This window comes from Hyaena hyaena, unplaced genomic scaffold (genome assembly GCF_003009895.1).
Source record: "Hyaena hyaena isolate Hyena2069 unplaced genomic scaffold, ASM300989v1 scaffold_25, whole genome shotgun sequence".
Classification (NCBI taxonomy): Eukaryota; Metazoa; Chordata; class Mammalia; order Carnivora; family Hyaenidae; genus Hyaena; species Hyaena hyaena.
Genome location: NW_024080657.1, coordinates 4,143,934 through 4,216,022, shown reverse-complemented (window position 1 = coordinate 4,216,022; position 72,089 = coordinate 4,143,934).

The window sequence follows — 72,089 nt, the reverse complement described above, 5'->3', positions numbered from 1 at the left end:
TAGTGTGTACCTAAACATGGGGCCAAGAAAGAGCAAAGGATATGCTGGTGATGGGGGTGTTTGGAGTGGTTGGAATTCAAAGAATGTATCCCCCCCCAACACACAGTGGGGACTGTGGGAGGGCCCAGAGTTGGATATGACAGAGGGAGTTTTTGGTGATGGAAGGCTTCCTTGAGATGACGACGTAGAGCAGAGTCTTGCAGACGTGTAGACGTTTTCCAGAAGGTAGAGGAAGGGCATGCCAGGCAGAGGGAGCAGCAGAGGTAAAGGCCGGAGACCCAAGAGACACAAAGTTGGACGTTGACAATGCCATGGGGACCCCTGGGGCCAGCATGAAGCTGGAGAGGTTTTGAGGGCAGCATTTGTAGGGCCTGCAAGGTTTCCATCAGGGGCTTTGCTCTTGTTTTCTGGGTACTGCAGAATCCCTAGGGGTGTCAGTGGAGGCTCCCGGGAATAGTAGTGCCTGCCTCCCAGGGCTGGGCTAAGGTTTACGTGACATTGGGAATATGAACACATCTGCCCCATGTCTGGCGCACAGGGACAATCAACAGGGTCGCGAGATGCAGTGCAGAGAGCCCAGCTGAATGTGAATTTCAGATAAATGGAAAATCGTGTGTTTGTATAAGTATGTCCCAGGATCATGTGGGACGTACTTGTATGAACATACGATTGGTTGTTTTTCTGAAATTCAAATCTAACTCAGTGTCTTGCATTTTTATTTGTGAAATCTGGCTCCCCGACTACTGTGGGACAGGGGCTGAGCCTGGCTCTTTGTTGATGACTCCAAGGCCGGGAAAACTTGCCAATGAAGGCAGAAGTGAGATAACAAGCTTTGGGACTGGATACTGGGACTGTGAGCCCAACCTCTTGGCTTATGGGGAAGGAAATAGAGCCTCAGAGAAGGGAAGAGGCAAACTCAAGGCCATGGAGCCAGAGGTGGTCCTGGCATTCTGCTTTTCCCTGTGATCAGTCAGGGAAAGCTGTGGCTCTTGGGGGGAACTCCCCGAGAGAGTCCCAAGGCAGGAGGAAGGAGCCAATCAGAGAGCATGGGGAACTCAGGGCAGCTTCTGGAATCTTCAGAGCCATCCTAGTCTTGGCAGTAGATGCAGTATGTAATCTCGGTCACATTCCTTACCCTATCTGTGCCTTAATTCATCCAGCTATAAAGTGGGGCTAATTACACCTACCTCACAGGTGAGTTGTGAGGATTAATTAATGTTTGTAAAGGCTTTGTGATCCTTGGATGAAAGACGCTCTTTACATATAAAGGGTCATTATATTTATTATTATTATACAAGTGCCAAGTATTATTACCTTAATTAGCTTTTCTAGATATCAAAAGCAATTAGACTGATCACTTGCTGAACTCTGCTTTGGAAACTCAAGTCAAAGAAACTCACACACTGACCTGTCAGCTGGCATTTTGGGTAGGAGCTGCCATATGCCAAAAAAGGGGAGGGGGCTGGGATTTACAAAAGAAATTTGTTTCTGGCTCTGGCTCAGGTTCATCCTGAAGCAAAATTTTCCAGGCCTTTAAAATTCCCTGAAAACAGAGGTTTTTCAGTGGAAATGATAATACAGGGAGTTCTAGGAGGGAAGGTTTAGCTTTGTGGTCAAAATAGGCTCGCCTGGGGGTGGAAATGTGTCCTGTTTTCCCATCGGTGCCTGGAAACCCGGGCCTTAGCCCACAGGGTCAGTGCATGTGTGTGCGGGGGAGGCAACCTCATCTTCGACGGGTGCCTACTATGTGTCAGGCACTCCTCGATATGTGTGTATCTTTAATCACAATCCTATGCAGTCAGTAGGAACTTTTTGACCCTCATTCTACAGATGAGGATGCTGTGGCTCAGAGAGGCTAAGTGATCTGGGAATATCACACAGCTAGGAAGTGCAACAAGGATATAAATGCAGGTCTTGCCGATTCCTTAGCCTGGATCTAGGCTTGATGTAGTTGACCCTCTCTGTGTTACCTGCTGTCTGTCTGTCCTGGGCCTAAACCAGTCCATAAGTCATCAAAAGACTGGCTTGTAGTCAAGAGGGTGGATGATACCAGATAGGTCTGAGCGGCTCACTGCAATTTGGGGCCACCTATAACTCCAGGCCTTGGTCCAACGTGGCTTTGCCTGTACGGAGTCTTTGGACCGAGTTCAGAGCCCCAAGCTCTGGCAGAGGAGGGGCCTGTGGCCTGAATGTGTCCCATCAGGGCGGGCAGGACAGGCCAGGGCAGAGATCGGTGGGGTGAGGCTTCCTCTGTACTGTCCAGTTAGCTGGGAGGGTGTGAAGATGGCTGTAATTAACTTTACCAGCATCCTTATGAGAGGTGAGAGGGCCTCTCTCCCACTCCCCTTCATGCTCCATCCAGCTGCTTTAGTGGCCTTGAGGACTCTCCAGGGCTGTGACCAGGCAAGGGGAACAGTGGACTGAGCTACATTGTCAATGTGTGCCAAACCGAGATCATATCCCAGGTGTGCATGCTCTACAGATCCATTTTCTTTTCATGGGGCCACTCTGAGGGCTGGGTCTGGGCCTTTGGGAAGTTAGTGGGTGCACTGAGAGGTAGCTGAAGTGTTAAAGCCTTGGTGGGTGAAGGAGTAAGCATTGTAAGAAGAGGTTGGCATATTAATGGAAGGGCTACTGGCTTCCTCGCTGGCTGGGATGGTGGATGAGGGTAGGTATTGGACAAGGAGGTGTATATGTAGATGGAGGGAGGGACAGTGCATGAATGGAAGAATTGATGTGCGGGTGTAGGTATAGATAAGAGTGGGTAGTAAACATACAGAGGGGTTGAAGGTGTGGGGGGAAGGAAAGAAGATCTGGAAAGGAATAGAGGGGCTAGTAGATGGGAAGGTGGAGAAAGAGCGAGGATTGGCAAACGTGTGGAGAAGCTGGAAGATGGGGGGCTGCCAGATGAGTGGAGGGGTTTTGGGTGGGTAGATGGAGGAGATTGGATGATAAATGGAGAGCAGTGCATAGGTGGAGGGAGTATCAGATGGGGAACAGGTTGGCAGACGCAAGGACTAAATCAGGGATGAAGGAGTTGGAAGACTGGTAGAAGAAATGGCGACTGGAGGTTTTGTGGAGGCTGAAGGAATCGGTGGAGCAGTGGAGAATTTGGTGGATGAGGGAGGCTGGGAGGGTGGAGGAAGGGTTGGCAGTTGGGTAGAGCAGTTGGTGGATGGATGAGGATGGGCTGAATCATGGGGCTTTGGATGGATTGATGGTTTGGCAGATGGGTGGAGGTAAGTAAGTGGAGGATGGTGACTCAGTGGAGGAGACGTCAGATAGGACATCTCTTATTGGCAGATGGGAAGAGGGATTGTCAAAGAGGTGGAAAAGATGGCAGATGGGTGAGATATTCAGTGGAAAGATGGAAGGGTCAGTAGAAGGAGGGCTTGGTAGAAGCTTCAGACCATTGTCTGAATGATGGGGGAGTTGTCTTTGCGGCCCAGGCTTCAGTCTGGACAGGACTCTCTTTACCTCTTGGGGCCTCCGATCCTTTTTGTCTGTGGGTGCTTGAAAACCTAGTACAGGTGGCAGAAACTTTCAGTGCCCAGCTCGGTGGGTGGCTGTGACCATTCTCCCCCTTGTGTCTGCTCAGCCCTCCAGCAGCCGAGCTCTCTCTGGGCTCATAAATCTCCAGTCAGGCAGGCTTTCTGTAATTATCCCTGGAACATTAGCCCAAGAGGTGGGGCAGGTGGGGCTATGAAGAAAGGAGCTGACTCAGTGGTGCTGTCTGTCTTTTGGAGGCGTGCCCAGTGCAACCAGTGTCCAGAGCACCTGGCCTGGAGCCCCGCAGCCCCTCCCTCCCCGCCCGGTGTCCTGGGGGTTCCCTGGCCACCCCCAGTGAACTTGGATCCAGGAGGGAATGTTAATTAGGTAGGATCCTGACAGGCATGTCTCTCTCTGTCCCAGTCTCCTCCCCTGTCTTCTCACTTCTTTCCTTTCCCCATCTCTATCACTTCCTCTCTTCCTATCACTCCCCTTCTATTCTATTTTCTGTTTCTACTGTCTCTGACTCCTTCTGTTTTCTCTTCTGCCTCATCCTTCTCTCTCCCTCTCTGTCTCTTCATTTCTTGCCTTTGCTGTATCTGTTCCTTTCCTGTCTGTTGTGCTCTCTGCCTGATCTGTTTCCTTCCCGTCTCTCCTCCTGCCCACCTTCCCACTCTTCTCTCATGGGCAAGCCACTGCACCTGTTCCCTGTGGGAGCCCCGTCTCTTATCCGTATGCGTCTCACACACATGAGAGCAGAACCGTTTCAAGGGAGGTGCTCTCCTGGGCTTTGAGTTATGTTTAGGATCTTCCAAGAAAGCATTTTTCTTTCTCCTATTGATTTATGATGAGATGGTGTCATTAACCCACCCAGAACTTTGGCTTGAGCTGGAGGGGCAAAAGGGAAGAGAAGATGGAGGCCACTCACTCTCTGCAGGTAGCAGACCCTGACCAAGGAAGACTCTTTCCCCAGAGCAATGCGGGGTGGGGCAGGGGGTGGGATCCTGGCCCAGACATAGGTTGGAACCCAGTGTTGACTATCTCATGGGGCCACAAAATAGCATAGTGGTGAAGAGCACTTTGGTGTTTGAGAGGCCTGGGCTTGAGTCTCATCCCCCTCCCCACTCCCTGGCTGTGGGCTCTTGGACAAATGGCTTAGCCTTTCTGATCCTCATTTTGCTCATCTCTAAAATGGGATCGACAAGACCTTCCTTATGGGTTGTTGTGGAAATTAAATGAGAATGTGGAAAGAAAAGCACCTATCAAGATTCAAGGAGAAAAGCAAACTCACTCAGGGGGATAGGAAGCAAGGAATTGATTGTGAGGATTTGGTCCCACACGGTGGTGGGGGTGGGGCATTCTCGAGGAGGTTGTTGCATCCGTGCTTGGGCTTGAAGTCAATAATGCAAGTGGTCAAGAGGGGAAGACAGACATGAGCAGAGAGCAAGGACAAATGGAACCCAAGCTGGAACACACAAGGAGCAAGGACTTGTGGGTCCCCCATTTCAGTGATGCAGGTGACCTTGTGCAGAAGCTGATGCCCTGTGTCCCAGAGCTCAACATATCAGCACACTCTGGGCCTATGAACTGGGGAAGCAGGGGGCGCCTGGGTGGCTCAGTTGGTTGAGCGTCCAACTTTGGCTCAAGTCGTGATCTCACAGCTCGTGGGTTCGAGCCCCATGTCAGGCTCTGTGCTGACAGCTCAGAGCCTGGAGCTTGCTTCAGATTCCATGTCTCCCTCTCTCTCTGCTCCTCTCTTGCTTGCATTGTCTCAACAATAAATAAACATTAAAAAAAAAAAAAGAATTAGGGAAGCTGGGGGAGGAGAGCTGGGTGGGGGCTGGAGGAGGTGTGGTCCCAGGGTTACCTCTCGTCACCCAGGTGAGCCTGCAGACCAGCAATACCATGCATGCATCCCAGCAGCCCCACGGGACCCCTGCAGACCTTCTGAGTGTAAACGGATCTGCCCACCATTTATTTTATTTATTTATTTAGAGAGAGAGAAAAAGAGTAAGTTAGCTGGGGAGGGACAGAGAGAGAGAGAGGGAGAGAGAGAGAATCCCAAGCAGGCTTTACATTGTCAGTGCAGAGCCCGACTTGGGGTTCTGTCCCACAAACCTCGAGATCATGACCTGAGCCGAAATTAAGAGTTGGACGCTTAACCACTGAGCCACACAGGTGCCCCAAAATATAATATTTTAGAGTAAAATTTTGCTTTACATGTTTTTAAAGTTCACCAAGATTTTGTAATGTACAGCTGAGCGGGAAGGCCAGTTGCCCACATGGGAAGTGACGGGGAGTGGTGTTTATCCCGGGCTGGGGTAGGAGGCACTCGATAAATGCCAGGGCTGGAAAGACCCAAGGTCATACAATGGTAAGTGATGGCTCTTCCACTGACAGCAGCCCCTGGTCCTGCTGTATCACTCTGCACCCTGAGAGGACAGGGCAGGGGGTGGAGACATGGGTGAGCATATGTCCCTGTCATTAGGAAGGGACCTGCGGAGGGGCGGGGCTGGTCACCCTCTCTCTGTAGCCCCTGCTTCTCCGTCCCACTGCTGTTACAGTGTTCTCTGCTGGCAGGGCTCTCAGCTCCGGGGCTGGGGCTGGGCTAAACCCCTTCCCAGGGGCCAGGCCAGAGCGTGGAGACACGAGAGAACTTGCTATGCGCAGCAGTGGCCGTTGGCTTGTTTGGTCCTTGCATAGCCAGGGAAGGAGCGGGTTACTAAGGAAAAGCAGCTGCCCACCCAAGAAGGGTATTTCCCAGGTCCTTTTGAACAAGGCAGGGGTGACCGCAAGTCCTTGCCAAGGGCCTATGAGAGGAAATGATGATGACGGCAGAGCCTCCAGCATGTGACTGAGTAGAGAAGCCACCCTCCACCGCCTCACCAACCGAGAACACCCAGATTGAACAGTTACCCGGTGGGACATGAACTTTCACTGTGACAAGCCATGGACATTTTGGAGTTTGTTTTTAACATCTGGCATTATTGTAACCCAATGGTTCTCAAAGCGTGGCTCCTGGACCAGCAGTAGCAGCATCCCCTGGGAACGTGTCAGCAATGCAAACTCTCGGATGCTACCCTAGATTGCCTTAATCTGAGAACAATTGGGTGGTGCCCTCCCATCTGTGATTTAATAAGCCTGAGGGGATTCTGATGCATGCACAAGTTTGAAATCCCCAGGCCCCAACCTATAACCTTCCATTCATAGCTCCTGAATGGAGAACCCGACTTAGGATCGCCCAGGTGGCTTCAAGCACGCCACCCTTCCCCCCATCCTCACCTCCACCCCAACCTTGCCTCCCAGAGACTCGTTACAGAACACAACAGTGGCACCTGCTCTAATTCTTGAGATGAAGGCAGCATAGGAAAGTGGTGTTCTCAGGAGATAACTCATTAATTCCTCTCATGTCTTCATTTTCTTGACTGTCACAGAGATGGGTTGGACACCAAGCTGACAGACAGACTTCCCTTGGGGGACCACAAAGTACAGTTTGCACAACAGCCCTGCAGGTAGGTTTTATTATCCCCACAGATCTAGAGAAGAAACAGCTGAGGTTCAGAGGTACTGATGAGGGGTGGGACTTTGGGCACTGTTATGTCTTCCATGTGTGCCCATTCTAGATGGTCTTTTGTTTTCTTCTTTTTTTTAATTTTTAACATTTTAAAAAATTAATTTCTGAGAGAGAGAGACAGCATGAGCAGGGGAGGGTCAGAGAGAGAGGGAGATACAGAATCTGAAGCAGGCTCCAGGCTCTGACCTAGCTGTCAGCACAGAGCCTGATGAGGGGCTCGAACCCACGAACCATGAGATCATGACCTGAGCCGAAGTTGGACGCTTAACCGACTGAGCCACCCAGGCGCCCCTCTAGATGGTCTTTTGTAGACAGAACTCACCAACTGCCATCTCTCTGCACCTAAGGAAGAATCACATCGGGCATCCAGGCCATTCAGGGAAAGTTTGCTTTCTGTTTTTCTGAATACATTAGACAGGGGCATATGTTTGCTTTATGTCTATAACTGTGAGTTCAATATATCTTGGAAAAATGAATGAATGAGTTAACCCATTAATGGGCAGTTGGGTAGCTTGCTTGCATACCTCATCTAACTTTATATATCTAGAAACTTCTTGGATCCTTACACCCAGAGAAAACACTTTCCGGATTGCTGAAATTGTTTGTGGAGGACAAACAAATGGACGTGGTCCTTGCCGGCTGTGAATGACATGGTGTATGTTACAGTAGCGGGTCTCCGACTGGAACGTGCATCAGAATTACCTGCGTGTTAAAACACGAATTGCTGGGATACCTCTTCCCTGCTTCCAGTCCTGGAGTCTCTGATGTGGTAGGTCTGAAACTGAGCCCACATTTTGCACTTCTAACAGTTTCCTAGATGCTCCTGATGCTGCTGGTTGGTCCGATAACCATACTTGGGGAGCCATACTTGGGTTTGAGTAACACTACCTGCTGTAGCTTACAAATGTCAGTGGCTTAACAGTGCGGAGGTGTATTTCCCACTCATTAATAGGGCAATGGTTGAGCTTGTCGTGATATTGTGTATGATGCGGCTAATGGAAATAATCAGGTATGAGTGCAATCCGTTGGCTGAGAAAAGCAATTTGTAATGTATGTAATAGGACCCCACGTTTTGTAAAACCAAAGCAGAAAACAAAATAAAACAACCCATTTCCCTAAACCTCAAGCCCTGTATATAGTAAAAATTACATACAACCATAGCAGGTCATTAACACAGAGGTGCCTCTGAAAGTTAAAGATTATTAGCTTTTTAATAGTATTCTTGTGTGACTTAAGAAGATGTGATTTTTAGAATAATATTAAAAGGTAACAAAATGATGAAAACTATTCGGCTCATAAAAGGATGGATTTGAGTCTGGTGTGTGTGTGTGTATGTGTGTGTGTGTGTGTGTGTTTTACAACAGAATATGGGGCAGCGTTTCTTCTGTTACAAGGCAGGTGCTATTGGGATTCAATGACAATTTTTTTTTAAAACTCATGACAGTTTTGATGAATGAATGATCATGTCAGTCACCATATGCATAAGCTGCTCTTGGGACCTGGCCCCCCCACCCCCACCCCCACCCATGGGAGCAAACCATCTGGGAAGCTCCAGATGGGGTTGTTTTGAGGGGGCAGCTGCTCTGGGGTGTCTTCCAGGTCGCCTGGGCCATAAGAGAGGTTCGTATGCTTCTGCATTCTCCCTTCCTAGGTCCAAGTCTCTGGTGATTCCCAGAGGTTCATTCCCGAAGCTGATGGTGGATGGTAAGGGCTTTGGCATGGATGGACAGGGAAGTACTTCTTCCAGAGGAGAGAAGTGGAGATCAGACTTCATCACACACCAAGCTGGGAGCCCCCAGCCCCAAGGCATCTGACCCTAGTGAGGCCAAGCAGCATTTGAGAATGCATGCCCCAGGCTGCAGTCTCTTTCTCACCAGAGAGTGGCCAGGCCAGTCCCAGCAGGGGAAATGGAGGCCTGACTTCCCGAGGTTGGCAGTGAGGACCATTCAGACTGGCAGGGCTGCCAGCCTCTGGTCTGGCCCAGGTGACTCCTGGGCATGGCAATCTAAGGCCATGTGCGGCGGAGGGTGGGGGTGGGGGGTGGGTTGTCTTTGGCAGCCAGAGAGGCTCTGTTACATCTACAGCCATGCCTGGGGGCTGGCCCCTCCCTGTGAGGAGAACTGGGTGGGACAAAGCAGCTTGAAAACTACGTGTAGTCATCTGGTGGGAATGTGGGAGGTCAGCTCCATGCAGGGGGTGATCGAGGGAGGAAGTACCTCTGGAAAATCTCTGCGGAAAGGATCCAGTCTGCGAGGCTGGGATGGGAAGTCCTTATTGGAATCCAACTCAGGAACAGCTTGGTTCAAGCTACTTGGTACAGAGAAGTGAGCACCGAATAGAACATCTGGATCCCATTTCTGCCACTTTTTAGTCCTGGGACCATGTGCCAGTCTTTCTGCTTGGTTGAAATATTGTAGATATTAGCTGATTTCCTCTTCACAACATCTCCATACACTTGGGGTCAGCACCCTTCACCGTCCGCATTTGCCACTGGGAAAACAGCTCAGAAGATGTCAGAGCCAGCAAGGGTCAGAGAGAGACCTGGCCCCAGTCTCTGAGCTGGTATTATCTTTCTTCACTTCTCATACCTTCTTCCTTAACTTCTCTGGCTTCACTTCAGGGTTCGTCTGTAAAATGGATTGATATTAGTCAATTTCCAGCCATGAAATGGGAATTGCTTTTGGTTCTTCCCAACAGAGGGAGTTTAACACAGGGGATTAGTCACACAGGTGAATGAGGACGCTGGAAGGCACCCAGATGGAAGCGGAGCAGGAGCCTACTGCTGGCCGTAGGGCTGAGGGACAAAGGAGGAGGGGTTGTTACCAGATCCCGGGAGTTAGCGTCATCAGCAGAAGCTAGAACCGCGGTGGTTTATGCCCAGAAGGAGGGGGCCCCATGGGGGAGATGTAGTCACTGCCAGAGATGCCCCAGGGAGCAGAAAGCAGGGATGGACATACCCTGATTCCTCCCCACCCCCCACCCCATTCCCCTTCAGCGCTTCCCATTGGTCTGACTACCAGGGAGCCAGGGGACATGGGGCCCCGAGGAAGGCAGTTCTCAGGGCAGAGCAGAGGAAGGGCAGGGAACGGATCTGAGATCAGACGGGCGGTTGACCAGCTCAGAGTTAGAGGTTGTTGCGAGCACTGAAGAGAGGCCGTGTGCAGCAGAGTGGGACACAGGGTGGGGCACGTTGTGTCTGGTCAGCCTGGCTGATTACCGGCCACCACTGTCATTCTGCTGCCAGGGAATAATGGTTGAAGCTAGCATGTCTGGTTCCATGGCTGTTGAACCTTCTTGAGGCATGGAAAAGCTATTTAGAAGAGACACAGAAGGAAGGGCGCCTGGGTGGCTCAGTCGGGTAAGGGGTCGACTCTTGATTTCAGCTCAGGTCACCATCCCAGAGTCGTGGGATCGAGCCCTGCTTGGATTATCTCTCTTCTCCTCTCTTGGCTCCTCCTCAAACTTGTCTCAAAAAGAGAGAGAGAGAGAGAGAGAGAGAGAGAGACTCAAAAGGAAGGTAGTCATCTCCACGACTAACAGGGAACTTGCTCATGTCCATAACATGCTGCCATCTTCCCAAACTCTCTTCCAATCTTTCAGGCTATTCTCAGGCCTGGGGGAGGGGGAAGGGAGGAGGGTGGGACATGCTTTGCTTAAACCAATCAGGGTCATTCTATGACCTCCGTCTCTCCATCCTTCCCTACATCTTCCTCTCCTTTTCTCTCTTCCTCCTTCCCTTTCTCTATTCTTTCAGTTTGTCTCCCAATCATCTTCGATCATTTATTATACACCTGGTATCCTGCTCTGTAAGTCATGGGAATACCATGGTGAGTAAGGTAGCTTGAAAGTACACATATTTTTGAAATTTAAAAACCCATTTCTAAATAGCGCATGGCTCAAATGAGAAATCATAGAGTATGTAATAAGGTTATGATTTATAAACAGAACAGCAAGGAAAATTTTGTGTACCAAAACTTGTAGAATGTACTGAAGCAGTCCTTGGGGTGGTATTTATAACTTCTAATAGGAAGAAATAATAGATTAAACCCCCAAAAGGTTTAGTAGCAGAGGAAGAAGTATAACAAGAGCAAAAATTAATAATAAACACAGATAACATTGGGAAGGACCCGTACATCAAAAGCTGACTCTCTACCAAAGCAAGAAAGGAAACAAAGAGCTCGACTTCATCTACAGCAGAGAGACTTTACAAAAGAATATGTGAATCCGTTTTTACTAAAATATTGGAAATCTTTCTGAAGGGGACACTTTTAAGAAGAATATAATTTACCAAAACTGCCTTAAGAGAAAAAAAGTCCAAAAGATCTGTAGTCATCATCTTATTATTCCAGATAAAATGTGCAATTTCTGTTTTATGTATGAGGAAACAGAGGGTTGGAAAGGTAGGTGCCTGAGAGCCTACGGGTGGGGAGTGGCGCAGGCAGACCTGGGTGTGCGTGCAAGGCCTCTCCCCCTGGGAAGGAGAGCTGATCCCCTGTGGCCTCTGCTGGGAAATCCCCGAAGACTGCCTGCTAGCTGGGTTGCTCAATGACTGCACAATTTTAACGCACCTCCGGGAGAGGCATTTGGCACTCGAATTTTCCCTGAACATTTCACCATCTCCAATTTGTGGATGTGCACAGGAGCCGGGCACGGCCTCTGGATCTTTCAGAACCGCCCGGCTGAAAGCAGCAGGCCCGAGCAGCCCGGGCTGAGGCCTGAGGCCCTTTGACTCAGCAACCTTCCCCCGCCCATGGATGCTAGGTGCCTGACTCGGTGGCCTCAGCCGCAGCCCAGGCCTTGGAGCCAGCCTCTGCTGGAAAGCAAGTGGCCGCCTGCCTGAGAGTCTGGGTGGTGACAGCCTCTCAGGGTCAGAAGCCGGCAAGGAACCTGCACTCTGTGATGGGAAAATGAGCCTTGACATAGGAACCATGGTGTTGGGGGCAGTTGAAGACCCAATGGTGTATCTTCACCTTGAGAGCTCTTGTGAACTGGCCTCTGTCATCTCTGTTTTTGTGTTCTTTCATCCCTTCTACTGAGAACGTCACCCGGCCTCATGTCCTTGGAGGTCTGGTGACATTTGCAGGGACAGGATCCCACCACCTGCGGCCTCGTGGCTCAAGCGGACCAGCTCTTCCTTCACTTTTGATACTTGGGCCCTCCCTCTTTCCTCTCGGTTTGCTAAGTGGGAAAGCTGTGAGCCTGGGGCTGGCGGGGAGGAGTGTTCCCATCCGCTCCTGCCTCATGACAGCAAGAAAAGAAAACAAGGGGGTACACAGAGGCAATAACACTAGGAGAAAAGTGGGGCCACCTGACAGCAGTCTGCGAGTGCCTGGATACAGACGCGCCTGCAGTAGAACTCTCTCATCTCTCTCAGGTCGTGGGAGCCACTGTTGTCTCTTTGTTCTTAAATTTGTGGGAGTTGGGCTTTTGTCTTTTGAAACCCAAAGGATCCTGACTAACACAGTTTGTCTTGGCTTCTCGTTCTCTCTCTGTCCCTTCTGAGTGGTGACTCACCTCCCCGGCCACCTTCCAGCTCCCCCCACCCCCACCCCCCCAGCTCCTCCGCTCAGGAAACTGGCTGCCGGCGTCCAACTTGCTGCATCACGTGGAATGCTTGGCCTGGTTTGGAATACTCTAGGGACCCATGTGGCCATGAGGCACCATGAAGAGAGACCCTGCAAAGGTGGGGAGCCCATGAGACAAAGCTGCTTGGAGAAGGGACCCGTCAAAAAATAGTGACTGCAGCTAACAGTGGTTGAGTCAGAAATTGTGCTGTGTGCTTGCGACGCGTTAACTCACTTCATTCTTACAATGACCCTTCACCCAGGTTCAACGTTTCTCCGACAGACGAGGCAGCTGAGGGTCACGGAGCTCATGCAGTTTGCCCAAGGTCACAGAGTTGGGAAGTGCGGAAGCCAAGTTTTGAACGGAGGAATTTTGCTTCACAGTCTGTATCCTTTTTAAAAATCTTTAAAAATCTTTTTACTGAATTTTTTAAATGTTTAGTTTTTTTATTTTTGAGAGAGAAAGAGACAGAGACAAAGCATGAGCAGGGGATGGTCAGAGAGAGAGGGAGACACAGAATCCAAAGTAGGCTCCTGATGCGGGGCTCAAACCCACAAACCATGAGATCATGACCTGGGCCAAAGTTGGACGCTTAACTGACTGAGCCACCCACGTGCTTCTCACAGCCCATATCCTTAAGCACTCTCTTGACTTCATTAGGTGTGTGTGGTAGAATTAGGTGGGGTCTTGTTTCAAAATGATTTTCTTTTTTTTTTTTTAAATGTTTACTTTTGAGAGAGAGAGAGAAAGAGAGTGTGAGTGGGGAGGGGCAGAGAGTGAGGGACAGAAGATTTGAAGCAGGCTCTGCACTGTCAGCACAGACCCCTACACAGGGCTCATCCAGGCGGGGCTTGAACTCATGAACCATGAGATCATGACTCGAGTCAGATGCTCAACTGACGGAGCCAACCAGGAACCCCTCAAAATGATTTTCAATATCTTTTACGTGGTCTTCTCAATGCAAATGTACTTGAATAAACAAGTCGAGTTCGTCTGTCTGTTTGTTTGTGGAGGGGGAGGGGGCCCATAAGAAATGTCATAAGTTAAAGGAAGAAACTGAAGCAAAGCAGAAACCCCCACACAACTTTCTATCCCTGCCAGCATTACCCCCTAGAGCCCAGTCATGCTGTTCTTTTTATAAAAGAAGGAGCCTTTGTAGCTCTCCTCTGCATGGAAGTTGAAGGCGAAATTCCATCCTTGACGTTCAAAGCCCTCCGCAGGCTGGTTCTAGCTGCTTTCCCCAAATTATCTCAATTTTGCCCCTTCCCAGAGGCAGTGTCACTGTGCACCTACTGACGGCCAGCTCAGGGCGCTTGCCAGGGGTCCTAGTGTTGTGTCCCCAGGCTTGTAGTTTTCTGCCAAATCTGCAAGAGTAAGATATCTATCTATCTATCTATCTATCTATCTATCTATCTATCTATCATCTATCTATCTATCTATCCATCTATCTATCTATCTGAGATGTTTGAAGCCACCGACGGTGTTCATTGGCTGAACCATCCTTCCATCCCTTCTTACTGTCACAGTGGCTCTGGGGACTCCGCTGAGAGCAGGCGGAGCTGGGGATACACTGAGTTTGGGTTTATGGCTATGTGATCTGCGGTTGCTTCCAGGTATTGTTAAGTAATCCCTAGTCATCTTGGTGTAGAAATCGCCTCCAGGGAACTTGTACCACCTATATGCCAACTCACATGGGACACGTGACGTGTTGTGACAGGAAGGTTCGGGGCCAGCGGCTGTGTCATGGCACGAACGTGCCCCGTGGCACCCAAACTATGGAGGAGAAACCACGGAGAAATGGACAGAGCCAGAAGCTTGTCTGTGGGAAATTCTCACAAGTCTCAGATGCCAAATATGAAAAGAACGTAATAGATACTTTACTGAATGTTCTAACAATCCTAAAAATAGAGGAGATGTTAACAATGAGTTATGAAGCTGGGGAACAGTAAAAAAAATTTGATCAACCATTGATATTAAAAAAATTGTGATATTGACAAGCCCAGAGAGAATGAAGCCAAAATACTGTAGGGAAAAAAGTATTATAGACGTACCTCAAGCAGTCAGGTAACACACAATATGGCTGTTTTTTGGATGCCATATTTGTCAGCTTTTAAAACTTGCGAGTTATTATTTCTTCTCTCATTCTAAATGAATATTTCCATTGTACCTAAATTTTTATTTATTTTAAAAATCATCTTTATTGAGGTATTCATATGTAGTGAAATACGTACACCTGAAGGCATGGTTTGTGAGTTTTGACGAATGCATCACCCAGGCAGCCATCAAGACATGGAACATTTCCATCACCCCGACCTTTCCCTCTTTTCCCTTACGTCAGCCTCCCTGCGTGCTCCTACTCCAGGTGACCATTAATGTACTTTTCATCACTGTAGATTCAGATAGTTCTAGAGCTTCATATAAACGGAGTCATGCAGTAGCCTTTTGCACCTGGCTTGTTTTTGGGAGGGGGCACAGGTCAGCATTGTACCTTATTTTGTGTTACGGACAGTTTTATATTTTTTCCTTAATTAAGACCTCCTAATGTGGTTACCCTGGGCCTAGCCTTGCTGCTGCCTCTTGGTCCATAAAGATCCTGTGTCCACATCTGAGTTCATGTCTGGCCACTCCGTTCTCTCTGCCGGATGCCTTCCCTCTGGATCCACTTGATGGTTCCCCGGGTTAAATGCCTTCTACCCTCTGGGTTCTCTCCATAAGAACTGAAACTCTCCTTTCCCTGCTGTGGGAAGCACTAGCTTCTGCTTCTTGGTGTGCTCATTTTGTTGCTTTTTGCTGGAATCTGCTTAGTTTTTTGTTTTTCCTTTTCCTTCTAGAGTCGGAGGTTTCCGGTGTAGGTGCTGTGTGTTGGCCATCACGTGACACCCCACTCTGGCCCCCGCTCACCTTAAGTTGACAGGTTACCTAATTCACAGCAACAGATGTTTGAAAATGAAAACAAAGAGAAGGGTAACTTCGTTTGGAGTTATAGAGACAAGACCACTCCCCCCTTCGGTGAGAGCCCTTTCTCCTTGCTTTCTTACTCCAGGGTCAGTGGGGGCAGGACACTTGCTATTATTCTAAAGGTCCTGGAATGAATGCATCCTATAGGGAACCTCAAAGGACACACCGCTCTGGACTCCAGTGGGTTGACTCGGGTCTCCCCTCCCCCGCAAAGACACATGCAAGACCTAATCCCCCAAACCTGTGAATATGACCTTGTTTGGAAATAGGATCTTTTCAGACATAATTAAGGCAAGGATTTTTCTGGATAGGCCACAAATCCAGGGACAGACGTCCTCATAAGCAGAAAAGCGGAAGATACAGAGAGACACAGGGAGAAGGCCACGTGAAGGTAGAGGCAGAGACTGGAGGGATGCTGTCACCAGCTAAGAGATGTCAGCAGCCACCAGAGGCTGAAAAGGGCAAGGACGGATTCTCTGCCGGAGCCTCCGGAGGGAGCACAGCCCTGCCCGCACCTTGATTCTAGACTCCCGGCCTCCAGATCTGGGAGAGAATGAATTTCTGTTGTAAGCTACTACATTTATGGTAAGTTGTTCTGACAGCCTTGGAAACTAACACAGATGCATTTTAAAAGATTGAACACAGGGCACCTGGGTGGTTCAGTCGGTTAAGTGTCCGACTCTTGGTTTCAGCTCAGATCATGATCTCACGGTTGGTGGGTTTGAGCCCTGCGTTGGGGCTCTGTGCTGACAGTGTGGAGCCTGCTTGGGATTCTCTCTCTCTCTGTCTCTCCCCACCGCCTCCCCCCCCCCCCGCTTCCTCTCTCTCTCAAAAGAAATGAATAAACATTAAAAAAAGATAAAGAATTGAACATAAAGGAGTGTAACGTAAGCCAGTCGAAATGGGGTAGGAAATCTCTGTGGAGCTATATTACTAGTTTGTGAGGAAGAAACAGAACTCCAGGGAACTTGGTGAATGTTTCCAGCGATCCAGACAGTGGGATGCTGCCTTTTCTATTTGGGTACTTTTTTTTTTTGGAAATAATTTAAGTGGTTGAAATCATGAAACAATTCTAATTAAATAAGAAGGTATCATTTTCATCCATTGAGTTGACAAATACAAAAAAAGGCTGTATGCTGAAATCAAGATTGTACTGTATGTTAACTAACTAAAATTTAAATAAGAGTTAAAACATTAAAAAGAGAATGTAATATCTACTTTTCACAGGATGGGGGAAAAAAAGGAAAATTTTATACTCCTAGTAGGAGCCTCAACTTGCTGAATTTGTCAACAGATAGAAAAAAAAATCTTGAAAGGTGTATATCCTTTGACCAATTCATTCCACTTCTCAGAACTTATACTAAGGAAGTATCAGAGATATAAATGATGTAAATAAAGACATTTTTTAAAAGTTTATTTATTTTGAGAAAGAAGAAGAGCATACAAGTGGGGGAGGGGCTGAGAGAGAGGAGAGAGAGAATTCTAAGCAGCCTCCACGCTGCCAGTGCAGAGCCTGATTTGGGCTTGATCTCATGAATTAGAATATGACTTGAGCTGAAACCAAGAGTCAGATGCTTAACCAACTGAGCCACCCAGGTGCCCCTAAATAAAGTCATTTTAAGGTTACTCATTAATGCATTATATGCAATAGTGGAAAATTAGAAGCAACTTATATCTGGAGAGCAGACTGGTTAGATATGAGTTGGTACATTCATAAAAATGGAAAAATGCAGTTTTCCAAATTCATGTTGTAGAGAGCTGCCTCATAACTTGAGGAAATGCTCAGGATAAAATGATAAGCAAAAAAAGTACAATACAAAGCATTCTTCAGTGTGGGCCTGATTTACTTAAAAATATGCATGCAAAACTAGAGCTTTCATGGTTGTTTCTGAGTCCTGGGACTGAAGCTGGATTTATTTTTCTGTCCGCATCTATTTTTGAGAAAAAAAAAAAAAACAGGCAGTTTTTTTTGGTAATCAGGAGAAATAATAAATAGAATTTTATTTTATCTAATTTTATTTAAAATGTTTATTTATTTTAGAGAGAGAGAGAAGGAAAGAGAGAATGAGCAGAGAAGGGGAAGAGAGAGAGGGGGACACAGAATCCAAAGCAGGCTCCAGGCTCTGAGCTGTCAGCACAGAGCCTGACGCAGGGCTCGAACTCACAAACTCTAAGATCATGACCTGAGCTGAAGTCGGACGCTTAACCAGCTGAGCCACCCAGGTGCCCCAGTAGAATTTTAAATAGTACCAAAGGTTTTGACTTTTTTATGGTCTATCAGGGCTTATAGTGTATCTCTTTTTAGACAAAATTGCCTGTGCTCAGGATTCCAAATGGTGCTTGGAATGGCACACACACACTATCTCCTCTCTCTCTCTCTCTCTCTCTCTCACACACACACACACACACACACACACAATTTGCATGTGGACTTTGCATGTGGGGAACTGAATCCTAGTAGAAGCCCAGTATAACTGTACTCGACTCAAAGGGAAAGACTAAAAGCTCATGCAAAATGCAGCAGACATGTCCACCCACACATGTCTTTGGTCTCTCCTTTGCTGAGCAGTGTGACTCCTGGTCCTGGCCGAATGGAGTGGTTCCTCTGTCCTCCTTGCTCAGGACTCCGTCAGACCCCTGCCACCCTGCCTTCACAGCACTCCTGAATCTGAGACTTCTCATCGCTGGGTATGCAAGTTCAAGCAACCACTGCGGGAAGGGGCAAGGCCAGCAGCTGGACTTGGGAGGCAAGTGACAACCGATTCTTCTTCCTTCTCTGTAGTCTGGTTGGATCCCAGGGAGGAGGTGGTGGTGGGGTCACGTCTGTGGGGTGCCCTGCAGCCTTTGTTGCTCTTTGTAGGCTGGGAAGCACCCTTTCCCTGGGAGCACTCGGGCTGTGCTTGCAGTGACCAGACATCCAGTTTGTCGAGGGACAGTCCTAGGATAATTGTGGTTCTTAGTGTCCTTGTTAATTGTGTCCATTTTGACTCTTTGATTTGGAAGACAAATTTAACAATCCATAGAGTTTTAGTCCAAATGTGAACTATCGTATCTGATTTATAATACAAAGAACAGTATGTATTGCTACCATTTATTGAACATGCATGCCTAGTGCCAGAGTCTATGCATAGATTTAGTTAATTTCTTGCACCTTCTAGTCACTAGACTCTAGTCAGTGTCTCACATTAACCTCATCAACATGTCCCCGAGTCACACCATCCTGCTCCCTCACCCTCCCAGCCTGCCCCTTTTCCTGGGTCTTCTCTCCCAGGACATGGCACGGGCATGTTTCCGGTTGCCCAAGTTGGAAATCTGATGTCACCCTTGGTCTAATCCTCTAATCAGCCCCCAGGTCTTAGTGATTCTATCTCTTTAATATCATACCGTACTCTTGCCGCACTGACCTTTCCATTCTGAGAACTCTCCACGGTGCCCTGGACCTCAGGGTACACACTATTTCCTTCCCTACTTCTGCAAAATTAACCCCTACATTCTAAAGATTTCAGCCCACTTGTAACTTGATCCCAATTCCAAGAGGGATACCCTGTTAAACAGGCCATGTTGTGCTTTACACATATTTATTTTGCAGCATTTGCATGGTTATTTGGATGCTATTTGTGGGTCCCCTAAATTGTGGGCTTGTGAAAGTGAGGACTTTGTCTGTCTTATTCTCTGCAGAATCTCTGCATCTGGCAAATGGAAGTTTGTCAGTAAGTTCTGAAAGAAAATGTGCTTGAGTGTTTCCAGTTTTCTCCATTCCTCTGCCTCTGCTGCTGTCCAGGCACCTGGCTCTTTACAGTGGCCTCATGTTTACATATTACTTCTTCTTCAATCCATTTCCTACTTAGAAGGATATCATAAGCCACTCTGTGTTACTCCCCTACTTAGAATCTTCAGTGGCTCCCTATTATTCTTGGGATAATACCCAAATTCCTAAACAGAGGCTTTTTGTTCTGACCCCAGTTGACCCTAAACTCTGTGGCTGGGCCAGCTGTTTCTTATCTCTGGGTATTTGCATAGGAGTACATACTTTCATCCTATCTATGTCCAGCCAGCTCCTCCTCTTCCAGACCTCAACTTAAATACCATGCCCCCGGAGGGTCTTACTCCCTGTCCAGTTGAGGTCAGTCAGACTCCTCCTGGGTACTCACACAGCCCTCCAACTGCTGGACTTTTTAATTTTTTTCCTAGATTAGAGTCCTTGAGTCTGGTGTATTCAGGTTGTATTCAAGTTTTGCTGCATTCAAATTTCTAGTACAGTCTTCATTACATAGGAAAAAAAAGAATATTTGTTGACTGAAATGATCCCTGTTTTATTTATTTATGTAAACTTTTTAAATGTTTAGTTTTGAGAAAAAGAGAGACAGAGCATGAGCAGGGGAAGGACAGAGACAGAGGGAGACACAGAACCAAAGCAGGCTCCAGAGTCCTAGCTGTCGGCACAGGGCACAACTCAGGGCTTGAACTCACGAATCGTGAGATCATGAATTGAGCCAAAGTCAAACCCCAACTGACTGGTCCACTCAGGTGCCCCAAATTATCCTTGTTTTAAAGGTAATAAATTTCAGTAAAGAAAGGGGGAAATCCCTTGCATACCATATAGCTAGTAAATGCTGAACTCAAGTTTCAAACCCAGGACAGCATCATACTGTTACAGGCTTAATTGTGTCTCCTCCCTCCCTCTGCCACCGTCAAATTCATACGTTCAAGTCTTAACACTCCAGTACTTCAGAATAGATTGTATTTGGATATAGTGCCTGTAAAGAGACAGTTAAAATGAAGTCATTGGGGTGACTTTAACCCAATATGACCTAGTGTTTATAAGAAGAGGAGAATAGGGCGCAAATGCACACAGAAGGAGCCCATGTAAAGAGAAGACAACTCCCTACAAGCCAAGAAGAGAGTCTTGGCAGGAACCAGCTCTGTCAACACCTTGATCTTAGACGTCGTAGCCTCTACAATTGTGAGAAGATACATTTTTGTTGTTTAAGCCATCTAGCCTGCTGTGCTTTGTCATGACAGCCCTAGCAAACTAATAGACCTGCCCAGGACTTTCCCCACAACGTCCTATCTGAATTGTCTCTGGAAGACAACTGTCCAATAGAAAAAGACCGTGAATCACATATGTGATTAAAATTTTTTCTAGTAGCTGTATTAACAAGGTTTAAAAAAGTAGGTGAATTTAATTTTAGTAATATATTTTATTTAACCTAAGAAATATAGAATATGATCATTTTAACATACAATGTATGTGAGCCATTATTAGTAAAATAGTTCACATTCCTTTTTTCATACTAAGTCTTTGTAATCTGGTATTTCATACTCAGAGCATTTATCAGTTCAGATTAGCTACATTTCATGTGCTTAATAGCCATGTGTGGCTACCATATTGGAAATCACAGGTGTAGTAGATAATCCCTTTCTGCACGCCAATTTCTTTTTTTTTTTAATGTTAATTGTTGAGAGAGAGACAGAGTGAGCAGGGGAGCAGAGAGAAAGAGACAGAGAGAGAGCGAGAGCGAGAGAGAGAGAGAGAGAATACAAAGCAGGCTCCAGGCTCTGAGCTGTCAGCACAGAGCCTGATGAGGGACTCAGACTCACAAACCATGAGATCATGACCTGAATCAAAGTTGGTGGCTCAACTGACTGAGCCACCTAGACACCCCATGCCAATTTCCTTTTTTTAAAAAAGTTACTGGTTTATTCTGATAATACATGATCATTGTAAATAATTTATAAAATATCCAGCAAGTCTGGTCGGGATGTCATTTCTGAACATTTTATCTTTGCTTTGACATTAGCAACTCTACTGGCTGAGTTAATTGTTCTTCCAAGGACTAAGCCTTTTGGGCATTTTAGCCCTCAATTTCCTGCCTGACATTAGACTGTAAGCATCAGATTTGGAATGTTCCTGTGAGAAAGCCTTTTGCCCCTCAACCCCTCAACCACCTATTCCTACTAACTCACTTTGAAACCCAGAGGCCAAAGTGCATTGCTTATGTGCATTCATGCTCCAAACCTCAACCACAGCCTAAGTCTAGTGTGTCTTTCGGATGGTTGTTGCTGCCAGGTTTGAACCCAGAGCCCCTCTGACTCAATTCAGACCTGGTCATCCCAGCCTGTTGCTCACTGCTGGCTCCTGACTTCTGGAGCTGAATGATCTGTGATTCTGGAGGGCCATCCCAGGCAGGGACCCACTATGCTGCCCAGGCTGTCCCCCTAAGCCAGGAATTCTTGAATGGACTTGCTGAGCATCCCACTGTGCTGGGAGCAGAAAATTCATCTCACAGAGGGCTCCAATAGCTGCCCAAACCAGAGACTCATAGCATCGGGTCATTATCTTCAGACCTATTAGCTACCTTAGTGCTTTTCCCAAGGGCATTCATGAACATGCTACGGCCCAGTGGCTAAGAATGTAGTCTCAGGTATCAGACAGTCTGCTTTTTAGTCCTGTTCTTCGAGTTACTAACTCTGATTTTGGATGCTGCTTTCAGTTCTCTGGACCTCTTCTTTAAAATAAGGATGATAGCAATCGTGTCTGTTTTATTGGGCTTTGTAATATAGGTCTGATAAAGCTTACAACTATGTAGTGCTTATACGCTGTAGAGTACTTAGCATGTTGCCTAGTACATAGGGAGCTCCTAGTAGTAATGGGAAGGAACCAAGCACACCAGTCCAGGTCAGGCACCATGAGTCTGTTCCATCATTGTTCGGGTTCTTAAGTTGTAAATGACAGAGGACGGCTTGTATTAGCTTAAGCTGTCATGATCAAACAATTGATTACAAGGGCCCAAGGCTGTGTCACAGAATGCAGCTTTGGCCTCAGGGAAGGACTGTAACCAGATATGGAACAGTCTGGAACCTGGGAGCTCTTGCTTTCTGCCTCTCATCTCTGCTTCAATGTATGTGCTTCTTCTCTTTCATGTGAACACTGGCATTCTCTGTTTTCCTGGCCTCATGTTGGGTTGATCTCAAGCTTCTCAAGATCTCTTCCTTTCCAGTGACCAGTCTAGAGTGTGCTGGAATTCCACATCCCTGGAAGACAAGTGGGATTGGCCTGGTTTGTGTCAGATGTTGACTTCTGTCCTGATAAGCTGTAACCAAGCGAGAGAGTCATATAGTACAAGCATGACTTTTTTTCCCCTTTTAATGTTGTATTTAGTTGGAGGAAATAGAATAGAGCTAATGAGATAGAAGAAATAGATGGTCATGACTTGGTGTACAGGATGATCATATCCTGGTCAACAAAGTGAATGAAGTGTAGACTTAGTAAAGAACAAGAAACTGCACAGTTTTGACTCCAAGTTGTGACCACAAGACAGGTGGCACTTATGAAGTTCTACTCCCAGGTCAAGAATTGAGGCTTTGTCGACAGTGGTTTAGTTGTGGATTAATAAGGGAATCATTGAGCTTGTGTTTTGTGTATGGCTCATATCTGTCATTCATTCATTCATTCATTCATTTGTTCAATCATTCATTCCATACTTTTTGAGTGCACTGGAGATACAGCAATGAATTTTCTCTTACAGCTCACCTTAGTTTTTCCTGTTGGTGTGGTTTTTACCCAAGGAAATAAATCAAGTACTCAGGGCACCCCATTGTTGTCTCACTTTTTCTACTTGAAAGCACCAGTTCAGGAAAAACAAAAGCAAAAACAAAACAAAAACAACTCTGCATCAAAGGAAGGTCGAAGTCATTTCCTTGGTGATTTTTGAAAATTGGGTTGGGGTCCAATCAGCTATGGCAAACTTTTGCTTTGATTTTTCTCCCCACTCCCCACCCCCATCACTAAAGAGTTAAACTCAGCCAGAGGAGGCAGCAAAGAAGGTAAGGGAGTGTGACCTTGTGATTTATAATAAGAAATGTATATTTGGTCTTCATCCCAGTTTCTGACACTGAGCTCCTAAAACCCTTGGAATTCCCTAAGTGATAAGAGTGATAAAAATGTCTTGATATTTATAACAAACCCCTCTCAACCACACCTGAGTTTATGTTAATGAGGTGACTTTTGGAAAGCTCCTAAGGATGGGGGCTGGTTGCCAGGGGAACCAACCATGGGATTACAGAGTTGGAACTTTCAGCCCCAACCCCTGACCTCCTGCGAAGGGAAAGGGGCTGGAGTATCATAGTCAATTGTCAGTGGTCAATGATCAAAAAACCCCAAAGTGTGGGATCCAAAGGGTTTCCAGGTGAACACGTGGAGTGCTGGAAGAATGGCCTGTTCAGAAAGGGCGTGGAAGCTGTGTGCCTCTTTCTACACACCTTGCCCAATGTGTCTCTTCCATCTGGCTCCCCAGGATTGGGCCTTCTTGGAGTGTCCTCTCTTGATCTTTGAAATCACCCTTTTATACTTACTTGTCAGCAAGTAAGTGGACAGTACCAGTATATTATTTGTAGTAGTTATAGGAAAATGGTTCTCCTTCCTTCACAGACACCTCACATCTAAGCTTTAATTGGGTGGCCACCCAGGCACACAAGCCAGAGGGATCTGAGTGGGTTCAGAGGGTCTTCAGGCCTTTCCAGGGGCATTCAGATGGAATTTCCAGGACCCTATAAGAACTCTGGAGTAAGCACTGGTGCCGTTGAGTTAGGATAAACTTCGGAACCCGGAGGCTATGGCTGTCAATCCATTATGATTCTTGAAGGGAATCTTCATTTCTGAATATAGTTGAGGACATGATAGTCTGGTTTCCACTGGAATTGTGAACACATTGATCTGTTTCCCTCAAAAGAACAGTCAGAGCAGGTGAGTATAGACAGGCAACGATTCGGGCAGAATGTCAACAGAAGGAAGGGCCAAATGAAACCCTGTGGGCCGAATGTATACGGTGTGCCAGCCAGCACTGTGCCTGTAGAACAAAGCGGTGTGGGTTCTTGAAGAAATCAGCTGGAACTCTTCCAGTTTAAAATGGCATCTGGCTAGCTATAGCTACCTCTGGCACAGCCTCCCTTGCTTTCCAATTAACCTCTCTAATAAAGACGTAGAAACACCACGGCATCACCACCGTGAAAGTGGAGGCCCTCCTTCCTTACCCACCTCCTTGCATTGGCTTAGAGGCATAGTATCTGTAGCAATTAAAAAGTTGCATGACCATATCTCAAATCTGTGAGTATTGCTTTTCTTGCCATCCTCAATTTTTTTTTGGAGAATTTGTTTTTTCTGAAGTTTTTAGGGTGGAAAGTTGGGACCATATTACACTGATTCAGGGGAGAATAAACACCCCAGTGAAAGTTATGTAGATGAGGGTTGAAACAAAGAGAAACTGGGTAGCAGTGTCTGTTGGAGACTATAGATTTTAATGTTCCATTGGTTTTGAATGTCAGAGAGTAAGGCAGTGGAAGATGGAGAAGATTCCACCTCATTAGAGAAGAGCAGAAAAATGAACAACTGAGTTTAAAATAAACCCTTTCCCCCAAAACACAAATAAACAAATACCAAATTCTTTATGTAAATGTAGAGTCAAAGAAGTTAAAAGACCCTCTTTCTTCAAAGGAAATTCCAGGCTTACATATTTTCACTGTGGATTCTTTCAACGTTTAAGGAAGGAATGACACTAATCTCACATAAATTCTTTCAGAAACTAAAGGAGGAGGAAACACTTCACAATTCATTTTATAATATTCATCTATGAAGCCATAATACAAAATCTCATAGAAATTCCAAGAGAAAAAGGAATAAAGAGAGAAAGAAGTACTAAAATTCTGCATGAATGTAGGCTGAAAAAAATCCTTAGCAAAATATTAGTAAACAAACCCAGCAATACACAAAAGGGATAACATAACACAACTGAGAAGAATTTATTCTGGAAAGGCACAGTTAGTTTCACATTGACAAATCCAATGGTACAATCCACCACATTTACAGAATTAAGAAGAAACATATAGAGGCACCTGGGTGGCTCAGTTGGTTAAGCGCCCGACTTCGGCTCAGGTCATGATCTTGAGGTCCATGAGTTCCAACCCTGCATCAGACTCTGTGCTGACAGCTCAGAGCCTGAAGCCTGCTTTGGATTCTGTGTCTCCCTCTCTCTCTGCCCCTCCCCTGCTAGTACTCTGTCTCTGTCTCTCTCAAAAATAAATGTATTAAAAAATAAAAAGAAGAAACATATCTCAAGGAGAAAAGGCATTTGACAAAAATGAACGTCTATTCATGATAAAAACTCGGTACCCTCTAGGAATAAAAGGAGAATTTCTCAGTCTGACAAAAGCTATTTATTAAAGGGCTATAGCAACCATATTTACTGGTCATATACTGAACACTTTCCCACTGAGACTGGGAACAAGACAAAGATGTCCTTTCTCACTATTCTTGTTTAATATTGTACTGAAGTTGTAGCAGTTTCAAAAAGAAAAAAAAAAGATTAAGAAAAAAGAACATACAGATAGGAGAGGAAGAGGTAAGACTGTTTTCAGATGTTAGGATTGTTTATGCGGAGAATCCTAAGAAATCTATCCCACAACTACTAGAGCTAATAAGTGAATTTGGCAAGTTCATAGGGTTCAAGGTTAATATACAAAGATCAATTTTATTATTTATATACTAGGATTTGGGAAGTGAAGTTTAAGGATCCCTTTGCCAGAACATCAAAAACAAACAAACAAAATATATTGAGGATTAAATTTCACAGAATATGTGTAGGACCTGCACTGAAAAGCATAAAATGAAAAGCATTGTGGAGAGTATTTAAAGAAGACCAAAATCAATGGATATTTCCAGATAGGAAGACTCAGTGTTGTTAAGATAATTTGTCCCACATTGCCCACTAGATTCGACATGATTGCAGTAGAAATTCCAGAGGGTCTTTCGCAGAAATTGGTAAACTGACTAACATATAGAAGTGCTAAGCACCCAGAGTATCAAAAGAAATCTTGATAAAGAGGAGAAAAGTTGGAGGACTTACACTTTCTGACTTCAAAACCCATTTTATTTATTTATTTATTTTAATATTTTTATTTATTTCTAGGAGAGAGAGAGAGAGAGAGACAGCGTGAGCAGGGGAGGGTCAGAGAGAGAGGGAGATACAGACTGAAACAGGCTCCAAGCTCTGAGCTGGCAGTCAGCACAGAGCCCGACGCGGGGCTCGAACCCACGAACCGCGAGATCATGACCTAAGCAAAAGTTGGACGCTTAACCAACTACACCACCCAGGCGCCCCTTCAAAACCCATTTTAAAGCTGTGATCATCAGGAGTGGGGTACTAGTTTAAAGATCAACAAATGGATTAATGCAACAGAACACACAGCTCAGAAATGGATTCAACTGATGAACTAATTTTAAAAAATCTTATTAAGCTTAAAATTTTAATTCCAGTATAGTTAACGTGCAATATTGTATTAGTTTCAGGTATGCGATCTAATGTGGCCAACTAATTTTTGACAGAGGCACCAAAGCAATTCAGAGCAGAAAGGAAAGTCTTTTTTTTTTTTTTTTTTTTAAGGAAAGTCTTTCAACTAATGAAGCTCGGAAAGTTATTCATAAGGAAAAAAAGGGGGCTTCATTTCTTACTTCATAATGTGCACAAAACCACATCAGTAGAAAACAGGATAATGGCATCATGTCTTTGAGATAGACAGTGTTCTTAGATAGGACTCGTAAAAGAAAACCCAGTAAGTTAGGCTTCATCAAAATATGAACATTTCTGCTTAGAGGCAGACCCTGTTAAGAAAATAAGTAGACAATCCACAAACTGAGAGAAAACATTAGGGAAACAGATATTTTATAAAGAACTGGTGTCCCAGATATTGAAAGAACTCCTGTAATTCAGTATACCAAAAAACAAAACAAAACAAAACAAAACAAAAAACCACCAAAAAACAACCAAAACCAAAAACAGGGGTGCCTGGGTGGCTCAGTTGTTTATGCGTCTGACTTTTGCTCAGGTCATGATCTCATGGTTCGTGGGTTCCAACCTCACGTTGGGCTCTGTGCTGACAGCTAGCTCAGAGCCTGGAGCCTGTTTCAGATTCTGTGTCTCCCTCTCTGACCCTCCCCTGCTCACGCTCTCTCTCTCTCTTTCTCTCTCTCTCAGAAATAAGTAAAACATTAAAAAATTAAAAAACAAACAAAAACAATAAAAATAGGCAAAATAATTGGGTAAGCATTTCACAAAAGAAGATGAACACTTGGCCAGTGGATATACACAAAGATGCTCAATATCTTTAGCTGTCAGAGAAATTCAAGTTAAAACCCCAATCTGGTACCCGTGCACATCCTTTAGGAGGCATAAAATTAAAAAAGACTGACAATCCCAAATGGTATCAAGAACACGAGGCAATTGGAACTGTCATGCATTGTTGGTGGGAGTTTGGGAAAATCTGATATTTTTTCAAGAACCTAAAAATGTATCTACCCTGTGACGTAACAATTGCACATCTGGGTAATTATCCAAGAAACCTGGAGCTACATGTCCACAAAAAAGTTTGTACAAGAATGTCTCTAGGAGGACATCATCAACAACAGCAAACACTGGAACAGCCTGGTGTCCCTCACTGGGAGGATGGGTAAACAAATTATGGAATATTCATATAATGGACTATTATGCAGCAATAAAAAGGAACACATCACAGATACATGCAACAATGTGGATGAATCCCAAAATACTTTGTTGCGTGGAAGTAGCTGTACACACAAGTCCATACTGTATGATTTCATTTGCATGCAGTTCTAAAAAAAAGCTAAAACTGTGGTGGAAAAAAATCAGAATAGTGATTGACTCTGGGGGTAGGGGATGGACATTGACAGGAAAGGGGCATGAGAGAATTTTCTGAGATGATGGAATGCTTATATCTTTTTCTTAAGTTTATTTATTTATTTACTTATTTTGAGAGAGAGAGAGAGAAAGAATGAATGAGTGGGGGAGGGACAGAGAGGAGAGGCAGAATCCCAAGCAGGCCCCATGCCATCAGCAAAGAGTCCAATGTGGAGCTTGAACTCATGAACCATGAGATCATGACCTGAACCAAGGTTAAGAGTCAGACACTTAACTGACTGAGCCACCCGGGTGCCCCATGATGCTTATATTTTGACAGAGGTTTGGTACATGGGTGTATGTGTTTGTCAAGACTCATGAAAGTACAGTTCAGTTTTGTCCCCTTCACTGGTAGGTACAATTTTACCTCAAAAGAAAAAAACCTGTCAACAAATAGTGAACTCTAGTTAATTATATGCATGGTGAAGTATTTAGGGAGCTGTCTACTGATGTATGTAATTTAACTTGAAGAGCATCAAAAAGTCAAGATGCATTGATGGATAGATGGATAGATCCATGGTAGAGAAAGTAAAGTGTTAATCATAGTGCCTCTAGAAGTGCACGCTATAAAATTCTTTCAACTTTTTTTGTACTTGAAACTTTTCACTATAAAGTATTAGAAAAAATTAAAATCCAAATTGCAAACTTCAAGAGATATGAAAAAGAAAGAATGCATGGAAACACAACTACATACCTCGCTGAAAAGAGTGTGTATTGCAAAGATGTTAGTCTCACATTACTTCAGACATTGAACATAGTTTGGAATTTTAATTTTCAGAGTGATTCTAAATTACATTAAGATGTAATTATAAGAAAGCAAAAATGAGAATGTTATTAAAACATTATATATATATTGAAAATAATGTGGCACTACATCATCATTAATGACATACAAAATACAATGACATGAAATGGAAGTGATCATCTGGAAGCACACAATAGAAAACCTATGAACTTAATAGAAGATAAAAGAAGTGGTGGGGCACCTGGGTGGCTTAGTCAGTTAGGCATCCGACTTTCGCTTAGGTCATGATCTCGCGGTTTGTGGGTTCAGGCCCTGCGTCGGGCTCTGTGCTGACTGCCAGCTGGGAGCCTGGAGCCTGTTTCGGAGTCTGTGTCTCCCTCTCTCTGACCCTCCCCTGCTCACACTGTCTCTCTCTCTCTCTCTCTCCCCTAGAAATAAAAAAAGAAATTAAAAAAAAGAAGATAAAAGAAGTGGTATGAATTATTTGATGGATTTTTCAATAAATGTTAGGATGAAATCGAATTAGAACTTTAGCTCACAGGATCTCCCAAATTAAGTTATATGAGTTAAAGAGTTAATTTTTAAAAATGCAAGCAATTTTCTCTTTGGGTGGTTAGGATTGCACAAATTTTACTTAACACAGCATTATGAAAAGTTAAGGTTGCTTGTATTAGAACTAGAATAATGTATGATAAATATTTAACTGATTTTCAGATGGTGAAAGACCTGCTGAGTCCAAGCAAGGGAAGAAATCCAAAGGATAAGAATAATATGGCCGCTTAAAATAGAGAATTTCTACATCTTCAAAAATACTGTCAGCAACAGAAAAAGAAAAATGTCAAATTAGAAAAATACTTGCAGTAAGTATAGCAGAAAGGCTTACTACCTTTAATAGACATAGAGATCTTTCAGATCAATGTGAAAAAAAACTAAAGAAAGATGGCTATGACTCGTACATATAATTTGCTGAAGCATAAAAACACAGTGTTCTGCTCAAATTTCCTGCGAACCAAAAAGCACTCTAAAAACATAAGGTCCATTTAAAAAATATTTTTTATTTTTTAAATAAAAAATATTTTTTATTTTTTAAATAAAAAATATTTTTTATTTTTTAAATAAAAAATATTCTATAAAAAGAATATAATAAACTTGCAAAAATCTCTCATTATTACTAAAAAATTTACATTAAAAGTGAAAGATAACTCTTGTTTTACAGTTACAATGTTCAGAAAAAACTCTGAGATACTTTTGTTAAGTTTGCGTTTCCTTTGCTTTGCTGGGAAGGGTGGTACTGTAATGAGCATCCTCTTAGGTCTTTGATAATCTTTGATTAGTTCCTCAGTGTCGTTATGCATGTTAACGGTGTTTTATTTTATTAATAATGTTTATTCCTTCAGTTGGTTGAGAAGCACATAAGAGTTAATATACGTATCTTTAAGATGCTTGAAATGGTACCTAATGCATTTCTGAATGCAAAAGACAGAGAAAAGACATGAAACTATATATCGTGACTATCACTGGATGGTATGATTATGGTTTCTTCCTTCCTTCCTTCCTTCCTTCCTTCCTTCCTTCCTTCCTTCCTTCCTTCCTTCCTTCTTTCTTTCTCTCTCTCTCTTCCTTTCTTCCTTCTTTCCTCCCTCCCTCTCTCCCTCCTACTTTCCTTCCTTCCTCCTTCCCTCCCTTCTTTCTTTTTCTTTCTTTCTTTCTTTCTTTCTTTCTTTCTTTCTTTCTTTCTTTCTTTCTTTCTTTCTTTCTTTCTTTCTCTCTCTCTCTCTCTCTCTCTCTCTCTCTTTCAAGAGGGGCAGAGAGGGAGAGAGAGAAAAAATCTTTTTATTTTTTTAATTTAAAAAAAATTTTAATGTTTATTTATTTTTGAGAGACAGAGAGAGTGAGCATGAACAGAGAGAGGCAGAGAGAGGGAGACACAGAATCTGAAGCAGGCTCCAGGCTCTGAGCTGTCAGCACAGAGCCCGATGTGGGGCTTGATCTCACGGACCACGAGATCATGACCTGAGCCGAAGTTGGATGCTTAACTGACTGAGCCACCCAGGCGCCCAGAAAAAATCTTTTTTAAAATGTTTGTTTATTATTTGGGGAGAGAAATTCTGAGTGGGAGAAGGTCGAAGAGAGAGGGAGACACAGAATCTGAAGGAGGCTCCAGGCTCTGAGCTGTCAGCACAGAGCCCAGTGTGGGGCTCGAACTCACAAACCATGAGACCATGACCTGAGCCACAGTCAGCCACTTAACCGACTGGGCCACCCAAGCATCTGAGAGAGAGGATCTTAATCAGGATCCATGCTTAGCAAGAAGCCCGACACCTGGCTCGATTCCCTGAACCATGAGATCATGACCTGAGCCGAAATCAAGAGTCAGATGCTTAACCCACCAAGCCACCCAGGTGCTGCTGGATAATTTCTATTTTCTTCCTATGGTTTTTCTTAATTTTCCAAAAATTGAAGAATAATTTTAAAAAATGAAGGAGATACCACGTAACAGGTTTGAAATGGCTTTTCCTTTATATGGAAACCAACTTGACAGTAAACTAAGAAAAAAAATAAATGAAATGGCTTTTCCTTCAGCACTCAGTATAGTGCCTGCCACATACTCAATACACTTATAAAAACAGCTTTATTGAGATCTAATTCACATACCATACAATTTTTTTAGTATATTCACAGATATATGCAGCCATCATCACAGTCGATTTTAGAACGTTTTTGTCACCTCAGTAAGGAACCCTGCACAATTGACCTGCCACTTACCTGGTCCCCCACCTTCCTCAGCCCTAAGCAACCCCTCATACACTTCCCCCCTTCATGACTTGCTTGTTCTGGCCATTACATTCGAGTGAAACGATACAACGTTTGGCCTTTTGTAACCAGCTTCTTTCACTTATCATGTTTTCAAAGTCCATCCACGTCGTAGCCTGTGTCTGTATTTCACTCCGTATTCTTATGGCGGAACGGTAGTCCATTGTGTGGGTTTTCTATCCCTTGTTCAACCCTCATTAGTGGATGGATATTTGGGGTGTTTCTACCATTTGACTGTTATGAACTATTATGCTATAAACATTTGTGTAAAAGTTTTTTGTGTGGACATAGGTATATATTTCTCTTGGAAATGCTGGGTCCTATGGTTATTCCACATTTAATATTTAGAGGAATTTTCAGGCTACTTTCCAAAGTGATTGTACCATTTGACATTTCTGCCAGCAGTGCCTGAGGGGTCCAATTTCTCCACCACTCCAACCCTGACATTTTGTTGTTTCCTGACTTGTGTTGATATCCAGGCTACCCTAGTGGGTGTGAAGTGGTATCTCATTGTGGTTTTCATTTGCATTTTCCTGATGACTAATGATGTTAAGCATCTTTTCATGTGCTCATTGGCCATTTGTATGTCTTCCTTGGAGAAAGGTCTATGCAGATCCTTTGCCCATTTTTTAATTGGGTTATTTGCCTTTTTATTATTGGGTTGTAAGAGTTCTTTTTTTTTTTAAATGTTTTATTTATTTTTTTAGGAGAGAGAGAGAGACAGCGTGAGCAGGGAAGGGTCAGAGAGAGAGGGAGTCACAGACTGAAACAGGCTCCAGGCTCTGAGCTGGCAGTCAGCACAGAGCCCGACGCGGGGCTCGAACCCACGAACCGCGAGATCATGACCCAAGCGAAAGTCGAACGCTTAACCGACTAAGCCACCCAGGCGCCCCATGAGTTCTTTTTATGTTCTAGTACAAGTGCCTAATCAGATATATGATTTGTAAATATCATACCACTCTGTCCTTTGTCTTTCTACTCTTGTGGTAGTGTCTTTTGAATTTTGATGAAGTTCAATGTATGTATTTTTTCCCTTTTGTGGCTCGAGCCATTGGAGTCATTTCTAAGATACCATTGTCAAGTCCAAAGTTGTGAAGATCGACCAGCATGTTTTTTTTTTATGAGTTTTATAGTTTTCACCTTTATATTTAATCCTTTGATTTATTTTGAGTTAATTTTTGTACAATGCATGAGATAACAGGCTACCTTCATTCTCTTGTTATGTAGCTGTGCAGATACCTCTAACAAATTAATTGGGAAGATTATTCTTTCCCCATTGAATGGTCTGGCACCCTAGCCAAAACTCAGTTGACCATGGACACATGTGTTTATATTTGGACTCTCAATTTTATTCCATTGGTCTATAGGTCTATTCTTTGCCTTGATTACCTTTGCTTTCTAGCAAGTTTTGAAATGGGGAAGGGTGAGTCCTCAGGCTTTGAATTGTTCTTTTAAAAAAAATTTCTTTTGGCTATTCTGAAGACCATGTGATTACAAATGAATTTTAGAATGAGTTTGCCAATTTCTGCAATGAAGCCAGCTGGGATTCTGATAGAGATTTTGCTTTGAATCTGTTGATCAACTTGGGGAATATTGCCACCTTAACAGTGTTAAGTCTTCCAATCCATGAACGTGGAAAGCGTTTCCAATTTTATAGGTCTATTTTCATTTCTTTCAGCAGTGTTTTATGGTTTTCAGACTATAAGTTTTGCATGCCTTTTGTTAAATTTATTCCCAAATTCCATTTTTGGATTGCTCATGGTGAGTATATAGAAAATCATTTGAATTTTGGGGCGCCTGGGTGGCTTAGTCGGTTAAGCGTCTGACTTTCGCTTAGGTCGTGATCTCACGGTTCATGGGTTCGAGCCCCGCATCGGGCTCTGTGCTGACTGCCAGCTCAGAGCCTGGAGCCTGTTTCAGTCTGTGACTCCCTCTCTCTCTGACCCTTCCCTGCTCACACTGTCTCTCTCTCTTTCTCCTAGAAATAAATAAAAAACATTAAAAAAAATAGTTTAAAAAAAAAAGAAAATCATTTGAATTTTGTATGTTGATCTTGTATTCTGCAACCTTGCTGAACTCATTTATTCATTCTAATAGTTTTTTAGTGGATTCCTTAGGGTTTCCCCTGTCATCTATAATAGAGATAGTTTTACTTCTTTCTTTCCAATCTGGATGTTTTTATTTCTTCCTGTACCTTATTGCCCTGGCTGAAACTTCCAGGTCAGTGTTGAATAGAAGTGGTGAAGGTGGACATCCTTCTCTTGTTTTTAATCTTAATGAGAAAGCACCCAGTATGAAGTATGACCTTAGTTGTGGGCTATTCATAGATGTCCTTTACCAAGTTGAGGAAATTCCCTTCTATTCCTAGTTTGTTGAGTGTTCTTATCATGAAAAGGTGTTGGATATCGTCAAGTGTCTTTCCCTGCATCTGCTGGGATAATCATGTAGTTTTCGTTTTTGATTCTAGTGACGTGGTGTTATCACATTAATTGATTTTCAGATGTTGTAAGTGCACTTTTATTGAATGTGTCCTGTGCGAGTTGGTACATTTGGGAACGCAATTGAACCCACTAAGTGGTCTAGGGACTACAGGCTGTCATGTGGCTGCTTTTGGACGAGGGCAGCCCTATCCCTGTCTCTACTAGGTCTTCGCCGGTTGTCCTTTCAGTGCTGATGTAGTGCCTCGCACCAGTCAAGTCCAAACTTACACCTCCAGCCAGGTAGACGTGTTTCAGGTTAATTAGGGGCCTCAGTCAATTTAGTTCATAGGCTGTAATTACAGGCACCTGAGACCTACAATTTCTGATTTAATTAAAATAAACAATGTGGAGGGACTGACATCACACCGGGGCAACCGATGTGCAGGGCATAGGTAATTACACCAAAGCTGAGCCTCTTGCTGTGAAGCAGTCTGTTGGGATCTGTGATGGGGCACTGGGCCTGGCCATCCTGGTGAATACTAATTATCTGTTGCCAACCACAGCTCTGACCAGACAGGTCGGTTGGTTGTGGTGATGATATTAAAACACGCTTCTTTCAAGTTGGAGCTGAGCTGTGACCTTTGGGGCATGTGTGTGTGTGTGTGTGTGTGTGTGTGTGTGTGTCTATTTACATATATGATATCCCTCTAAATGTATTTACGCATAACATGCTTCCATATATATATGTGTGTATTCTATATATATGTGTGTATGTGTATAAGTATTCCATGTATATGTGTATGTGTGTATATATGTGTGTATATGTATATATGTATTCTATATATATGTGTATATGTATATGTGCATATATATGTATTCCATATATATATATACATATGTATATGTATTTGCCTGTAACATGCTTCCGTATATATATATATGCAGTGGAATGAAAATTCTTACTTTAGCTGCTGGTTTTAGAGATCCTCTTGGGAAGAGAGTTACCCTTGCTTAGAAAAATACTAGGTCACTTGGAAAGGGTCAGACATATCCTAACCGCTCAGTTATAGGAATTTGGCGGTGGGAGGGTTTAGCAGGGAGAAGGGAGGTGGTAAGAGAGTGGAGAGAGTGGGCTGGACGATGGCAGGAGGGGACAGTCTGAGAAGAGGTGGCCAGTAAGAGATGCCAGGTGGTTAGAGTGGCTCAACGCGGTAGAAGAACAAGGCATTTCGTATTTATTTTAAAATTGTGTGCACAGTACGACCTAAACTCCCTCGGACACTGCAAACCTTTGGTGAAGTCATCAGCACACGCCAGTGTTTGGCGTGAGGGAGGTTTTTTTTTTTTTTTTTTTTTTGGTGGGGTGAAGATCGAGGAAAGAAGAGTTGATTCTTTGTATGAGTAGCAGTGTAGGGGATCGTATGTGAAAAAGTGAGTCCAGGGCAAGAGGGAGCCACAGTGAGCAAAGATTGCAAGTCTGTGGGGCTTTTCAGAAATCTTGGTGTGGCAGCTGAACTTCCCACAGACATAGGAGAGAAATCCACATTCATGTAAGGAAGGAAATCTCAGCATAGCACTCTGCTGCACAAAACCTTCTGATGGCCCCTACTCCCATCAAGACAAGGTGGAAATTTATTTAAATGGCCCCAAAGATATCTAGTCCTAATCCCTGAAACCTGAAGATGTTACCCTTAAAAATTGTTTTAAGTTAGTTAGTTAGTTAATTAATTAATTAATTAATAGCAAGCAGGAGAGGGGCAGGGAGAGAGGGAGAGAGAATCCTAAGCAGGCTCTGCACTGTCAGCACAGAGTCCGATGTGGGGCTTGAACTCATGACCTGTGAGGCCATGACCTGAGCCGAAATTAAGAATCACTTAACTTTGTCCGACTTCAGCCCAGGTCATGAACTCACGTTTCGTGAGTTCAAGAGCTGTGTCAGGCTCTGTGCTGACAGCTCAGAGCCTGGAGCTTGCTTTAGATTCTGTGTCTCCCTCTCTCTCTCTCTGTGCCTCCCCACTCATGCTCTGTCTGTCCCTCTGTCTCAAAAATAAATAAACATTAAAAAAAAAAAAAAGAATCGCTTAACTTACAGAGCCATCTAAGTGCCCCAGAAGTTATCATTTTCCAAAAAGTCTTTGCAAGATGTGATTAAATGAAGGGTTTTGAGATGGGAGATTAACCTGGACATTCTTGATGGGCTCTCAATCCCACCCCACGTATCCTTGTAAGATGGAGAGACGGGGGTTTACCACACACAGATGAGAAGAAGCACTGCTACAGAGGCAGAGCCGCGGGGCCCAAATCAAGGGCGGCTGGCGGCCACTGGACGCTGGAAGAGGCCGGCCGGGAATAGATTCTGTTCGAGAGAACAGAACGGTCCCTGCTGACACCTTGGCAGCAACCCAGTGAAGCTGATTTTCTGCCCTCTGCAACCGCGAGGGTGAAAGCTTCTGCTGTTCTAAGCCGCCTAGTTTAGGAAACGAAGCAGGTGGCTTCAACAGACCCTTTGGGATCTGGCCGCTGCCCTCGTCTCCAGCCCCATCTCTGACCCTGTCTCGCAAACCTCCTACCCCACCCCCTGCACTCTGGCCATATCTCGTATGTGCCGATCTTCCTGAACACTCTTCCAGTCTCAGCCGAGCTTGAGGGACGTGGCGCATGAGACCAGTTTCTGGCGGGGGAAGCAGTATGTAGCCGTTGCCCCTCAGAGCACTGCTAAGCTGGTCTCCGTGTCAGTGGCTCCCTGGCCACCGTGTCGGGCTGGGACAGTGCCCTCTCGCCCATCCTCCCTGGCTGCGTCTCCGGGTCAGGGCAGGTTGGGAAAGCCTCCCTGTCTTACACGACCTCACCGGATTGCCCGAGATGGATAGCTACCTTCTTGGGCACGGTGGGGTAAGGACAGGCTTTGCTATAGGAGAGCCCGGGTGAGAATGTTATCTTTGCTGCTTAGATGCTGTGTGACCTCATGTAAGTTACTTAACATTTCTGAACCTCAGTTCTCTCATATATAAAACGGGGCTGTTTTCAAGGGTTGCTGATAGGGATATATATCACCGACACACATATATATACGGCATATGTTTCTGGAGCATTCACTCTATGTGAGAAAGCCCAGGTCCCTGCCTTTGTGGAAGATGCATTTGCTTAGGCTCCTGAGAGAATAAACTGGGCTCTGAAGCGAGTGTCCCGCCCTGTCTCCCCACCCACCCCGCTCCAACTTGTCTGATGTTCCCATTTCCTTAGGGGGCCACATCCAGCTCCCTCACTAGCCTAAGGGACATCTCCCAGCAGTCAGCTCTGGCCCATGAGGAGGCGAAGTGGGCCACACAGGGGGCTGAGCGGGCAGGCTGTGGCTTCAGTTTGGGTGCAGACTTTCGCCTCCACTCATGCCACAGCCCAGGCTGTGACAGCTGGGAGGCGACGGTCATCTCTGCAGAAAGAAAGGTTTAGAAGTACAGCAGGCAGATGGGTATGAGTGAGCTCTGGATAACTTTCCTGGACCTGCGGTGTATGACCAGGGCCAGAGAGGGGGCACACAGGAGTTCTGGCTAAGTGTGCCTACTGCAAATGCACGTGCACACGTGTGCATTCACATGGGGGACCTGCCTGGGGGACTGACACACTCACAGACATACACGCTCACACAGGCGTCTACATACACTCACTCACGGACTGTATTCTTACTGCATTGGTGTTTGTTACCTTAGGGGGATATTTATCCTTCTCTTTTCATACTAGATGTTTGGAAAAAATGAACCCGAGGCTCAGAGATGTGATGTTCCTTCTTCGAGGTCCCACAGCCTTCATAGGGTGGAATGACGTCTCAAGCCCGAGGTTCCCAAAAGTCTCCACCAAATTAGCTGCCTTTCTACTTTCTCTCTCTCTCACTCTCTCCCTCTTTCTCATTTGCCCAACAAGGCATCATGGTGGGACAGTTGTGAGCACGGGCTCCAGTCAAATCTTAGCTCTGCTATATTTTAATTATGTGACTACGAGCAAGTTACTTCACCCTTCCGAGCCTCAGTTTCCTCGCCTGTAAAATGGCGATCCTGCTAAAACCTGTTTCATGAGGTTGTAGTGACTATTAGAGAGAATGAATGCGTTATCACGGCTCCTTGCCTCACATATAGTAAATGCTCAATAAATGTTCTTTTTTATTAAGTAGCAAGCAGGCACTGGCATCCTCACCATGGCTAGTAGCTTGCTAGGAATATCGCCGAAATATTATTTCAAATGTGACTTAAAAGAAAAGGCAATAAACTTCCCAGCAGGCCTTAGTTCTAGAAGAAAGTCTAAGCAAAGACTAAGGACAGAGCTCTGTGGTGGTGCTGATATCCTCCCCAGGGTCTGCTACTGGGAATCCAATACCCGCTGCCCAACCTGTAGAGCCCCGCTCCGCACTCATTTCAAGATGGTGGGTCCGGGCGGGCTCGGAGACAGGAGCCTCGCGGCACACGGGGTGCAGCTTCCTGGCCAGCACTGAGGACGGGAGGGCCAGTCCTTGCTCGCCTCATCCCAGAGACCCGCACAAGCTGCTACAGGCTCCCGGCAGCGACCCAGACGCTTCTGTGGTTTGTCTGTGCAGAACGCCTCCCTTGCCCGGCTAGGCTGTCTGGATCTGCCCTCTGCCGGGCTCCCTGTCCCCCTGTCCAATGGGCTCCTCTGCAGCCCCGATCCTGGTAGAAAGATTTTCACAGCTCATGGTGGCACTTTGGGCCCCTTTACACCCACGGTCGAAGGGTGCTTCCTGACAACCCCTGCCTCATTGTGTTGTCATTAAGATTAAATGAGATAATGCCAGGAACACTGGTTTTGGCGCATAACAGGCATAACAGGTGCCTTGTAATTGTAGCAGTGATTATTGTTATTAATTGTTATTACCGTCATCATCGTCACCATCGTCAGCGTCATCATTGCCATTGGATCCTGAAGGCGGCTAGCCAGGGATCACACCCAGTCACTGGCCATGCGACATCAGGCAGTAGCAGCTCTGTACCTCAGTGTCTCATAATGCAAAGCGGCTGCTCTTTTGCAACCTTTCTGCCTCCGTCCTCGTTCAGTCCCAGAATCTCTCACGGAACAAGTCTGATAGCCACTCCAGTGGGAAGCTAGGGGCGTGACCAGCTTACTTCTTTGAACCTCAGTTTCCTTATCAGATGAATGGGGGCAAGTGTAATGATTCACTTGCGGTGCATTTGCAAAGATATAAAAGACAACAAATGCAGGTTGCCTTGCGTAGCGCGCAGCCTGCCGTGGGTGCCCGTACACATCTGTGGCGCTGCCAGCAGGTCTCCCTTCCATGCTGTTGACAGCAGGGAGGCCGCGAAGGCCGAAGCAGAAAGATGTCTTGGTATTGCCTGGGTCCTTGCAAAGCTGTCCTTTGGTTGCAATTTGGCGCACCAGGCTCAGCCCTCTAGAGCCGGTCGTGGTGTTCTTCGAACTTCTGACAGTTTTTCTGTCTCTGTTGTGAGCAAGTCTTTCTCAGGTCATCTATAAATGCTGGTGCTTTTCAGAATTCTATCCTTGGCCGTTTCCTCTTTTCACCAGGGGGTTTCTTCCGCTTGCGATGCTCACTTACCACTCTGTCCTGGTCACCCCCAGGTCATCATCTGTCGCCTTGAGCTTCCTCTTGTCCTCTCGATCTCAATATCCAGCTCTCTGCTAAAAAACCTCTGCTTGGAGGAAACTCCCACCCAACACCCCCACACCCGACTTATCATTTTCTCCCTAGACCTGCTCCACCTTTGGTCTTGCGTGCCTTACAGATGGAAATACCATCCGTGAAGCTGTCCAAGTCGAAATCTGTGGACCACCTTCACTTTCCCTCTCTTGTACCACATACACACTGTGTGCCTATACCCCTTCCTTCACTGCCTCTCCTTCCCTCCCTTCCCTTCGTTCTCCTTTCCTTCCTTCCTTCCACTAGATAAGATTTCACATATTTATTGAGTATTGGCTTTGTGTCAGTCACGGTTCTAGCTGTTGGACCAGGAGGTCACTGAATCCTCTTACTATCATCCCCAGATGTCTAAGAATCGTGGCATTCCTGCGTCTCAGTTGCAAACGACAGCATGCATACCTAGGAAGAAAACATACTGAGTAGCTCCCAGAATTGATGGGTGAGATGGAGGAGCTGGCCGGAGGCCAAGCTTCTAAGAACATCTAAAATCACCACGAATCTGGCTTGCTGGTGGGGCTGCCGTGGCCACGGTCTAAACTGCCACTGAGCACCAGCCACCAGAAACCCGATTTCATTGCAAGCCACTGCTGTTAATTGCAGTGACGTTGCCTCTGGGTTGGCCGTTGGACCGGGCACCACGCTACCCTGGAAGCTGAATGCCTTTGTTGTTTCCTGCCACAAGCGAGCTCCAAGCAGAGCCAACCCTCTGGCCACGCTGGCGCCAACTGCTTCCCATCTGGAGCGTCTAAGTGATGAAGGCTGGTCACGGGCTTACGGTGCAGTGACAAGGAGTCTGGAAATTATTTGAGTTCTGACTTCTGCCTTGAAGATAGGAACCTGCTATGTCTATTTCCCCCAAATCGCAGAAGGCTGTTAAAATAACAACCCACATGACAACCTGGTAGTAGAGGGGTCTATCTTGCCCCCACCATGCTCCCTGCTGCTCTTCTGGACCTGCCTCGTGCCCTCTCACCTGGCCCGTGCGGCTCAGTCTTCACTCTGAAGTCTGGCATTGTCTGGTCAGTGTCCTTCTGGGGCTCCTCATCATCCTAGGGTTGTGGCCACCCACTGTGGGCCTTCACACTCTGTCCGTTGTACAGTTCCTCAGCCGCGACAGCCATGGTGTGACTGGAGGATGGCATGCCGAGTCCTCCTGCGGTCCCCAGAACTTAGAGTCCCAGCAGAAGGCAGGGAAACTCCTGTTGATCAAGGGTTCACACAGGGCACCCCTCTGGCTCACTTGGGGACAGGCTGGTGAGAGCTTTTCCGGTATCTCCTCCACTGGGCCAGGAATCTCACCACTAAGGTCCACACCTCTGGGTTCAGCAGCCCTGTGAACCACCCTGATAAATAGCAATCCGTTGAGAAGAGCACCTGGTAAAGCTCCCAAGGTTTTGAAGAAAGGGGTTGGTCTTTTTTCCCTTAATTCTTTTTTTTTTTCTTAGTTTTCTTAATTCCTTAGCTGGTGCCCAGAACTCACTGCCCGGCTCCCAAGCCAGCCATGTTTGGCTGCACGTGACAAAATCCAGGAAGACCGTGAGCCATGAGACAATGGGTCAGGAGAGGGGGACGGCTCATCACCTGGTGAGTGGGGGGCACCAATCTTAAATAGAAGAGGATGAATAATTGTTTCAGCACCAAAGTCGTGATGACTGGATGTGACATCACTCTCTGCAGCCACAGACTCAGAGAAGCAGGGTCATTTCCAAAGATAAGCTTTCCTGGTGTTTTAACAAGGGGGGGACCTGAGGTCAGAGGGAGCCGCAGGCACGCTTTCCACTCTTGGCAGGAGTGACCTGTCTCACACCGACTGGGGTTGAACAGCCACACTGGTCATCCCGAACTCCCCAGGCTATCTTGTCCTGCCTGACCGGCCCTGCCCAGACTGGGCAGTGCATTCCGGACCTCAGCCCCACCCTGGGCGCGGTTTGGAGTTTTCCTCCTTTCCAGGGGTCCCAGCCTGGTGTGTGTGTTCCCATGATGCTCATGTTCCCCATGCTCTCCCTGTGTGTGCACCTTTCCTTCAACTCAGCCTCTGCCTCAGTTTCCCTGCCCCATTCTCTTCTGACTAAGGTCTCTGATGCAATCTGCCCCATCCAGGTGCATGCCCGCGACCTTTACACTTTCAGGGGTGGACTTTAATTATCACCTCTGCACATAACAACAGCAGAATCGTTTCAGTTACAACCGTGTGTTGGGTGAGAATAACTTAAGTGTACAGAGTGGGTTTCCTCTGTGCTTTGGAGGCAGTAGACTCATTGGGAGTCCTGAGTTCTAATCCGGGATTACTTATTAGCAGCAAAACTTTGGCCACATTATTCCACATCCTTCCATGAGCCTCTGTTTTCTCCTCTATGAAATGGGAATAATGTCAGTGCATATACATCAGTGGGTTGTTGAGAAGATTAAATGAAGTGATACACATAAAGGGCTTAGCACAGTTTGGGGAACATAGTAAATAAAAGTAATAAAACCAAGAGCTTCCATTCTTTGCTTGTTACAAAAATCATTTTGTTAGTAATTCAGGTATAATTACCCTAGCATATATGCAACGCAGTTATTTTAAGAGTCCAGTGACTTGACAGATCAGTATACCTGCTGACCACAATCGCTACTAATATATTAGGATGTTTCCATCACCTTCCACAGGCTTCCTGGAGCTCTTCTCAGGCACCCTGGTCTCCCACTGATCTGTTGTCTATCTCTTTAGATTAAATTTATCCTTTCTAGGGACACCTGGCTGGCTCAGTTCATTTGGTTTTGGCTCAGGTCATGATCTCCGAGTTTTGTATGTTCAAGCCCTGCATCAGGCTCTATGCTGGCAACACAGAGCCTGCTTGGGGTTCTCTGTCTCCCTCTCTCTCTGCCCCTCCACTACTTGCACTGTCTCTCTCTCAAAATAAATAACCTTTAAAAGATTTTTTAAAATTTATCTTTTCTAGAACTTATACATAAAATCATACAGTATTTAGTCTTTTAGGTTCTGAATCATTTTGCTCACCCAGGTGTTTTGAGGCTTATGCAGGCTGTGGCGTGTAATCAGCATTGTGTTCTTTTCTATTTCTGAGTAAGATGCCCTTATAATGGGCGATCCCACGATTCACGTATCTGTTCATTAGCTGATGGGAATTTGAGTTGTTTCCAGTTTTCGGTTACTATGAACAAAGCTAATCTGATGTTCACACAAAAGTCTCTGTATGGACATCTGTTTTCATTTCTCTTAGGCAAATACCTAGAAGTCACATTGCTGGGTTACATATATGGTGAGTGTGTGTTGAACTTTTAAGACACTGGCAGTACTATTTTGCATCCTCGCCAACAGTGTGTGAGTTGAACCTGCTTCACCTCCTTGCCAACACTTGGTGATGTCAGTCTTTCGAATGTTAGACATTCTCATTTTAGCCATGATGTGTTACCTCATTTTGCTTTTAGCTTCTCTTCCGGGATGACTAACAATCATTTCACGTGCATATTGGCTACTCGTGTATCTTCTCCTGTAAAGTGTTTGGCCCATCTTAAAAGTTTGGGTTCTTTCTTTATGATCAAGTTGTAAGAGTGCTTCCGATATTCTGGATCCTAGTCCTTTATCAGACATGTTCTAAATATTTTTTCCAGTATGTACCTTATTTTTGTTTATGTTGCTTAATGGTGACTTGCAAAAAAAATAAAGCATTTAAAAAATTCTGTTGAAGTCCAATTGATCATTTAAAAAAATGGGTCATGGTTGGGTTTGTGTTTTTTTAGGTCCTATTTAAGAAATATTGCTTATCCCAATGTTGCAAAGATCTTCTTCTGTTTCTTTGGGAACTTTTATAGTTTTTATAGTTTTTATAGTTATGTCAGCAATCAGCTTTTAAAAATATTTTTTAAATGTTTTTATTTTATTTATTTCTTTTTTGAGAGAGAGAGAGACAGAGTGCGAGTGAGGGAGGAGCAGAGAGAGAGGGAGACACAGAATCCAAAGCAGGATCCAGGCTCTGAGCTGTCAGCACAGAGCCCGACGCGGGGCTTAAAGTCACAAACTGCGAGATCATGACCTGACCTGAAGTCAGATGCTTAACTGACTGAGCCACCCGGGAGCCCCTGTGATCAGTTTTTAAGTTAACTTTATGCATAGTGCGAGGCAAATGTCAAGATTCTAATTCAAGTTCATTCTTTCTTTCCCCCATCCTCCCTTCCCTCTTTCCTTCCTCTCTTTTTTCCTTCCTCCCTTCTTTCCTTCCTTCCTCCTTTCCTTCCTTCCTCTTGCCTATGCAATCCAATTATTCCAGCACCAATCATGAAAAAGCCTTTCCCTTTCTCATCGAATTACCTTAGCATATTTGTCAAAAATCAGCTGACCATGTATTTATGTGGGTTTATGTCTAGACTCTCCACTGTGTTTCTTTGATGTATACGTCTGTCTATCCTTACTCTGAGACCACCGTGGATGATGAGGTAAGTTTGAAAATCAGGTCATGTAAATCTTCCAAAATGTTGTTTTGCAAAATTGCTTTGGCTCTTCCCACTTTCACATAAATTTTAGAATCAGCTTTCTATTTCTTAAAAAAATGCGATGGGGATCACACTGAAATTATAGACCAGCTGGGGGCAAATCTACACTTCAACTTCTGATTCGTGAATGCAGTGTGTCTTCCTACTTCTGTCTTCTTTGTTTTCTTCAAGCAATGCTTTGCAATGTTGACTGCGTAGACTTGTACGTATTTTGTTGAATTCACCCCTAAGTATTTCATGGCTTTAAAATTCATCCCTAAGTATTTCACAATGACACTTCAAGCCTCAGCCCCCCGTTGTTTGTCGCTGGTATGTAGAAGTGCCATTGACTTCTGCATTTCGAGGCGCACGCCGTGACCTTGCTAGACTCCGTTCCACCAAGAGTCTTGTAGATTCTGTAGAATCTCCTTCGCCTCTTCTCTGTAACATGGGGGTGATGTGAGCACACACATCAGAAGGCTATTGTGGAGACCGTGTGTGATAATTCCCTTGAGAGGACTTTTCCTGGTTGCTGGCCCATATCACACAGTGGTAACAAACCTGACAGCCATCCTCAATGCAAGCAAAACCAGAAGTATGGTTAGCGGTCACTCCTGGGAGAGAGGTGTGGTGTGGGATGAGGGTGGGAGCTCCTGGGATGCTGAGCACACTCTGTTTCTTCATGTGGGTGCTGCTTCCACGGCTGTGTTCAGTTTGTGAAAACCGAAGAGCTATGCACTTACGATATGCGCATTTTTTTCATTACTCTTCAATGTAAACTAACAACACAGTCGAACGACTAATGTCTCTGAGTGCTCATCGCGACCCTGGCTCTTGCTATGACTTCTCTCATTTGATTCTGTAAGCCTCTTGCTCTCATCTCCATTTTATAGAAGACAACACTCAGGTTCTGAGCGATGGAGCCACTCATCCAAGCTCAGAGTGAGTGCACAGTGAACGTCGCTGTCACACCGGGTCTTGGGCCCTTAACCACTGTGCCTATGGCCTCGTGTAAGAGTTTGGTTGGAAAGTAAGATCTATGGTTTGGGGATGCTGGCGGGCTGGTGGGTTTGCCTTACCTGGACAGCACAGGGCAGCTCAGGGCAGGCAAGGGCAGTAGCAGAGGTGCCCGAGGGTCCTGGGAAAGCCCCAGGGGGCCAGCTGGCTTTCCTCACTGCCCTCACTGCTCACTGCCAACCCGGTGTCTCAGATCCTCACCCTTCCCTCCCCTCCCCTGACACACACAAACACTGCATAATTGCCTGATCTGGACTAGTAAGCAGGGCGGAGGCGCGGGGACGTTTATTTTTCATTAAAAGGTCAGAATGAAACGATAGGAGGTGGTGCTCAGTGAGGGGGAGCTGCCTCAGAATATGTGCTGACTGGTCCAGTCTTATCAGACTGAAACACATGTTTCTGGTACCTTCTGCCACCCATGTGGGCCTCACTTTTTTCAGCCTAGACCATTGATCTTGCTGAGCTTTCCAGGCCTCCAGGGATGATGGCACAAGCTAATAGGGGAGGGAAGTGAGAGGAGCAGAAGGCCAGGTTCAACTTTTCTTTCTTTCACACAGGAACTACATTTTGGCAAACTTCTTACACCATCCTGGGCCTTGGTTTCCTCATCTGAAAAATGGGGATATAGTGCCTATCCCGTATGGTTGTCGTGAGGACCCAGCTTCATGCTGATGTTGGCACACCTAGCAAAAAGCCCAGAACACAGTCAGTGCTCGGCGAACATCAAAATGTCTGTAAACTATAAAATATGCTTAAAACAGCTTTGCCCTTCTCCCAGTCCTGGGTCTCCATGCTGCACGTCCCTGAGGAGGTGACTCTTGGATGCTGGGAGAAATAAGAATCCCTTCCAGAAGGCTCTTTGGAGCACTTGCACAGAGTCCTACCGCATCTGACTGCCTTCGCATGTGACTGAGATGCAGCCAGTTTTCTCTTCCTTGGGCCACGTGGTGACAAACAGCTTTCCTGATCAAGCTGGGCAGGCATTTGGATCTCCCACACTCACCCCCACCCCAGGACCCACGTCCCAGATGGCAGCCCTCTTGCTTGCTACCCACTGTGCTCAGAGTAGGGCAGGGAACAAAGGAGAGGGACAGGCAGGACTTCAGTCGTGGCTGGAATTTTCTCTCTTTCCTCGCGTGTTGACATCTGGGAGGGCTCCGAGCTGCTGGGCTGGGGGTGTCAAGACCCACCTTGGCCCAGAAGGCTCAGTGAAGCTGACTAAGCCCATGAGTAGGGAAGGAATGGGGTGCAGGCAGAGGCCAGGACGAGGCTTTGTCTCCTACTGTCCACTCTCTTCCTTGGCATTGTGTATAGACAGGCTGAAGCAGGCCGGCTCTGTACTTGGACCTGTGGCGGTCTCCACACCTTCCCCTCCCTTGACTCCAAATCTTTGCACACACAGCTTTCCACGCTATTCTGCCCGGACCATACATTCACCTTCCATTTCCCTCCCATGTTGTCTATGGGATGTCTCAGGATCACTCCTCCAGGAAGCCTTCCCTGACCCCATTGGTCTGGCTCACAGGCTTCTCCTCGGTGCCTCTGTGTCCCCTTCTGCTTCTCCCTCATAACACAGAGTACACTGCAGGGTAAGTCCTGGCTGCTTGTCAGCATCTCCCCTCTCATTTGACTGTCAGCTTCAAGAGGATTGCTTGTTCAATGTTGTATCCCCAGGATCTGGCAGAAGGCAGTTGATCAACAAATATTTGTCAAGTGAATGAATGTCCTGTGTGGACGTCCAAGTCATGCTTCCATGTGTCAGGCCAAAAGCACCCAACTCCTTTACCCTTAAGTAGTAACAGGAGGGACTCTGTAATTTAAGACTTAACAAAGACAGCACAAATGCTAATAGAGAACACTGAGCCCATATTGTAGAATGAGAAACCTCTATGACTTGGCAACTTGAGGACGTCAGTATAGAACAAGCATGCTATACTTGGGTCTGTGCAGGCTGCCACTTCACCCTTCCTAGGCACCTGGTGAAAACTGCAGGCTCGCAACAGCCAAGAGAATGGGTTCTTCTAGTTCTTCCTGGAGACAAGTCTGACTTCCCCCTGGAGATATGTCGTTCTGTTTGCTCACACATGTCTGGCCTCACATGACTGCTTGTTTGCAGAAAATTCTCAGCTTCTGCTTATGTTTTTGCCCGAAGTTTACTTTAGGGCTCATCAATGATATTTCTTTTTTTTAAATTTTAACGTTTATTTATTTTTTTGAGAAACAGGGACAGAGCATGAGTGGGGGAGGGGCAGAGAGAGAGGGAGTCACAGAATCCGAAGCAGCCTCCAGGCTCCGAGCTGTCTGCACAGAGCCCAATGTGAGGCTTGAACCCATGAACCATGAGATCATGACCTGAGGCAAAGTTGGGTGCTTAATTGACTGAGCCACCCACCGGCCTGCCCAACCATGATCTTTCTAAATATTCCTAAGGAGCTTTGTTTCCTTTCATATGCACTGGAAAATGCCTGCCCTGGCATGTTTTTCAGTGAATCATCGCCACCTCCCCCCCCCCCCCCCCCCCGCACTCACTGTGTGCAGAACTACACTTACAATCCATAATCTGGGCTTCCAAACCTCCTGTGGTCCATCAATGATTAGAGTTGTCATGGGGCTCCTGGGTGGCTCAGTCAGTTAAGTGTCCAACTTCAGCTCAGGTCATGATCTTACCATTCGAGTTCGAGCTCTGTGTCAGGCTCTGTGCTGACAGCTCAGAGCCTGGAGCCTGCTTCAGATTCTATGCCTCCCTCTCTCTCTGCCCTTCCCCTGTTTGTGCTCTTTTTCTCTCTCTAAAAAATAAATAAGCATTAAAAAAATTAAAAAAATAAAAGAATTGTCATCAGGAATTACTGTCATCAGGCTTCTAGCCTGGTACCTCTCTGGTAGGAAAAATAACTTCCACAATAAAGTTTGGGCTAAAAATGGATTTCCCCACTGGATGGAAACATGACCACCATGATATCTCATGGTAACTTTTTATTTTATTTTATTTTTTTTACAAATAGTTTATTGTCAAATTAGTTTCCACATAACACTCAGTGCTCATCCCCACAAGTGTCCTCCTCCATGCCCATCCCCCCTCCCCCCACATCCATCAGTCCTCAGTTTTTGTCAGCATTCAAGAGTCTCTCATGGTTTGCCTCTCTCCCTTTCCCCCACCATTTCCGCCCTTCTTCTCCCCCTTGTTCCTCCGTCAAGTTCCTCCTAATCCTCTTATACATGCAAACATACGATATGTGTCCTTCTCTGCCTGACTTATTTCGCTCAGCTTAACACCCTCAAGGTCCATCCATGTTGCTACACATGGCCAGATTTCATTCTTTCTCATTGCCTTGTAGTATTCTCATGGTAACTTTTTAAACTGTCTCCCTGTCCCATACTTATGTGAAGGCTGGTCCTATATTATTTACAGATACTCTCAGTCTTCCACTACGTAGACAAATCCTGAAATAAATGCTGGGGATAGCAAGGTAAAGTATCAGTTACATTGTCTGAGGAATTTAAAGTCTAGATATGAAAATTAGTAAGAATAAATAAGAGTCATTTTAATGGATACCAAGGCAAGGGGAATTCCAGGAAGCATGAGCAAAGGCACTGGGGCATAAAAATGTCTGGTATGTTTAGGAAACTGGAAGATACCCAAAGTGGTAGAACTCTAGGGAACCCAAGAGAAGTGATGGCTGGAAAGGCTGAAGCTCAGACCAGAACCATGGTCTTAAATACTTGGCCAAGGTGGGAGAGAGTTCTGGGAGTTTCCAAGCATTGATATCACCAAAAGGATGCTACAGAAAGATCCTTCTGACAGCTGTGCAGGGGAGGGTCTGAAGTAGGGCAAGACCAGAGGTAGGGATGTCAGAGAGGGAGACCCAGGGACAGCAATTTTTAGGGACGAGCATCCCTACATAAGCTGAGTTCGAGGAAGTTCACTTTCGTAAAACAGGCTTGGATTCTCTCCTTGAATCCCTCTCTCACGGTCATTAAGTGACCCGTATGACACTGCCCAGGACAAATGCAGATCTTCATGGCCTTAGAGAGGGAGGGATAGGTGGCAACCACAGTGTATGGGGCCCCGTGGAGGTGATAAGTCGCATCTTACCTGTCTTACCAGGCTTGTGTCTCATCCCAGCAGCTTCTGAATGGCCTGGAGGAACTGCAGACTCATTGGCTTCTGAACTAGGCCAGTGCCAATGAGCTGCATTGGCATAGAAGCTTTGGAAATGTTCTGCCCATTAAGACATTTTAATCAACCTCAGAGAAGTGAGTCACACTGATGTGGTCAACTGGTTTGCTACTGACTTTGGGAAAGATCCTTCCAATATGTTGGCCTCAGTTTCTCCATCTGAATATGGGGAAGACAAAAGTAAATCTAAGGGTCTTCTACTGTTACTTGTCCAGGAGACCTGTGCTCAAATGACCCCAAAGGGCTCATAATGAGCTGATAGGCCCTCATGACAGTTTATTGGCATCTCCTGCCATGCTGAGGTCAACCTTTGGCAAATCCATTGGCTATGTTCATAGGTGTCGACTCAAGAAGGTGCACAGATTAGGCTTTGGAGAAATTTTGTATGAAAAATTTGTAGATGTGATGAGGATGCAGGTTATATTTCCACTTATGATTAGAAAAGAGAAGAGGGAATAGGGATATATGTAGATACCTGATTATGAAAACTTGGGCAAGGAACTCGGCGAGACTTCTAATATGTGGATGGTGCTTTTGTCCCTGAGTGTCCTTGATTTTCACTCTATAATAATTTCTTCAATATCAGTGGTTCCCAGATTCTAAGTTCCCATCTCATTCCAGAAGCCCCTCGGTGGGCTCCATCCAACTCAGCCAAGACCCTCGTCAGGCCAGACTTCACCCCTGACTGTTGAATTTGTTTCCTGGCATCTAGAAACCTCCTCCTCTATATCCTGAAGCTTCTTTAACTTGACAAGTCCCAGCCTGAATTGATCTTTTTTCCTGCCTGACTTGCTTCTCATCCTTGATTCCCTGTTTCAGGAATGACACCATTCCCCACCCAGTCACCATGGCTGGAACCTGAGAGTCATTCTGGGCTCCTCGCCACGACTCACTCCTACATCCATCAGTTGTCACATCCCACCTGCCTGGCCTCTGCTTGGCTACAGTCTACCCTGCTCTCTCCCACCCATGGCTCTTTCCCAAGTTCAGTTCTGACTTACTTCATCTTATACTGCTCTGACTTGGTTTCTTACCCACCAATCTCCTCCTCTTCCAGGCTGACTTTCTCTTTTCTGCTACAGCAATTTTCCTAAAACCTCAAGCTAACCATGCCTCTCCTGCTTGAAGATACCACTTGAGGTCTTCATGGCTTATAGAATAAAGTTTAAATTTTCTAGCCTAACATATGAAGTCTACCACAAGAGAGACCATCTGATGTTTCCTGGATGCACCTTCTTGTTTTGAAGCCCTGTGCCTTTCCACATGCCTATCCTGCTGCTTGGTTTTCTCATCTTCCCAAATCTCTTGCACTTGACCCTGCTGACCTTTGATCTCTGTTGACTTCTCAAGCCTGTACCTTATTCATCTCCCCCTGCCTGTTTGCAATCCTCGCTGCTGGCACCCAGGTGGTTATCTCATCCCCTGAATAGTTTCCAGAGGTGGCTATGCCTATTACTTTGAGGGCTTTGGGAATGGCCAATGAGCCCTTCTCACCAGTGGCCTCTCTTGCATATAATGGATGTGTGATGTGCTCTTCTGGCTTCATCTCAAGTCATGTGGACAAGGGAGAAACATTTCTTGTGTGAATAGAACCACTCTTCTTGCTTTTCCCTGGGTCCCTCATCTGTGCTCACTACTGGTACCTCTAAGTGGAAGACAGTCTTGTGGTCAACAGTGGAAAAGGTCACGTTCTAGGCATGCAATGATTATGGCTGAAAGAGTTCCAGATATGATTGGAAGATGCTTTATTCTATGTGTGGTTAACACAATTCCAAGTGGCAAATCTGACATAGCTAGAATGAATCATCAATCACATTTCCCTGTACATTCTGGGTAGGATTTTCATCTGTGGTCTTCATCAATGAAACTTACTAATAACCTTTGAGTCATGAGAAGCCACTGTTCATATATGGCGTGACTGATGAGGCAGCATTGTGAGTAATGATGCAACTGGCATTAAAGATGTTACTAGGGAACAATATAGGCACAAGGATCTGTATTATCTCCAAATAAGCAGGTTCCCAAATGCCATGTTCCTAGGAAGAAAAACATTACACTTTTTTCCCTCATTGTAGGAGATCTAAAACCAGCTAGAAATCATGCATTTGACAATAAAAAACACAAACAGGGGCACCTGGGTGGCTCAGTCGGTTGAGGGTCCAACTTTGGCTCAGGTCATGATCTCATAGTTTGTGGGTTTGAGCCCTGCATCGGGGTCTGTGCCAACGGCTCAGAGCCTGGAGCCTGCTTCATGTTTTGTGTCTCTCCCTTTTTCTCCCTCTCCCCCACTCATGCTCTCTCTCTCTCAAAAATAAAATAAACATAAAAATAAAAGAACACAGGGATGCCTGGGTTGCTCAGTGGGTAAAGCATCCGGCTTCGGCTCCCATCATGATCTCACGGTTCATGAGTTCGAGCCCCACATCAGGCTCTGTGTTGACAGCTCAGAGCCTAGAGCCTGCTTCAGATTCTGTGTCTCCATTTCTCTCTGCCCTTCCTCTGCTAGTGCTCTATCTCTCTCTATCCCTCAAAAATAAATAAATGTTTTTTTAAAAATAAAAGAACACCAAGAGATGGATCCTGGACATGAACAGGAAGAGATGGTCCCTGGCCCCGAGAAAAAGTTTCATGTGTTCTATTGGACAATGAAGTACATAATTTCCTCTTCTTTACCAAGTATTCTAAGTCTTCACTGATAAATCACTATTTCTTATAAGGGCCTATGAATTTTATAACATATTTTTAAATTAAATTGATCATTTGTTAGGGCCCCACAACAGTTTCCTCAGGGCCCCATATACTCTAGGGATAACTCTGCTCTGGAGGAAAACTTTATACATATTTTGAAATGCCCCTAACTTTCCAAAGGGAACATTTTGCATGCTGCCTAGCTAATATTTATGTTGGACTTTCTCAAAGAACTCCTTACATTTGGTGGGTATCCATCCATCGGCTTTTAAGTGATGTGATGGTAGGAGTTCAGGCAAATAGAACTCTATGCTCACTGATGGGAAAATACCTAAGATAAATTCAATCAAAGCAACCCCATATAGGGCTGTCACAAAGATACCCATACTGTGTAGCTCTATGAGATTGAATAGCTATTATTCGCCTAATTGAGAGATAGAGCTCACACTGCCAAGGGGAGATGCAGTGAAGTTCAAGTCCCTGTGAATCTGAGCCCTGCATCTGTGTTTCTTTCATTGTATAATCCTGATACGGGTGAACTAGAAAGCAACATGACTCCTCAGCATTACCTCCTATGGGCTTGGGTGTTAAAACCACAAATTCTAAGAAGGGGCACCCAGCCAAGCACCTGAGGAAATTACCCATGTTTGTAAAAACTGTGTCTGAAAGGCTAATCTGAAGGGTAGCTAAGGCCTTTGAAAAACCACTGAGAATTAAAACGAGGGTTTTTCTTGTTCAGAGACAGATGGCAGAGAAGGAAGGAGAGCCCATAGCATGGAATGATGGTACAATGTTGACAGTTATCGGGGAGAATTGAGAGAGGTGTTCCATTCATCAAGGCAAAAGCCTTTAACCCAGAAAGACTGAAACTGAAGATAGAGGAAAGGCAGAAGGCACACCTCACTGCTCTTAATTAATTCAAGTCTCCATTCCACATGAATTATAGCCCAGGGTCCTGAAAGGACTTGCAGAGGTCTTTGTGGGATCTCTGTCAGTCTTATTTGGAGAACTGTGGAGGGCGAGATGCTAGTAGGCTGGGGACGGGCACGTCTTGTCTTGATTTTCAAAACCTGGGTTCTAGAAATTATAGGCTTAAGTCCAGTTTCTGGCGATAAACTAGAAATGATTATTTAAGTGGTGTATCGGTCATGTGCAACCAGAAGAGGAAGTAGGAATCAGTTTGGAGCCATCACAGGTTCACCAAGAGCTGGGGATTCTAAAATGTCTTTTGTTCTTTATTAAAAACATCCTAGATTAGTGCTGTGGATATTTGTTATAATTTTTCATTCTCCCACCATTTGAACCAACCTGGGGGAACTCTCACCTTTATGGGCCTTGGTGAGATGTGGATGAGATGTGGAACCTATCTTCTGTGGCAAGACTGAAGGTGCCGTGTGCTCAATTTCCCAGGCTCCCTTGCAGTGAGGTCATTGCTGGAGTAGTTTTCCAGGCTAGTGTCCAAGGAGGTCTCTAGTGACAAGCTACTGCAGGCAGAATAATGGGCCTCCAAACATGTCCACATCCTAATCCCTGGAAACTGCACATCTATTAGGTGATATGGCAAAGGGGATTTAAGGTTGCAGAAGGAATTACGGCTGCTAATCAGCTGTCCTTAAAATAAGGAGCTTATCATGGATTATCTGGGTGGGACCAATATAATCACATGGGTCCCTAAAAGGGGAAGAAGGAAGCAGAAGAGTCAGAGAAAGGAATATGATGATGGAAGGAGGGCCAGAGAGATGCTACATTGCTGGGTCTGAGGGTGGAAGAAGGGGGCCATGAGCAAAGAATGTGGACGGCCTTTAGCAACTGGATAAAGCAAAGAAACAGATCCTCCTTTAGAGCCTCCAGAATGAAGGCAGCCCCATCCATCCCTTGATTTTAGCTTGGTGAGACTTGTCTGACCTACAGAATCATAAGATAATAAATTTATGTTGCTTGAGGCACTGTATTTGTTATAGCAGCAATAGGAAATTAGTATACATTCAATGTGTCTCTGCAATTGACCTTTTCTCGTAAAGCACTTTATTAATGACATAGATCAATGGTTTTCAAACTAGACTGGGCAGGGTTCCAATGGGGTGTCTTAGAGGCCACCAAGAAGTAGGTTGAGAAGGGGAAGGCAGAAGCAATGGGACACTGGGACACCTTATCCATGTCACTGGGGCGATACTGCTTTCATCTATATTAAATATCGGAATTCTAGGGAAAATGTTTGAAAGCTGTCATGGGCATCGGAGATAAATGTATTAAGTATCATAAGAAAAGATAACATTTATTGAATTTTTGCATAGACACCATGCTTAGCAGTTTATACACATTATTTGCTCTTCATAAGACTTATAAGAGGTAGGTATCCCCTCTGCAGATGGGGAAACTGAGGCTTAGGGAAATTAAATCACTCAACTATGGTCCCACAGCTTGTAAGTGGTGGAGATGATGTTTTAACATGGGGAGTTTGACCCTAAGGCCTGCACTCCTAGGCAAGAGCATCAAACATCAGATAAGAAAGAGCTCGTTGGAGTATCATAATCCAAACATATTTTGTATGGTAGAAGACATTTGTTTGGGAAAGAGACAAAGTCCTGTGATTGGGTTCAAAATCACAATTACACCAAATCATGGGCAGTTCAAGGTAATTAATCAGGTTATCTGTAGGCTTGTTGAAGAGAGGTGTTTCCAGTGGGTGGAAGGTCATCATCTTTTGGGTGTATTCCAAGCTTAAGATTCCAGGACCCTATAGTAAGAAAGTCCTTTACATGACAGAATATGTTGCCTCATGATGTTGTGGGAACCCTCTCACTGGTCAAGAAAAGATTGAGTTTGTGGTGGTGGGGAGTTGATTTGAGGTCCCTTTAAAAAATGTAAGATTCTAAGATCTAAGAATCTTAGGGTTGTTGTGCATAGAGTGAACTGTTGGCAAGTCTTAGTGCTTAGCTTAAGCAAGTCTATTTTCTCTAGACTAACGGAGCAGAGGAAATTCTAAACAGATAGATCCTGCTTCAGGGTGAGACATCCACCCTATGGGGGTTGGATTTTATCCTGGAGGAAAAAGGAATCCACAGCAGGTGTTTAAGCAGCAACCTGATATGAACGGATCTGCATTTCTGAGGGGCAAACATATCAGAAAGGGAGAAGTTGAGTCAGGAGGAGCAGCTGTAGAAACGGCGTGAGAGAGACGCATTTCTGGGCCAGGTCAGACAGAGCCACAAGACCCGGGGAAGGAGGGAGGGTGGAGTAGCGGCCAACACCCAGGTGAGGGCTGGGCTGGGCGGAGCTGTCCAGAACAGGCGGTGCTGGTGCCTGGAGGCTGCAGCAGCTCCCGGGCACAGAGAAGGTCCTCACGGAAGCTTGTCTGGGGAGGGGCCCCGTGGTAAGTGGGTCACAGACTTGGTTGACTCCACAGATGGGTTAGTCAGAAGTGGGTCAGGAGCTGGAGGTGCGGCATCAAGACAGGTGGGGCCCTGCGGTCCCTGCTCTGCCTGGGATTTGCGGACCTGGTGAGGACAGACAAGAGCCTGGCTCTGAGTGTGGTGTCTGCTTCTGGGTGGGTCTGAGGCAGAGAGCGCCCACCTGCGAATGCCCCGGCCGGGACTCCTACCACTCCACTCCTCCCTGAATCTGTATTTGCCAGACAGGAAGGAAAAGTACATTCATCCGCTGCCTCCTCCCTCTTCAGACTAAACTAGTTCACTCTCTCCAGGAATTCAACCACTTCCACCTGCTGCTCTAGGACATGCATGTTCCCCACAGCTGGAGCTCTGGTCTATCAGTCCTTTCCTTCTACCTCATTAACACTCTAGCTCTCCTTTCCCATACACGAAGTTGTCCGAGCCTCAGTTTCCTTATCTGTAAAATGGAGATAATAGTAATCCTTATTGTACAGACAGGTATTGCGTAAAAAATTCGTAGTACATAATGAGCACTCAGTAAAAACTAGTTATTGTCAGGAAGGTGCACGAAACCAAATAATGAGGAGTTAGTTTAGTCCTATGGGATCAGTTGGTGCTGATAAGGTTTGACCAAGCTTTGTTGGGCAGAAGGTAGGGAGAAGGGAGGCATAAAAATGGAAGCAAGACCAGAAACACAGGGGGACAGAGTCAAGAAGGGGCAGGATGATGGTTTGGGTGTGCCAAGGCCAGAAAGTAGGGGTGGCCTAAGACTACATGTCCAGATGCACCCGTTCTTGTCTCTTCCAGCCACGGAGTCTGATGGCCAGGTGACCTGAGTGAGAGTCCGGGATGAGTCAGCACAGCTGTGTATGTCTAGGCGGCTCTCTATTGTCACCTATAGAGTCTAGGAAACTTAGTTCCATTTCTAGTTTTTGCTATTTTCCCACCATGTGACTCTACAACCCACTTCTCTCTTCCCATGCAAAGTCTTCAGCTGTAAAATTAAGGAGCTGGGTTGGATTGTCTCAACGACACCTCCCAACTCCGACATTCTAGGACACTGAGCCAATGGTCTGAGCATTCTCCCTGACCAAAGGTAAGTCAAACTGGAGGACAGTTTTAAATGATCTTTACTGAGACCCTCTACTGTGGCAGGTCATGGGCTAGGCATCATTCTATCCATAGAAGCATTTTATCTCACTTACGGGGTTTATTACCATCAAGGGTTCTACCCCCACCTTGACAGTACATCATCATGTCTATTTCTTTCCATGTCTTATTGCATTGGGGAAATGGTGCCATCTTCCTAGTGCTCTCCAACACTCTCGGCAGTGATTTCCACTTTCTTTCTAGCGCCACTTTCTTTCTAGTTGCCTCAGGAAACCCCCTCTTGATGACACCTTTCTGTGATCTTCTTATGTTTGTGATGTTCTCAGGGGGACAGGTCATATCTGTTCTGTATGTCATAGAAGACACATTTCCAGGCTTCATCAGGCTTTTGACGGTACCATGGTTCCAGGTATTTTGGTTCAAGGTCCTGCTAGTACACAGGAGACTGGGATCAGGAATAATTCTCACGGGGTGGTGCTGGCAAGATCTGGACAGGGGCCAGAGACCATCCAAGGAGACTGGGCTTCAGCAGCTGATAACAATAATAATAATGGTTAACAACAATTGAGCATATTTTCCTTTTTTAAAGTTTGTTATTTCTTTATTTTTGAGTGAGAGAGACAGTGCAATTGGGGAAGAGGCAGAGAGAGAGGGAGAGGGAGAAAATCCCAAGCAGGCTTCCTACTGTCAGCGCAGAGCCTGATGTGGGGTTTGAGCTCGAACCATGAGTTCACGAACTGAACCGTGATCAGGAGTTAGATGCTTCACCAACTGAGTCCCCCAGGCGTCCCAGTTGAGGATATTTTCCGGGTAACCCAGTAGTTCTCAAGGAGGAATGATATTGGGACCCTCGGCAATGTCTAGAGATACTTGTAGTTGTCGTAACTGAGCTGGGGGAGGAGGAGGTGTGTATTGGCATGTAGTGAGTGTAGGCAGGGCTACAACACACAGGGTACCCCACACGGCAAGTACTTCTTCTAGCATGAAATGTCACTTGTGCTGAGGTTGAGAAACTTTGGGTTAAACTTTCCGCATGTATGATGTCATTTAATAATCAAACCAACCCTTTGAAGCAGCTGCTACTGTTATTCCCACTATCGCCCGATTATAGTTGGGGAAGGTGTGGAGTATATACAGGAAGCAATTTACCAAGTTCACCAAGCTGGAAGGTAGCAGCTAGTCTATGGGCCCTAGTTTTGCTGACTTCAAAGCCTGTGTACTTGACTACTTTGTTGGGAATAAAAAGGTCAGGCCAACTGAGCCTGTAGGTCAGGACAAGGAACATGGCTTGGGAGCTGATTCTCTGAGGTTTCTGAGGATCCCGGGGTCCCCTGGGGCCCAGTAACCACCAAGTCTTGTTGCTATTACAAGAGAACATGGAAGCTCAACCCCTCCCTCCTGGGGCCACTGTCTTCCAGGGGTCCTCGGATTGACGGGGGGCGCTGATCTCCAGCTAGGAAGGTGGGACTCCCTTCCAACAAGTCCAGCCTCCAGCTCCACGGCTCTGGCCTCTGCAGCTCTGGAATCGAGTGCAGAGAGGAGGCTTTGACAGCTGACGGCACATGCTCACGGCCAAGTGAGAGATGTGGCAACCTGCCAGAAGCCAGGGCTCCACCTCCGACGTTATCTGCGCACACACTCAGAATATCAGCACAACGGGGAACTGACAGTGCACTGACACTGGCTTGCACGCGGTAGACCCCCGAGACTGAGTGAACGAGCGAATCCGATGGGTGATTGGAGATTTCTCCTATTCCAAAGCTTGGAATACAGTGAGGCGCCTGGGCACAGATCAAAGAGAGGACGGCAGGGCCCGGCCTGTGGGGCGATGCTTTGCTGGATGAGACGGTGCCACATCCCACAGAGGGGTTAGAGGAGCAGCAGCTGGAGCTGCATCTTCTAGAACACAAGCCACAGGAGACAGCGGGGAGACTCTGACTCCAAGCACCTTAGGGGCCTGGCTAATTTTTGGACTGCGTCGTTGGAATGTTTGGCAGGCAAGCCCTTAAACTCAGTGACCTCCCAGACCCAGGGGTAGCAGGGCCTGGAGGCTTCCACCCCAGGACATCCCCTGGGTGAGGGTTGAGGCCACAGATGGACTCAGGAATTTAGTTTATTGTTCTCGAGGTGGAAATGATTCTCAATATTCTGGTTTTCCCTTTCCAGGCCCTTTCAAAGACTACTTATGCAGAGAAGCTGGCTTCCTGGGACCCAGAGAAGTCAGCTAAAGGCACACAAGTCTGGGACCTTTGTGGTGGTTTTTTCCTCTATGGAGGAAAGGGGAGGAGGCAACAAGAGGGAAAGGGAACCGAAATTCATCGATGGTTTATTCTGGGTTGAGTGCTTTTCATGGTCACATTAACAGGGTGGCAGAGTCACCTGTCTCAAAGCAACGGTGCCAGGCAGAGCTGGCTCACCAGAGACTCCCACAACCTCAGTTTGCTCATCAATAAAATGGGTATAATATCTGTGCCTATTTTCTAGAGTTGTGATGGAGTTTTAAAGGGCTAATACCCAAGATGTGCTCAGCCCACCGCTGCCACAGAATAAGGCCTCGGGAAATGTTAGGCAGCATTATCATTTGTTTTTAAATGTATCACTCTTCACCACCCCGGGAGGTGGGACTCATTGTCTCCATTTTATGCACCAGAAAGGCCCAGCCCGGCGGGGTTACCATGGTGCAGACTTGCTCTCAGTTCCTCTGGCGAGTCTCAGCGGGCCTCCGGGGCCAGCACAGGCGTCCCTTTCTCATGCTCTTCCCTCCCAGCTTTTGTTGCAGCCTGCTGTGCACGCCTGTTCAAAGTCACAGCCCCCGCCACACTGTAGGCCCAGGCGCAAAGGCGCTGGGCTCAAAGGATCGTCCTCTGCTGTGAGAAGCACTCAGCAGAGCACTGGCCCGTGGTGAGAGCTGAGCAGATCTATGCCACTCAAGGCCCCGTGGTCTAAAGTTGGGTTTGCTTCTTTCTTACACTGAGTGTGCGTGCATGCGTGTGTGTGTTCTTTCTTAGGAATGCTGAGTAAAGTGGGTGGCTGGGGACATCCTTTAGGGTTAGCAAGTCTCTTCTCCGGCACAGTGACAATGGGCCAGCCCATTTTCCGTCTCCTCGCTGCCCACCTCTCGCCACCAGTTTCTACACAACCTGAGATTCCCAAAGAGAGAAAGCCAATGTGGCATCCATCTGGAAGGGACTGGGAGCCAGTTACTCATCTCCTCGGTGCAGAAATAGGCAAATCACAGTGGATCTGTGTAAGTGGCAGGGAAACAATGGCAGATTTCACCACAAGGCTCTGAATCTTTCAACGACTGTCAGCTTTCTTCCTTCATTTTTCACTCCTAGCTCATCTAGTTCTTCCGTATCCCAGGAGGATTGCTCAACACGGGATCTTGGCCAGCTCATGGAGGGGGAACTCAACTCCACAGAGGAGTTCTTAGCTTATCCAATGGTTTGAACGTCTATTCTGTGCCGGGCCCTGTGCTAAGCATGAGGGGTACCATGCAGGACAAAAGGAGACAAGTCCCGCCCCCCAGAGTTTATAGTTTGGTAGGAGACAGAAGTGATGGTCACATAGTTGTACTATGGACATAATGAATCCAAAACTGCATGTAGATACAGTGGCTCTGGAGGGAAAAAAAGTTCCATGAGGACTTGACCTAGACTCGATGATCATGGAGGAGTTCCCTTAGGAAGTATAACTGGACGGAGATTTGAAGAATGGATAGGAGGTGGTTGGTAGAATGTTCCAGACAAAGGGAACAGCTTGCACAAAGTCTCTGCAGAGATGTGGAAGTACACCCAGCTGTAGGGTGAGAACATGGAAGGGCCATGGGGTGCAGGCCCTGTCAGAGACGCAGGCAGTGGTCAACTGTGTGGGACCTTGCTGGCTAAGGCTAGGATGTGGCTTCTAGTCTAAGAAAAGTGGAGGCCATAGAAGGGGATTTAGAAGCTGGAATACCATTTGCTTCTTTTCTTTCTTTCTTTCTTTCTTTCTTTCTTTCTTTCTTTCTTTCTTTCTTTCTTTCTTTCTTTCTTTCTTCCTTCCTTCCTTCCTTCCTTCCTTCCTTCCTTCCTTCCTTCCTTCCTTCCTTCCTTTCTTTCCTTTCTTTTTCTTTTTGAGAGAAAGCACAAATAAGCAAGGGGCAGAGAGAGAGAGAGAGACAGAGAGAGAAATAGGGCTCATGCAAAGCAGGGCTGGTGCTCACCCAATGCAGGGCTTGAGCTCGCAAACCATGAGATCATGACCTGAGCAGGAGTCAGATGCTTAGCCAACTGAGCCACCCAGGTGCCCTGGTTTATTTCTTTAAAAGATGGTTCTGGCTGCTGTGGAAAATGTAGAATGGCTGAGTGTACATAGGGAGGCCACTGGGGAGGCGAAGCTGGTTGTCCAGGGGGAGGCAGTGGTTGCTGAAACACATGGGTGGTGGAGACGGGGAGCAGAATGTGGACTTAGAACGAAGCCTCACTCGGATGTGGGGATCAGGGGAAAGGGAGCTGTCCATGGAGACTTCCAGGTTTCTGGTGTGACCACTGGCAGGATGGTGGCCCCACAGTGGAACACCAAGGATGCCAACAGAAGGTGAGGTTGAGGGGGGAGGGAGGCAGACAAAGTAGGTGGCCTTGCACCCCATAGCTTCAGAGTGGGACATCCACATGTAGATGCTAGGAGGCAGTTAGATGCACAGGCATGCCCCTCTCACCCTGCAGTTCTCTGGAGAATGAATCTTGGAACTTGTAACCTCAGCTTGATTTCTCTGTTGCTGCTACATCTCGATCAGGCCATAGCCAAGGCATGTGAGTTCCTTCCCTTTCCTATTAAGGTTTTTGAGTGAGAAAATGTGGTCCTCCCAAGAAGAGGTAACCCCGTTGTATTTATCACTGCTGTTAAGGACATAAAATGAAAAGCCACCACCACAGGGCTCCCTGGTGAACCCTGAGACTACGTGTCCTTGAGAGAGGGCTCTGTCTCACCCACATGGTGGTGGTAGGAAGGGCTCTATTGGGGAGGGAGTGGCATCTATCTCTATTCTGGCCAAGCAAATATACATTGTTCTTTTATAATTTTTAATAAATGTCACTCATCTATTTGCTGATTTATTTAGCCAACTTCTAGTGCGTATGCTGTTTTGGATTCTGGACACAGAGAATAAGACAGATGCAGTCTCAACTCTCATGAAGATTGCACACGAGTTGGGGAGACAGGCAACAATCAAGGAAACAAATATGCAAACAACGTAATTTCCAATGACATTAGGGAGGGCTTCCTGAGGAGTGACATTTGAGGGGAGACTGATGAATGAGCCAGCCAGTCGTGCAAAGGGCTGGGTGGCAACTGGGGACAGCCACACTCACGTGTAGGTCCTAAGGATGCGTGTCTGAGGAATGGGCAGGAGGCCAGGGTGCTGGCTCAGTAAGGAAGGGGGAGTCTGATAGGAGGTGAGGTTGTGGAGACCACAGGGGCTGGATCATGTAAACGATGGTGGATTTTGTTCAAGAACATTGGGAAGGCCTGGAAGGTTCTGGAACAGGGAATGATCTGTCCTGATTTGTCACCTAAAAAGATCATTCTGCCTGCTGTGTGGAAAATAGGTTGTCAGGAGGCCAAGAGTCCAGTAAAGAGGAAATGGCAATTTTCTGTGAGATGTACTGAGGCCTAAACTACGATGGTGGTGGTGGCCACTGGCTCTGACGCCTTTCTCCTGGGTGCTTATGTGAATGACAAATGTCCACACCCAGAGGGACTCTATAATTAATTCTGGCATTTATTGCTCACCATAGTTACTACTATGGGCATTTTTCAAACAAAGAAGGGTGAATGAGTATTTCTTTCCATTAAGCAATCTGTAGGTCTCATTTCTCTTATAGTTTAGCATCATTTTTCCCCCCACCAATTAAATCATTGATCATTGTGATGGCTAACTTCATGTGTTAACATGAGCACACCATGAGGAGTCCAGATATTTGGTCAAACTTTCTTTTGGGTGTTTCCGTGAAGTTAAAAAAAGCTTTTTAAAACTTTTTATTAAATAAACTCCATGTCCAGCATGGAGCTCAATGGGGGGCCTGAAATCATGTCACGGACACTTAACCAACTGAGCCACCTGGGGGCCCCTCTCTGAAGGTTGTTTTTTTTTCCTTGAATGAGATTAACATTTAAATTGGCAGAGTGAGAAAAGTAGACTTTTTTTTTCCCCCAATGTGGGTGGGCCTCATCCAATCAGTTGAAGACCTCAGTGAATCAGTTGAATAGAAAAGGCAGATCCTCCCCTGAGTAAGAGAATTCTTTCTTGCCTCTTTCATTGCCTTTGAACTGGAACATTAGCCTTTTTCTTGCATTCAGACTCAAGCAGAACCATTGGTCTTTCCTTGGTCTAGACTGCTAGCTTTCAGATGGAAATTATACCCTCCACTCTCCTGCTTCTCAGGCCTTTGGACCCAGGCTGGAACTAAACCATTGACTCTCTTCAATCTCATTAGCTCTTATTGCCTCTCCCTCAGCTTCCTGACTCATCCTGCAAACCTTGGAACTTGCCTGGCTCCACAACCACTTGAGTTAGTTCCTTATAATAAATCTGTGTGTGTGTGTGTGTGTGTGTGTGTGTGTACACAAATGTAAATATATGTGTGTGTATATATACACAGACACAAAGAGGTTTATTATGAAGAGTTGACTCCATCTATATGTTCCTTTCTTTAAGTTTATTTTTTAATTTATTCTGAGAGAGAGAGTGAGCAAGGGAGGGGCAGAGAGAGCAAGGGAGAGAGAGAATCCCAAATAGGCTCCATGCTATCAGTGCAGAGCCCGATGTGGGGCTTGATCCCATGAATGCTGAGATACTGACCTGAGCTGAAGTAAAGAGTTGGAGGCTTAAGCAACTGAGCCACCCAGGCGCCCCATGTTCTCTCTCTCCCTGTCTCTCCACACACCACCCACCACATTTATAGGCAGAGGGAACAAATACACAAACATATATGTGTGTATATATATATATATACACACACACAAAGAGATTTCTTGTATGTATACACACACACACACACACACACACACACACACACACACACACACACGTCCTATTGACTGTTTCTCTGGAGCACACTGACCAATACAACGAACCAATGCTTTGTGTTATCATCAGGGAGGCCCCGTAGCAGAAATGGAAACCTGGCCACTCCTCTCGCCATGGAGGTGGGTTTGTAGCCCAGATTTGGTAACAAGCATCTAAGTTTCGGGAAATACTCCTAGAAGATTGAGCTCTATTTTCAAAAGCACGACAAGGCATGATTTGCTCAGGAAAAGCCAGATAGTTCATTGTGCCCAGATCATAGTTTTGGCACCAGAAACAGTGATTTAGCAGGAAGGGGTGTATGGAGAGGAGGGTCACAAAGTTTTGCCTGATGGGATTTGGCAATGGTAAGGAGCTTAAGAAGGCTCTAGAACAGAGGACCAACACACCCAAAGGCACCTTGTAGAAAGGCCTCTCTTGGCTGCAGTGAGAAAGGACTAGAGAGGGTGAGGCAGGGAACAGGGAACAGTGTGAGGAACCTGCCACCATAATCCCAGGGAGCTAGGAGCCGCCCCTGGATGAGGCCCAGGTGTGGCAATGGAGGGGAGGGGGCGTCATGACCGATGCTTCGAGGCCATGGTGGCAGGACTTAGTGGTGGTTGGATGTGGAGGGAGTGGGCGAATTCCAAAGCTTCTGGCCTGAACGACCAGCAGGGAGGGAGCCACAGGACAATCGATTATCATAGTAAAGCCTCTTGTTTGTATGTTTTATAAAATAAATTAGAAAGATGTTGTAAACTGTTTTCACCCCTTCCTGTATCTCTGCCCCTTTGCAATGTATCTTTGGGGGCACCTGGCTGGCTCTGTCAGTTAAACATCCGACTTCAGCTTAAGTCATGATCTCACAGTTTGGTTCGTGAGTTCAAGCCCTGCATCGGGCTCGCTGCTGTCAGTGCAGAGCCCTCTTCAGATCTTCTGTCCACCCCCCCGCCACCCTCCCCACTCATTCTCCCCCTCTCTCTTAATAATTAAATAAACTTAAAAAAAAAAAAAAGAAATGTATCTCTGTACCTCTTGCCATCAGAAAAGGGAGTCTCATTTCCCCACCCCTGCAGTCTGGACAGGCCTGTGACTTCCTTTGACCCAGAGAAGGGGTGGACGGGGTGGCATGCCAGGTCTGAGACCGGGCGTCAGGAGGCCGTGGGGACTGGAATGCTGTTTCAGAGCCCTGTCCAGCCCTCGGGTGAAGAAGGCTAGCCTGCTGGAGGTTGCGAGGGGATGGGAAGCTGACATGAGCCACCCCCCTGCGAGCCTGTGCGTGAGCTGACCAGCATCTGATTGAGGTCTCTAAATGGGCCCAGACAAGAGGAGCAGCCTGCTGAGCCTGGTTCAAGTTGCTGGCCATGGGATCATGGACTGAATAGATGGCGGCCAGGAGAGATGCTGAACCAGGCAGACTGAGGCTCGTACCTGAGCCTGCTCCTCCACATCTGCTGTGTCTGGGGTGCTGATTCCAGGCCCTTAGGACGGGGCCACGGAAGTGAGGGGCTGTCACCCAGACACACTCCAGCAGCCCCTCTTCACTTGGATCCCTTTTCAAACACATCCTTTGAGGTCTGACACCAGGAGAGAAGAGCTCACTGTGTGGAGGGAGGCCACTCAGGCCACTGCCAGCCCTGACCCTGCGCTCTGAGGCCAGCATCGTCGCTTCCCAGCTCTGAAAACAGCAACACAGATGAGCCTTGGGCTCCAGAGAAAGACCCGGCAGAGTCCAGAAGAAGCCGAGGTGGGGAAGGGGAAGGGACAGGAATAGAGAGCTGGTTTCGTCTCTTTCAGGAACCTTGTTGATTCTTTATCGTGAACTCTTTGTTTAAAAAGAAAATCCATTTTTCATACATTCAGAATCCCAAGCTGTTGAAAATTTCCTCCCGTGATGAGACGCATTCAGAACAAAAACGTGCAGCCTGATTTGTCTTTCCCTGAAATCAAAGGCACTGTTCTGAAGAGACTGCATTCGCCACACAAAGGTAGCAGATGTTTGCTGAGATTTAGCCACACAAGCATTCGCTTGCTCGGTCGTGGGAGCGTTTCGGCTTTTGAAAAGAGGAGCAGTTTTGTGTCATTCTGCGATGATGCTCGGAAGCTTCTGGAATGGGTGCTCAGGTGGGGTGTGGACGAGGGTGGGTTTGCTCCGGAAGGCTCTGTAGGGTGGGATGGGACAGGACAAGTCACATCAAGTGCTCACTGAGCGCCCGGTGTCTACCCAGCCACAGATGCAAGGACCTCTGGGCGCCATGACCTTAATGCTTGCCCCCAAAGAGTTTCCCAGACTTCCTGGACTCACGGATGTAAAAAGCTGGTTCGAAAGCTGCTCTAGCTGTTAACTTCCCCAAAGAGGTTTCCCTTCCCTCATTCCCTCCTCTCCCAGATTTCTCCCTGTTCCTCAGCCCTGGGAGGTAATCAGTCACAGAAACCGGTAAGGCCTATCCCCCCAAATGGAATTCAAAATCCATCCTTGTTCCTATTTGCAATGCAGATTTAATCCCTTCTCCTCACTCTGTCCGTGGCCGGAAACACCCTCAGCACACCTCCCACGCGGTTTCCCAATGATCTGCTCACTGGTCACACTGGGAGCTGCTGGAGATTAGGTTCACCTTGACTTTCTCAGGAGCCGGCACAGGGCCTGGAATCTTCTAGGGGTTCATCAGCAGCCATGAGTGAATGAGGAAGGAAGGATGTAAATAATGGCATTGTCCTTACCCACCTCCCACCATACCCTTCAGACCCCTCTGTCTCTATTCACATAGCACTCTTTAAAAAAAAAAATTTTTTTTTTTAACATGCCAACTCCTATTCATCCTTCAAGATCCAGTGTCCATGTTACTTCCTTCAGGAAGTCTTCCTGACACCCTCAGCCTATGAGGCTTATTCATTTCTCCCTCTGTTTCCACAGCCCCCTGTGCTGTGCGCATCAGAATAAATACTTTAATGACTAATGTCTCTGATTCCTTGTTTGTCCCTGCAGGTAGACTCGGTCTGTGGTTGGGGGAGCTTCTGGAGCACTAAGTGGTCAATGCAGAGAGACTGAGGATTGCTGATCCCAAAGCCGACATGGGGAAGGTGTGTGAAACCCCGCCTTAGCTTCTGTTCGCTTCGTGGGCTAGATGGTTGACAGGAGGGGAAGTTCTCTTGATTCTCAGCTCACTCCATGCCAGGCAGACGCTGGGCCGCTTAACTGAGAGTCACACCAGTGGACTTTGGGTTTAGGAAAACCGGGTTAGAATCCCCGCGTTGTTACTTCCAGTCGTATGACTCGGGGTGCTTTGCTTAGCTTCTTGAAGCCCTAATTTCCTTAAAAGGAAAAGGAGTTTCATGCTAAAAGCCTTTGTAGAGCCCCTGATTTGTGCCAGGAGGTGTGTTTTGTAGTATCTAATCTGCACAGCTATGAAGAGGTGGATCCATTGCTGCCCCCATGTTACAGATGAGAAATCAAGGCTCAGCATGCTTGGGTAACACATCCAAGGTCACTTGGCTGGAAAGGCTCCGGGTCTGGGCGGAAACCCAGACAGCCTGACTTCACATCCAATACTCTTAGCCATGATCCTCATTTAAAAAAATATTTATTTATTTTGAGAGACAGAGAGAGCACAAGCAGGGGAGAGGCAGAGAGAGGGGGAGAGAGAAGGGGAGAAAGGGAGAATTCCAAGCAGGCTCTGCAACTGCCTACACGGAGCCTGATGCAGGCCTCAAGAACCCATGAGATCATGACCTGAGGGGAAATCAAGCATCAGATGCTTAACCAACCGAGCCACCGAGGTACCCCAGCCATGACCCTCATTAACTGCTCTGTGATAAAGATTGTTGTGAGTATTGCATGAGTTAATGTTTAAAATGGAGCTCTAAATGCTTCATAAGTGATAGCTTTTCACCATACTTTCAGTAAAGTTTACTGAGTATGCAAAATGGACAGATTTACATCCCAAGAAAAAACAAAAAGGGCCCTCAGAATTTTGAACGCAAAATATTTCAATTGTAACGAGGACTTATTTTTATACTATAAACATCAAGGAAGAGGGGAAAAAAATCAACTCCTTCTAAAAGAATATGAAAATCAGCTGCATTGAGACTTCTCCTTTGCTTTCCAAAAATGAAGGAGTGCTTCGAAGGTTTTGAAGGAAGAAGATCAGGACCTAAGAATTTTGAAGACTTCATCGTACCAGGAACAGGTAGACATTCTTTAGGGTCCCTACTTAGAACAGAGATGTAACACAAGTCAACGGTCAGAACATGGGAACGGGAAATTCTGGTATCAAAGGACATGGAGTTCTTTCTTTTTGAAACTTAGACCCCAGAATCAGATATCCGGGCTGTGGTGCCTGCAAACACTCAGTACTTCTTTCTGTTACTCTCTCCTGCTTTTGCAACTTCCCTGAGGCCAAGAAATATGCGTCCCTATTACTTTTATCTCTTCCTTAATATGAGGTTGTATCATTTAATTTAGGAAAAATAGGAATTAGGAGGCCCACTGTGGTTAGGGGACTGGCCCAGGTCCCACAACTATTGAGGGGTGGTGTGGGACTCCTCTTGGGCTCTCCCAGAAACAGCTTCTGCCTGACCGTGGAGCCCACCACCGCAGAGCAGAGTTGGGACGGACCCAGTGCCCTGCACCTGTGGGCCATTTTGTCAGAATGCCTGGGTTTTCTGTGGCTCAGGGACTTCGGCAGCCCCTGGAGCTTCTCCAGCACTCCCTTCTGGGCAAAAGTGCGTCTGGCCATCGTGATTCAAGGGTCCCTGCTAAGGTCGCCACTGCAGAACAGGGGCTGAGCCTCTCAGGCCACGCCTGGCCCCCAGAACCTTTCTGCCAGGCGCTTTCTTTAGGGAAGTCCCTCAGATCCTTGGTCAGAAAACCAAGAGTGAGCAAGTCTTCCTCTTTCAAGATAGCCCTCTGCACTGCCCAAAAGGCCAAGACAAAGGGGAAAACTGCAGCAGAAAGGGCCTGACATGTCCCACTCATAGCTTTTTTTAGAAAAGGAGCTCTTTCCCATGGTTAGGGGAGAAGTCAGACTTTTTCCGGTTCCTCTTGGGCCGGGCATGAAGCAATCTTCAGGGCTGATGTTGACACCAGGTCCAACCCCCAGACCTTCTCTCTGGGCCTGGCTCCTTGGACTTCTGAGCTCTGACCTTGGCAGCAAGAAATGACCCAGTGGCCAGGGCTACCATGGCAGCAAGAACTGTGCAGGGCCTTGGCAGAGACAGAGCGGAGCTGGACAGTAGCAGAGCCCCACACGGGGTGCCGTGGCCCTCAGCCCCAGCGCACACTGGCCGGGAAGCCCTGGACAAGGTACTTAACCTTTCTGAATCTCAGTCTCCCCACCAGGAGGAATGGAGAAATTACACTGAATGCACAAAGGGGTTCTTTATAGGAAAAAATGAGACAATCCAGGTGGAGAGCTCGGTGAAGGGTTTGACATATGTTAGACCTTCAATAGACCTTGTTTCCTGTCAAGGTTCCTGAGGCTTCTGCCTCAATCTTTACTTCGAACAATCAACGGAACATGCAGTACATGGAAGTAAGGATTGTAGGCTTCGAGACGGGGCCTCTGGGTTCAACTAGAACTGGGTCCAAGTCCAAGTGCCCTCCACGTGGCTGTAACAATGTGAACTTGGAAAAACTCATTCTTTTCTTCGAGCTTTAATTTTCATCTCCCTTGCTTGGTTCTCGTTAGAGGGTGGTGGTGGGGATTTGGGCATATGGGAGGCATCTGGTGGATGTGCAATAGCCAATCCCATCACCACAAAGCAATCAAGTCAAATCCACTCAGTGGATGTCCTGAACCTCTGTGGCTCTGACCACCATCACATATGTGAACATGGGTCAGCTCTCTGGCCTGGTGTATGTGGTGGAGAAAATCTAATGGAAAAATTAAGGTCAGAGTGGCTTTCTCGTTTCAATCTCTCACTTTTTCATTAGTCTCAGAGCCTGGCACAGTGCCTGGCTTACAATACATACTTGCTGAATTAAAGAAGCCTTTGTTAACGCCAACAGAGTTTTGTTACAACAGGGCTGGTCCCATGCTTACAGGGACCCTATGCTGGGGCACCTGGTGGCTCCATCAGTTAAGCACCTGATTCTCGGTTTCAGCTCAGGTCATGATCTCACAGTTTGTGAGATCGAGCCCCACATCAGGCTCTATGCTGACAGCACTGAGCCTGCTTGGGATTCTCTCTCCCTCTCTCTTTGCCCCTCGCTAGCTCTCTCTCTCTCCTCTAAAAAATAAATAAACTAACAAAAAGAAGGGCCCTGTGCATGGTTTAATGCTCTGTTGTTGCCATCTTGAAACTCTTAATACTTTTTGAAAAAGGGTGTTTTGCTTCCATTTTTGCACTCAGCCCCACAAGTTATGTAGCAAGTCTGTGTACAGGCAAATACACCAAGAAGAAAATCCAAGCTGCTGAAGCTGATTTACCTGCGCTGCAGCCTCGCTGGCTCTGTGGCCATGGGCCACTGCGTTTCCTGAGCTCCAGCATCCCAGGGTGGTTCGTTTAACAGGTCAAGCCCCCAGCTCCTCCCCAGCTCACCCTACTGTTGGCTCTCGTCATTATTCCTGTCTCGGCTCCTAAGTCACCTCCACAAAAAGGTCTGCCTGAAACCCTCCTCCCCCCTTCTAGCCATTCTCTGTCTTAACACCGTGATTTATAGTCCTTATAGCCCCTCACTCTTCTTTCTGAAGTCCACCTGTTTCTTATTTGCCGACTTGTTTATTTTCCATCTCCTGCAGTAGACTAACCTCAGCGGATGCAGGCAACAATCTTCTTGTCTTGTTCCCTGCCTTGTTCCCAAAGCATGGCACAGCCCTTGGCACACAGTTGTTACTCAATAAGTGCTTATCAACTTTAGAATGCATGGAATTAGCAGCATTGGATTTTCTTTTTTCTTCTTCTTATGCTTTTGATTTTTATTTTTCTGTTTTGAAAGAGAGAGAGAATCCTAAGCAGGGTCCTCTGCACTGAACTGTTAGATCATAACTTGAGCCGAAATCAAGAGTCTGACACTTCACCAACTGAGGCACCCAGGCGCCCCTGGGAGTGTTGGCTTCTCATCTCTGATCTCCTGGGAGTCTCTCAGATGGGAAAGTGAGAGCTGAGTTGGCATCACACACCCTCGGTGGGGATGAGAATAGCTGTGTGGGTCCCCAGCCCGTGCAGGTGAGCAAGGTGGCCATCATTCTCGTATCCTCCCGGCCACAGAGGCTGGGACCCCGGCTCAGGCCCCTGCAATGGGAGTCCACTCTGCATCCTGGGACTTAGAAAGGCATGAGCAGCTGCTGTGAACCAAGAGGTGGGAAATCAGCTTGACTGCAGTGGAAACATTGGATCGGAGGCCACTTAGTCCAATGCCCCATTTTGCAGCTAAGAATATCGAGCCTCAGGGAGAGGAAGAAACTTCTTCTGTAGCCATAACAATAACAGCAAAAAACCCCATCAAACCAAACCAAACCAGCTCATCAAACAAAAAGAAAAACACAGTGGGAGGCAGGATAGCATGCAAGTACAACAGTAAATGCATTGATATTTACAAGGTGCTTAGAGCAGTTTCTTGAGCAAAGAGCTCTTTCACTGTTTCAGGAGATTTGCAAGACCCTTGCTCGTATCATTGCATTCAATCCTCCCAGCAACCTGTGATACCGTATTCCCATTCTACAGATGAAGGCATGAAGGTCCCAGCTAGGGAGTGGAAGAGCTGGGCTGTGACCCCAGGCTGGCAGACTCTAGGGCTGGGTTCCTAACCTCCTCCCTGGATTGCAGTCATGGGTAGAGCGGGCCTGGCACCCCTGTGCTTTTTCCCAGCACCAGCAGGGGACTGGCCTGAGTGGGAAATGCCTCTGATTCACATGGGCTCTGCTGGGAAGCCACCTTACTCATTGGCTCATTCATGCTGCAAGTATCTATCCTCTGCCATCTCCCCTGTGTGTGGTGCCATGCCCGGCATCTTTTGTGTGTTAGAGCAACAGGCGCAGGCTGGAGGGCTCGGCGGAAGGGGGGGCCGTGCACTGGAGAGCTGAGTTTGCTCTTCCTCCTGGCGTCCTCGCTCACCCTACGTGGAGGGGACCGCTAGCACAAAGATCATGAATGGTTGGGATCCCAGATATACCAGGGCAGACGCGGCCTGTTGAGTCCTCCCGTGCAAAGTGCTTCAGAGAGGGCTGTGATGGAGAAGTCTGGTAGGTCTGGGCA